The sequence below is a fragment of the Rana temporaria genome, chromosome 7 (assembly GCF_905171775.1).
Source record: "Rana temporaria chromosome 7, aRanTem1.1, whole genome shotgun sequence".
NCBI classification, from domain to species: domain Eukaryota; kingdom Metazoa; phylum Chordata; class Amphibia; order Anura; family Ranidae; genus Rana; species Rana temporaria.
The window spans coordinates 200,122,478-200,194,566 of record NC_053495.1 but is presented as its reverse complement, the minus strand read 5'-3'; the positions used below and the strand labels follow the sequence as shown (position 1 = coordinate 200,194,566).

The window sequence follows — 72,089 nt, the reverse complement described above, 5'->3', positions numbered from 1 at the left end:
GCCCGCTGAAGAAGAGGATACCGGGATTATGGTAGATAGCTGCTGCCATAACAACAGCATTCCTCTCCAAAAAGCTGACGTATTCCTGCGGCGGGTGGTCCGTAAGTGGTTAAGCGCACCATTTACCGTATTTATCGCGGTATAATGGGCTCCCGCGTATACGGCGCACCCCCAAAGTGACCCCCAATCCTGTGGAAAAAAAGTTATTTTTGTACTTACAGTTTTGGTGTCTTGCGCGGCGGCCTCGTCGGGTCTGGCGTCATTCTGCAGCTTCGGGTGTCCTCTTCGGTGGGTCTGGCGTCCTTCTGCGGCTTCGGGTGTCATTCTGTGGCGGGTCCGGTGTCCTCTTCGTCGGGTCCGGTGTCCTCTTCGGCGGGTCGGGCGTCCTCTTCGGCGGGTCCGGCGTCCTCGCGTCCTCCCCGCTCGTTTCCCGCGCCGAGTTTTGAATACGGCGCCAGCATATACCGAGCGCAGTACACTCGGGCAGGCTCGGCAACTGTCGAGCTCACGTCCTGTACGTCAAGGACGTGACCGCGGAAGAAGCCGAGACTGGCCGACTATACCCGAGCGTACTGCGCTCGGTATATGTGGGCGCAGTATTCAAAACTCGGCGCTGGAAATCGGGTATCGGCGTATATCGCGCACCCACGATTTTGCCCTGATTTTCAGGGCAAAAAAGTGCGCGATATACGCCGATAAATACGGTACATATAACTGATTTAGGGCACGTTTCCTTATTGTTTAAAATCGATTTTATTGAAAGCACTAATAAATGTTTCCATTCTATTAACTATTTATACTTTGCTTCTTCAGAGTAGGTGCGTGAATTGGGGCAGGCTGGTAGGGGCCCCAGTGCATTACTTTGCCCAAAGGCCCATGATGCTATTAAGATGGCCCTGATATGAAGGCCTTTATCTCTAGCACCATGAGAACAAAGGCGGCACACAGGTCCATCATAGGCTGAAGCGCACACACAAAAAGGTGTCTCCATGGGACCCTGGAGGTTGGTGGAGTCACCCTTATCCAGCACAGATGGGAAGATCCCAAGTAGAAGTGCGTCCCTTCACATTTTTTGGCAGGTAAAACGGTGATCGGTATTTAGCCGCTTGGCTGGACTTAGACTACATCTCCTCGACTGTGGAAGGAAAAGCACAGATAGTGTGAGCTGAGGACGTTCAGAGGTTCCCAGTCAGTGAACTCCCAGCCAACTCGTTTCCCTTCTAATGGAGTTCAGTAACCTCATCTGGACAGTCTCACCTTGACAAGTACAGCGCGCTGCTAGCGAGCCCAGCTGATGTGTAAAACATGTGGAAGTGTCAGCCTGGCCTCGTTATAACAGATCTGTTGGCTGAAAGACTGAACGCGCGTATCACAACGATCGAATGACGGCCCAAGTGTACCAGCACCTTCCCGTACTCAGGTTGTAATAAACACCAGCATTGCCTGGAGCTGACTTCTGGGATAAGCAGATTAGGGGCTCCATTCACAGAACCAGATTGCATGCGGTTTGTAAGTGTCCAGACCAGGCGGCTGGTGTTTTTTTGTTTGGGGGGCGGCAAACAACCACCCCCCCCCCGCGCGGCACCGTAAACCCCAATCCCCACTCCCCCTGCTGTCTGCCCGTCCACCTGCACTTACCCCATCGGCGGCAGGGATCGGTGGGCACATCAGGGATCGGTGGGCACATCAGGGATCGGTGGGCACATCGGGCAGGGGATCAGGCTTCGGCAGCGTCTCCTGTGTCCTCTTCCCTTCTGAGATCACGGCGGCTTCCTCCGTGCATCTCCTCCCCTCCTCCTAGGCATCCAAATTGGATCGCCTGACCTTTCAGCCAATTGGGAAATGGGTAACAGTCCCGCGCTTCCTGATTAGCAGAGCGGCAAATCAGTGTTAGAAAAGCGAACATTTATTTGTTTTTCTAACACATCTGGGTGGGCTCTGAGCACAATGCTCTGCGCTCCGAGTCTGTCAGGGCTGGGCTCAGCCCTTCCTTCTCTGTGCTGGCAGCTAATTGGTAGCTCCCATCTCTCCACAGAGATCCACCTGTTGATGATCCTGCTCGTCAGCTCTGCCTACTAAGGCTCCATTCACATCTAGGCAGACAAATTCGCGGCGTTTTGTCCCGCGAATTGCGGCGGCAAATAGCGGCGTTTTGTACCGCGATTTGCGGCGACAAAATTTGCCGCGATTGTCCGCCTAGATGTGCCCCTCTATGGAGATGGTTCCTGAACGCCGAAAGCCGCCTGAAAAAAAGGTCCGGGACCTTTTTTCAGGCGGCAGGCGACAGGCGGCAGGCGTTCGGCGTGGAGATGTGAACCATCTCCATAGAGGGCAATGTCTTTTCATCCCTCTGGCGGCAGCGGCGTCGTACTACAGGCGACAAAACGCCTAGCTGTGAATGGGGACTTAAAGCCTTCCAGTTCATTTGCTCTTTGCCTTCGCCTGTGTTAACATCACAAGAGACTTTCTCCTGCATTCCCCAATGTACCCCCCACACTTTTCACATATTTGTTTGTAAAAAAAAATTGAAAACCATTTATCATTTTCCTTCCACTTCACAATTATGTGCCACTAAATCCCAATAAAATACAATTACGTTTTTTTGGTTGTAACATGACAAAATGTGGAAGATTTCAAGGGCTATGTATAGAATAAATAATACATATATACAGGTATATAGAACAATTGAAAAAAAATAATAAAATCTAGAACAAAATAGAATATATAGAACAATGAAGCTCGCAGGTAGCGAGCCGCATACAAATGTAATATCAGTCTTGTCTCGGGTTGATGTTGGCGTGTAACAACATCTACATTTTCATGTTATAACGGAGTAATCTTTTTTTTTTTTTGGCTCATTTTTTGGGCAGACATTCGATCCCAAATTTCACACTTATTTCCAACTGTATAAGTTTTGTATCTTTTGTGCTTCTCACTTTGTCAGCAAATCTTTTTCTGGGCCCATTGTTCCTGACAACCTCACGTTCCCGGCTACGCTATTGTATTAAGTAGATTTACAGTGTACCTGTTTTTTTTAATTTTTTTTATGATAAATGCGAGGGGCTGCGTGCGGTTAAGTAAACAGGTTTTAGGAGCTGCATCTGTGAAATCCATCAGCTCGCAGCACTGTACGCTGATCTCTGGGTGACCCCGGCCTCTTCTCAGCCATTTCCTCCATTTAAACACAACAATGCAAGTCATTTGCGTGGATTGTGTAGGAACAGTGACTCTTACAGGATTTCACATCCATTACAGGGGGAACGTATTTATCCCTATGAGGGACTGCTGATGTGATTGAGGATTGCATGGTGAGCCGTTCCTGATGCTCCCACTGGGGGGTTTGCCATATTAAATGCATCCATTCAACTGCAAACAGGCTATGTGTGTCGGACTGAGCTTGGATTTTGCGTCTCCAGGTTGGAAAACGACACAATGTCACAGAGCGCGATCCAAGTTTTGTGCGCAAAAGAGGCGTTTTCTTATGTTTTGTGCCCTAAAGGGGTTGTAAAGGTTATTGTTTTTTAACCTTAATGCATCCTATGCATCCTATGCATTAAGGTGAAAAAACATCCGACGGTACCTACCCCCCCCCCCCCCGAACCCCCGTTTTACGTTCCTCACCCCTCGAAAATCCCGCGCGCATCCTTGTGATCTTCTTCGGTTCCCAGCCTGGCCGTTGATTGGCTAGGCTGGACAGATTGAAAGCAGCGCAGCCATTGGCTGGGGCTGTTGTCAATCACATCCGATGACGCGGCGCGCCGGGGGCGAGGCCGAGTGATACGGTCGGCGGCTATGCCCGCTATTGTATTACGGGAGCGCGCCCGCAAAAGCTTTCCACCATGCGAGCTTGCATGTAGGTGGAAAGCTTTTGCAAGGAGGAGCCGAGACAGCCGCCGAGGGACCCCAGAAGACCGGATTCGGGGACACTCTGTGCAAAATGAGCTGCACAGTGGAGGTAAGTATAACATGTTTGTTGTTTAAAAAAAAAAACATCTGCCTTTAGTGTCCCTTTAACGCCTTTTCACACCAGTGCATTGCAGTAATCATAGTCGTGCGCACAGGGTGTGCCGGATGTGCCTGGGCACACCCTAATCGCACTGTGCTGTGAAGATTTCCCCTGCTGCTTGGCTGAAAAGAAAGGGACCGGGGAATCTTTGTCCTCAGTCCCTTTCTCTTTCTCAAGTGAGACACCAGGGGTCTGTTTACCCCTGATATTTCACCAAACCCCTCCAATGAGGCTCCTAAAAAAAAATAGTAAAAAATAAATAAAAATAATGATAATAAATTACTGTAAAAAAAGTTATATGCCACTGCAACAAACAATTCACTTGTTTGTGTAAATTACAGCTTGAGCTACGGAGCTCTGTAAACATCAGGTTGTTTTCATCAAAGGAGAATTCTGGCAAAAAAAAAAAAAAAGGGAATGCTATATATTAACATGCAATATTCCTTTGGTGTTAAAAATGTGTTAAAATGAATCTTTTGGTCCTGAGCATAATAAATACAGTGGGGCAGATTCATCAAGAGATACGACGGCAGATCTCCTGATCCGCCTTCGTATCTGTGAGACCCGACGGTCGGATCTGTGAGATCCGACGGTCGGAGCTATGCGACTGATTCATAAGAATCAGTTCCGCATAGATCTCCCTTAGATCCGACTGGTGTAAGTGACTTACACCAGTCGAATCTTAGGCTGTAATCTCCCGCCGGACGCTAGGTGTCGTCGCTTTTTTTTACACGTCGCATATGCAAATGAGGAGAACCGCCGATTCACGTCCGTACGCCCGCCCGTCACTCATTTTCAACGTCGTTTGCGTTCGGCTTTTTCCGGCGGATAGCTACCCCTGCTATATGAGGGGTAGCTAATGTTAAGTATGGCCGACGTTCCCGCGCCGAGCTTTTTCGCCGGCGGCGCATGCGCAGTTAAATCGGCGCGGGAACGCGTCTGATTTAAATTGTACACTCCCCCTAGCCGCGGAATTTGCATTCCGCCGGGGGGAGTTAGGATCCGACGGTGCAATTTGCGAGGTAAGTGCTTTATGAATCATGCACTAGCCTCGCTAAATTGCACCGGCGTATCGTAAAACACGTAGATCTAGCGGATCTAAAGATCCGCTGATCTACATGAATCTGGCCCAATATCTACAAAACCACTACTCAGTCCCTTTAAGAAAAAAAAGACAGAAATCAGTCCTTTTTATTCTAAACGCTCTATAGTCACTCCTGGCATTATAATAATAGTCTTTGTTAGATAAAAATAACACTGTTAAAAATTGTTATCTCCTCCGACAATAAGGCCGTTAGCATTTTCTCAGCGTGTCGCTGGCGTATAAACGCGGCTCCCTTCAGCAGTAATCCTGTGTAGCGGAATCGTGTCCTCCGGTCCCTTTACAGTAATATTCGGCAGGCACAATGTATATTTTTCCTGGTACGGCAGCAGTTTAACACATTCCGCGGTTAATACAGGCACATTCTTCTACATTGCGGCATGAAATGGCTCATCCTCCAGCGATAGATTTAATAAAGAGGGATCAGTGGGGTTGCTTGTGGCTTTCAGAGCGCGCCAGCTATTTATAATCCGCGGCAGAAGTATTTATTGAGCACTATCTTGTAAATTGTTGGCTAGAGCCATCCATGTTAACTAGAAATATTACAGTCACCGGGCAGTCCCTCGCAATGTGCAAAGCATCCTAAGGAAAGTAAATTTATTTCTGAATAAACTTTGAGCGGCAATTTATACGGTCGGGATAGATCGGCGTGATCTCCGCGGAAGAACGGAAGTCAGTAAAGTGGAAAGCCAAAACGTAGTGTTGTGCAGCAGGGGGGGGGGGGGGGTCTCCAAACTATGGCCAAATCTAGCCAACTACTGGATTGTATCCAGCCCACAGTTTGGCTCAGGTTCCCCTTTTGATGGGGACATAATGTAAGGGGGGATCTGATGGGGACTGTGATGTAGGGGGGACCCTAAGTGCACTTTGATGTAAGGGGGGCTCTGATAGGGTCCCTAATGTAATAGAGGCCTCCAATGGGGCATGATGTAAAGGTGGTTCTTATAGGGACTGTGATGCAGGGGGGCTCTGAAAGGGTCCCTAATGTAAGAGGGGCTCTGATGGAGGACCCTGATGTAAGGGTAGGAAAGTCCCTTGAGGGGAAATCTTTATTTTTCCTACTACCATTTGGGATATTGGCCCATCCCTAGTTCGAACTACCTCAACGTTTCTGTCCTGATAAGGGGGAACTCTGACGTAAAGGTGGACTCCTAAGTTGAACTCTGATGTAACAGGGGCTCTGATGGCGACCTTGATGTAGGAGGGGCTCCTAAGGCAGACTCTAATGTAAGGGCGGCTCCAATGGGGACCCTATGTAAAGAGGGACTTTAATGGCGATTCTGATTAAAAAAAAATCGGTGACTCCTAAGTTGGACACTAATGTAAGAGGGGATCTGATGGAGACACTGATTTAAGGGGGGACTCCAATTTGGACTCTGATGTAGGAGATAATGCGACAAGGACCCTGATGTAAGGGAGGACTCTTGGGGCAGACTCTGATGTAGGAGATAATGCAACACGGACCCTGATGTAAGGGAGGACTCTTAGGGCAGACTCTGATGTAGGAGATAATGCAACAAGGACCCTGATGTAAGGGAGGACTCTTGGGGCAGACTCTGATGTAAGAGGGGCACTGATGGGATCCCTGATGTAAGGGTGTACTCTGATGGGAATTCTGATAAAGGGGGGGGGCTCCTAAGTTGAACTTTGATGTAAGGGGGCTCTGATGGAGATTCTGATGTAAGGGGGCTCATAAGGCAGCTTCTGATGTAAGGGGTCTCTGATGAGGACCCTGATGTAAAGGGGGACTCCTAAGGGAGATTCTGATGTAAGGGGGCTCATAAAGCAGTCTCTGATGTAAAGGGGGACTCCTAAGGGAGATTCTGATGTAAGGGGGCTCATAAGGCAGCTTCTGATGTAAGGGGTCTCTGATGGGGACCCTGGTGTAAGGGGGACTCTCAAGGGAGACTCTGATGTAACGGGAGTTCTGATGGGGACCTAAATGTAAGGTAGAACTCTGATGGGGATTCTACTGTAAAGGGGGGGGGGGGTTTGATGGAGACCCTGATGTAAGGGGGATTCCTAATTCAAACTCTAATGTAAGGGGGCTCTGATGGGCACAATAATGTATGATGGTAGCTCTCCTGTAAGGGGAGCTCTGATGTAAGCGGAGCTCTGATGGGGACCCTGATGTAAGGGGATCTCTAAATGATGCTCTAAAGTAAGAGGAACTCTGACGGGGCTAAAAAGTAAGAGGAACTCTGACAAGGGGTCTAAAGTAAAAGGAACTCTGACGGGGGCTCTAAAGTAAGAGGAACTCAGAAGGGGGCTTAAAAGTATAAGGAACTCTGGCGGGGGCTTAAAAGTATAAGGAACTCTGGCGGGGGCTCTAAAGTAAGAGGAACTCTGACAGAGGCTCTAAAGTAAGAGGAACTCTGACGGGGGCTCTAAAGTAAGAGAAACTCTGAAGGGGGCTCTAAAGTAAGAGAAACTCTGAAGGGGGCTCTAAAGTAAGAGGAACTCTGACGGGGGGTTCTAAAGTAAGAGGAACTCTGACGGGGGGCTCTAAAGTAAGAGGAACTCTGACGGGGGCTCTAAAGTATGAGGAACTCTGAAGGGGGCTTTAAAGTAAGAGGAACTCTGACGGGGGCTCTAAAGTAAGAGGAACTCTAAAGGGGGCTCTAAAGTAAGAGGAACTCTGAGGGGGGGCTCTAAAGTAAGAGGAACTCTGACGGGGGCTCTAAAGTAAGATGGAACTCTGATGGGGGGCTCTAAAGTTTAGAGGAACACTCAGACGGAGGCTCTAAAGTAAGAGGAACTCTGACGGAGGCTCTAAAGTAAGAGGAACTCTGACAGGGCTCTAAAGTAAGAGGAACTCTGACGGAGGCTCTAAAGTAAGAGATACTCTGAAGGGGGCTCTAAAGTAAGAGGAACTCTGAGGGGGGGCTCTAAAGTAAGAGGAACTCTGACGGGGGCTCTAAAGTAAGATGGAACTCTGATGGGGGGCTCTAAAGTTTAGAGGAACACTCAGACGGAGGCTCTAAAGTAAGAGGAACTCTGAAGGGGGCTCTAAAGTAAGAGGAACTCTGACGGAGGCTCTAAAGTAAGAGGACCTCTGAAGGGGGCTCAAAAGTAAGAGGAACTCTGACGGGGGGGCTCTAAAGTAAGAGGAACTCTGAAGGGGGCTCTAAAGTAAGAGGAACTCTGAAGGGGGCTCTAAAGTAAGAGGAACTCTGACGGGGGGGGCTCTAAAGTAAGAGGAACACGCTAATGGGGGCTCTAAAGTAAGAGGAACTCTGAAGGGGGCTCTAAAGTAAGAGGACCTCTGAAGGGGGCTCAAAAGTAAGAGGAACTCTGACGGGGGCTCTAAAGTAAGAGGAACTCTGACGGGGGCTCTAAAGTAAGAGGAACTCTGACGGGGGGGCTCTAAAGTAAGAGGAACTCTGACGGGGGCTCTAAAGTAAGAGGAACACGCTAACGGGGGAATTATACAGATAGGTCCGCTGTGATTGGCTAGTTCTTCCAACATTTTTAACTTTCTGCCTTGTCCACCCTGTAAAATGTTCTAAAAACAAAACAAAAACTAAAAGTAGAATTTTTTTTTCTTTTAGTAGGAAGCCTGACCTTGTAAAATTCAGAACTTTCAAAGGCCAAGCGGGGTCTTGTCAGGACTTTAAACAACGCGCTTATTAATTAAATATATCTCGGCTTTCAATACTAGGCGTAGAAAGGAGCGCCAGGGCTGAAGCTGAAAATTTAATAGACCACCACAGAGACTATGTGGGCTTGGAGGAGGTATTAATTATTAAATACAAAAGTTCGTTTTCTTTTTTTTTTACATTTTTTTATTCAAAAATCAATGGACTCAAGTCTAATCTAAAAGTATTCGGCATTTCAGATAAGGGTTTGTTAGGGCCGAGCTCATGAAAAAGATCTGAGGATTTATTGTCTGAGTCTATGGTCCAGGTTTTAATGTTTAAATTGTATCGCCGGAGATTCTGTGATTGTCGTCGCTACGCGTCAGATGAATCGGTCCTGGCCATTCTGCTTTATTACTTTCAATAACGCAGCCCATCCATTGAAACCTGCATTCTGGAAGACTCAAATTTTCCTGAAAATATTTGTCATTCGGGTAAAATTTGGAGTGTTTTCTTTGCCGACATGCAATGCGTTCCTTTAATTAAATTGTCAGGGATAATCTATATATATAAAACTCAACGTGTGTGTGTGTGTATGTATGTATGTATGTATGTATGTATGTATGTTCCAGCATCACGTCCAAACGGCTAAAGATATTAACATGAAACTTGGCACACATGTTACTTATATGTCAGCAACAAACATAGGATGGGTGGTTTAACCCTTACCCACCCCCATTTGCCATGGTCGGGGTTTTCCTTTAAAGTCCCATTCAACTCTATGGGAAATACATGTTACTTCATAACTTCCAAACGGCTGTAGATATTTCGATAACACTTGGTCACATGTTACTTATATGTCCACTTAAACTATAGGATAGTTAATTTATCCCTTAACTACCCCCATTTGTGAGGGTCGGGGTTTTTGTTTAAAGTCCCATGCAAATCAATGGGAAATGTATGTTCCCACATAACTTCTGTACGCCTGGAGATATTTCAATAATACCTGCTACACATATTACTTATATGCCAAATAAAAATATATGACAGTTAAATTAACCCTTACCTACACCCTTATATAAAAGATGGGTATATTTATATTACTATGATTTTCCTCCCCAAAAGGTTAAGATAGGAAGACCGGGCAACGCCGGGTATTCAGCTAGTAGCTTTATAAATACGTGACAGCGTTCCTTATCATAAAGGCTCGTTTATTCATGGCGACAGGGCTGGTGCAAGGATTTTTGCCACCCTAGGCGAAACCTCATTTTGGTGCCCCCCCTTGGCTCCACCCCTGACTTCACCCCCTTTGTCCTGCCCATGTATACCCCTCCTTTTTAATGAAGAGTCCATCAAATGCAGCCCCACCAGTGCCCATTAAAGTGGAGGTTCACCCTTTAAAAAAAATTCTGACATCACACGGAGTCGCGCCATCCTACCGACAGAATGCCGGTGTTTTGTTTTTTTTTGTCAGCACATACCTCTTAATCCCGATTTTCACCTCGCGGCAATCCCGCGGGAGTGGGCGTTCCCAAGCACTGCCTGTGATTGACAGGCTTCCGAACGGCGCATACTGCGCGTCACAGGTTGCCGACAGAACCCGAACGTCGGTGCACAGGCGCCGTGTAGAGCCGCACCGACGTTCAGGTTTTTTCGGCAACCTGTGACGAGCAGTATGCGCCGTTCGGAAGCCTGTCAATCACAGGCAGTGCTTGGGAACGCCCAATCCGGCGGGATTGCCGTGAGGTGAAAATCGGGATTAAGAGGTATGTGCTGAGAAAAAAAAAAAAAAAACACTGGCATTCTGTCGGTAGGATGGCGCGACTCCGTGGGATGTCAGAAATTTTTTTCCACTTTTTCTCCACTTTAAATGCAGCCTTTCCAGTGCCCTTCAATGAAGTCTCACCAGTGCCCATCAATACAGCCTCACCAGTGCCCATCTATGCAGCCTCACCAGTGCCCATCAATGCAGCCTCACCAGTGCCCATCAATGCAGCCTCACCAGCGCCCATCAAATGCAGCCTCACCAGTGCCCATCTATGCAGCCTCACCAGCGCCCATTCAATGTAGCCTACTCGTGCCCATCAATGAATGTTTGCTTGATTCCATTAATTCAGGAGTCGGGACAAAGTCCTCCGTCGCCACTGCGCCTCTGACACTATGTATGAATGGAGCGGTGGCTGCCTGCTGATGCTGGGACTTAGTTGCTTGTTGCAGAGAGAAGAGAGTAGGAACACCAGTGGCCGGGCACCCCTAGGCAGCAGCGCACCCTAGGCGGCTGCCTAGTTTGCCTAGTGGTAGCACCGGCCCTGCATGCCGATTCCTATGAAGAGTGATCTGTGTTGGATTGATTCTAAGGCCTTGTACACACGACCGGATCAATCCGCTGAAAACGGTTCGGCGGACCGTTTCCAGCGGACAGATCCGCTGCGTCCGGCTGCCGGATTTCTATCTGATGGTTGTACACACCATCAGACAGAAATCCGCGCATAAACAATACGCGGGGCGTGGCCGCGCCGTCGCCGCGGCGACGTGGGCGGCCTTGTAGTTTAAAGCTTCCACGCATGCGTCGATTCAGTACAACGCATGCGGGGGATGGCGGTCGGTCGGACGTGTTCGGTGAGTCTGTACAGACGACCGAACACGTCCGACGGATTAATTTCCAGCGGACAGATTGGTTAGCATGCTAACCAATTCTGGTCTGCTGGAAACTGTCCGATCCGCCGGACAATTGTCCGCTCGGGCCTACACACGACCGGATCGGTCCGCTGGAACTGGTCCGGCGGACCAGTTCCAGCGGATAGATCCGGTCGTGTGTACGGGGCTTAAGAGGGCATTTGACAGGCGGTGAGGAAGCACCTGATTTACCTCTGTGAATGCCTTAACCACATGCCAACCAGCACACGAAGATATACATCAGTACAATGGCTCGGCTGGGCAATTGGGCGTACAGGTACGTCCCCTTTAAATCGCGGCATTGTGGGCCCGCGCGGACCGTGCCGGAGGACAGACCCATGTCCTCCGGTGTCCAGCGATCGGGTCACAGAGGGGCAGAACGGGGAGATGCCTTTGTAAACAAGGCATTTCCCTGTTCTGCCTAGTGACAGGACAGTGATCTACTGCTCCCTGTGATTGGTGTTGTGTCACTTGTAGCCCAGCCCCCACACAGTTGGAATCACTCCCTAGGACACACTTAAAGGGGAGTTCCACCCTAAAGAGGAACTTCCGCTCATCTGATTCCTCCGCCCCTCCGGTGCCACAATTGGCACCTTTCGGGGGGGGGGGCAGGATACCTGTCTTTGACAGGTATCCTTTCCCACTTCCAGGAGTCTGGCCGCGGCTAGTGGCCCATGATGTCCCCGCAAGGCTCCGTCCTCCAATAGGAGAGAGGAGCGGTTGGGTTCCCGGCATGAAGCCGAAAGGCTACACTGCCGGGTACCCGTATCCGAAATGGAGGCGGCAGCACCCGACAGCTGATGGAAACATCAGCTGCGGTGCCGACATCGTGGGACTTCAGGATAGGCAAGTGTCCATTTATTAAAAGCCAGCAGCTGCAGTATGTGTAGCTGCTGGCTTTTCTTTTTTTTCTCTCGCAACACCACTTTAACCCCTTCCTCGCCCCCTAGTGGTTAACCCCTTCCCTGCCAGTGTCATTTACACAGTAATCAGTGCATTTTTATAACACTGATCGCTGTATGAATGACAACGGTCCCAAAATAGTGTCAAAAGTGTCCGATGTGTCGCAGTCATGATAAAAATCACAGATCGCTGCCATTACTAATAAAAAGAAAAAATGCCATAAACCTATCGTCTATTTTGTAGAAAGCTATAACTTTTGTGCAAACCAATCAATATACACTTATTGCGATTTTTTTTTTTTTTTTACTAAAAATAGTTAGAAGAATACGTATCGGCCTAAACTGAGGAAAAAATATTTTTTTTCATATATTTTTGGGGGATATTTACCATAGCAAAAAGTAAAAAATACAGCTTTTTTTGTTTATAGCGCAAAACATAAAAACCGCAGAGGTGATCAAATACCAACAAAAGAAATCTCTATTTGTGGGGAAAAAAAAGGACGTCAATTTTGTTTAACCACTTGCTTACTGGGAACATATATACCCCCTTCCTGCCCAGGCGAAATTTCAGCTTTCGGCACTGTCACGCTTTGAATGACAATTGCGCGGTCGTGCGACGTGGCTCCCAAACAACATTTACGTCCTTTTTTTCCCACAAATAGAGCTTTCTTTTGGTGGTAGTTGATCACCTGTGTGGTTTTTATTTTTTGCGCTATAAACAAAAATAGAGCGAGAATTTTGAAAAAAACACAATATTTTTTACTTTTTTGCTGTAATAAATATCCCATTTAAAAAAGTTTAGTCCGAAGGGTATTCTTCTACATATTTTTGGTAAAAAAAAAAATCGCAATACGAGTATAGTAATTGGTTTGCGCAAACGTTATAACGCCTACAAAATAGGGGATAGAATTATTATTGGAAGTATGCAGAATGTTATATACATGTATATTGGAAAATACTGCGCAGGTCTAAAAGAACGTGAATAGTGATGACACTATGATAATGTTAAATGAAAAATAAAGAATAAAGAAATAATAAAAATAATAAAAACACTGCTGCAGCTCGTATGTCAGATAAACATAAAATACAAATAGAAAAGGTAAAGCTGCGCTGTAAAATAAATCAACATAAACGATCAATTATGCTCGTCCTTCCGGGTAGACAGCGTGGTACGAATCGTGGTGACGTCAGCACGCCGCTCCTCCCTACGCCGTTTCGTCACAACAATGAGTTCTTCCAGGGGCCCCTGGAAGAACTCATTGTTGTGACGAAACGGCGTAGGGAGGAGCGGCGTGCTGACGTCACCATGATTCGTACCACGCTGTCTACCCGGAAGGACGAGCGGACAGTAGAGCCGGCCAGCTAACATTGATACACGCACTTTTTTATCTGCATACATGTGAGTGCAATACCTTTTTCTATTAAACCTTTTAAAACGATATCACGCTATATTAGTGTTTTTCTCCTCTGGGTCATATCTTTGGAGAGAGATGAGTCTGATGTAGAAGATTGGTGAAAATAGAGAGTGAGTGACAGCATATCCCGGATCTCTTAAAGTGGCTTATGTGTTTACATGCCCGACTAATTTCTTGCTTTGGTAAGCAGTTAGAACATAAGTGGTGGAGGATTCTGTCATCTGCTATACAGATTCACAGGAAATTATCTGGACATCTAATTTCACCCATTCGGAGAACCTTCTGTCACTTTTTGAACCTTTCTGTGATACATCCTTCATATGGACTCTTGCACATATTTTTCATTTGCTTTTTGCACTGGTGTTTTGTGTGCATCACATACAGCATAATTGATCGTTTATGTTGATTTATTTTACAGCGCAATGTTATATACATGTTTTTAGGGTGAACCTCCGCTTTAAGGAAAGAACCATTATTGTTTGGTTGGCATGCGTTGGGGACGCACTCACAAACCAGCTCTGGTAATGAACACCATTTACGTATCCCGGTGTTCATCTTTAAATATGTTGTCAGTAAAAGATGTCCCTCTTATGAGCGGCATGACACCACTTGAGGAGCGTAGAACCTCTCCAATGTCATTCTTCCATAATGACTTGATAGCCCCCATAATAATGGCTGACAGTGTTCAAATAAAACACCATCTTTTTTTTTTATTCAAACCATACAATGAATAAAAGATCTCCTTTCCTGCTGTAGGAATAATTATTTTGGATACAATTTTATGCAATGTCAAGAGTCACAGTGTCTCGATAGGTGCCCTTTCTTTAAAAAAAAAAAAAATGTCCTCCCTCGTCTAATGGTATTACAATGGACGTAGCTTATAGAAGGCGAGTGACAAGGACTATTTCCTTAATTACTGTACTTACATAATAGCATTTGCTGTGGCAGTTCCAGTGCTATTCAGTCAAGTGAGATTCGATACAAAAAAAGCTGATTTGCCAGAAAAGAGCTTAAGTATAAGTGCCTGGAGTCACAATCTATTTGCTTTATAAGGTAAAGGTATCTGCAACGCGTAGCACTTTTTTTTATCAAAACTTTCTTTGCGGCAAATAAAATGTCTTTTTAGCTATTCTTCCCTGTGATAAAAAATTGAAAAAGTGTAACTAAACACAAATAACAAAAATGTACAGTAATACATTGCAGCTTAGAAGGAAGAAGGGGGCTGCATTAGTTTCATAGATACCTGCAACGTACATTGTAAACATGAAATTCAGCTTTAGCTGTTGAGCTCTGTAAACAAGGATTTTACAACAAGGCAAATGCCCTGGGAAACATGGAAAGAAGTCTGCAGCTCCCCCTGCAGGCTGAAAATAAGAATGCAAAATAATATAACCACTTTTTTTTGAGAATGGACTGTGTTTGACAAGACAGTCATCATCACCACTTCCGATTACAGGAAGCGGTGATCACTGTCATTGTCCCTAGGCAGAGCAATGGAATTACTCGGAATAACCAATTGAAAAACTCAGATGGGCATACACGCGGTCGGCATTTCCGATGAAAAAAGTCTGTCTGACTTTTTCCATCGGAAATTCCGATCATGTGTACGAGGCATAACGAGGCTGTATTTGTCTCCATCCATCTTCTCATCAACTCTGACCAGCTTCCCTGTCCCTGCTGAAGAAAAGCATCCCCACATGATACTACCACCACCATGTTTCACAGTGGGGATGGTGTGTTCAGGGTGACGTGCAGTGTTAGTTTTCCGACACACATAGGCCCGGATTCAGATAGGAGTTACGCCGGCGTAACTCTGAGTGTGCGGGGTCGTATCTATGTGACTGATTCGTAGAATCAGTTACGCATAGATTTCCCTAAGATCCGACCGGCGTAAGTGTCTTACACCGTCATATCTTAGGCTGCATATTTACGCTGGCCGCTAGGTGGCACTTCCGTAGATTTACGCGAGGAATATGCAAATTAGGTAGATACGCCGATTCAGAAACGTACGTCCGCCCGGCGCATTTTTTTACGTCGTTTACGTAAGGCTTTTTCCGGCGTAAAGTTACCCCTCATAAAGCAGGGGTAAGTCATGTTAAGTATGGATGTCGGAAACGACCGAACAGCGTCGTATTTTACGTCGTTTGCGTAAGTCGTTCGCGAATAGGGCATCGAAAGCATTGACAGTTTGCGGCGTAATTTGGAACATGCGCACTTGAAAACGTTCACTGACGGTGCATGCGCCGTTCGTAAAAAAACGTCAATTAGGTGGGGTCACAAGGAATTTAAATAAAACACGCCCACATCATCCACATTTGAATTAGTCGGGCCTACGCCGACACATTTACACTACGCCGCCGTAACTTAGGGCGCAAGTTCTTTCTGAATACGGAACTTGCGCCCTAAGTTACGGCGGCGTAATGTATCTGAGATACGTTACGCCCGCCGAAATATACGTAAATGTATCTGAATCCGGGCCATAGAGTTTTGCTTTTAGACCAAAAAGTTACATTTTGGTCTCATCTGACCAGAGCACCTTCTTCCACATGTTTGCTGTGTCCCCCACATGGCTTCTCACAAACTGCAAACAGGTCTTCTTATGTCTTTCTCTCACCAATGTCTTTCTTCTTGTCACTCTTCCATAAAGACCAGATTTGTGGAGAGACCACTAATAGTTGTCCTGTGGACAGATTCTCCCCCCTGAGCTGTGGATCTCTGCAGCTCCTCCAGAGTTACCATGGGCTGCTTCTCTGATGAATGCTCTGCTTGCCTGTCCCGGTCAGTTTAGGTGGACGGCCATGTCTTGGTAGGTTTGCAGTTGTCCCATACTCTTTCCATTTTCTGATGATGGATTGAACAGAGCTCCGTGAGATGATCAAAGCTTGGGAGATTTTTTTTATAACCTAACCCTGCTTTATACTTCTCCACAACTTTATCCCTGACCTGTCTGGTGTGTTCCTTGGCCTTCATGATGCTGTTTGTTCACTAAGGTTCTCTAACAAACCTCTGAGGGCTTCACAGAACAGCTGTATTTATAATGAGATTACGTGACACACAGGTGGACACTATTTACTAATTAGGTGACTTCTGAAGGAAATTGGTTCCACTGGATTTTAGTTGGGTGTTTTTAGAGTAAAGGTGGCTGACTACAAATGTACCCCCCCCACACTTTTCACATATTTATTTGTAAGAAAAAAAATTGATATTCATTTATCATTTTGCTTCCACTTCACAATTATGTGCCACTTTGTGTTGGTCTCTCACATAAAACCTCCAAAAAATGTATTTATGTTTTTGGTTGTAACATGACAAAATTTCAAGGGGTATGAATACTTTTTAACTACTTGAGGCCCGCGCTATAGCCGAATGACGGCTTCAGCGCGGACCTGAAAATCCAGGAGGACGTCATTTGACGTCCTCCCCTTTCCTCGTTCCCCGAGCGCACAGCGGGGAAATTTCGAATTGAACTCGGAAAATTTGAAACGATTCGAACTCGAATAAACGAAAAACTAATTCCAAATACAAAATTTAACTAAATTTATGGAAACTAACCAAACAAGTTTTTTTCCGCTCTGCACATGTCTAATGGAGACTCGCTGGTCGCTCACTTTCATAGCAGGGTTGGCATTTGGGGGACACAAGTGGTCCAATCTCTCCGGTACAATCCAGATTCCGGGCTTTCCATCATCACCTGCAGACAACTCAGGTGCAGGCAATGCACTTAGCAAAGCAGGAACAAAAATTGTCTCTGGACAGCCACACTCTGAACAAATTGGAGCCTTTATTAACCTGCCTGGCGGTATCCCCGAGCGTGACTCTGGGTGGTTTGTCAATGCTACTATCGGTGTCCCCGAGTCACGCTCGGGGAAGCTGTGCAGAGGCGCGGCTTACCTGCTCGCAGCATCCACAGACAGGTTACTCACCTTGTCCCTGGATCCTGCGATGCATCCCCGCTGTGTGAGCGAGCGGGACCTCGCTCGACTCACAGTGTCCCCGTGTGCCACCGATCTCCGTCCCCTGCGACGTTACGACGCACGGGAGCGGAGATCGGCGCCAAATTCAAAAAAGTAAACAAACACAATACATACAGTATACTGTAACCTTATAGATTACAGTACTGTATGTAAAAAATACACCCCCCCCCCCCTTGTCCCTAGTGGTCTGCCCAGTGTCCTGCATGTTCTTTTATATACCGTAATAAAAACTGTTCTTTCTCCCTGGAAACTGTAGATTGTCCAAAAGTGTCCCTTTATGTCAAAAATGGTTTTAGAGCAGCTAGAAAACAGCGATAATAAATTATAATCACTTGCAGAATTGTGCGATAGCGATTTGTGGGGAAATACGTCATAAAAAAATAAAAAGTAATGACAGCGACAATTCTACAACTGAGCAAATTTCATGTGATTTTGAGTTGATTACATTATTGAATAATTTTTATTATAATTATATTATTATTTGTTATAATTATTTATAATTATTTATTATATTATAATTTATAATTTTGTTTTAAAAAAAAATCATACCCGGGATGCCTACAAGACTCTTGTTTGGTCAGATTTAAGTGAGTTATTCCTAAAAATTACAGACCTACAGTATAAAACGCCAAATTTCCTTGCAAAATAATTGTACCGCTTTTGGTACGTAATTCCAGACAGAATCATACCGCCAGGGAGGTTAAAGAAGGACAGCACTACAAGTCACAGCAAAATATAATAAAACCTGACTGCTGACGCGTTTCGCACTGAAACTAGTGCTTAGTCATGCCATAATGTCGCAGTCACGAAAAAAAATCGCTGATCGCCGTCATTAGTAGTAAAAAAAATAATAATAAAAATGCAATAAAACTGCAATAAAACTGTCTCCTATTTTGTAAACACTATACATTTTGCGCAAACCAATCGATAAACGCTTATTGCGATTTTTTTACCAAAAATAGGTAGAAGAATACGTATCGGCCTAAACTGAGGAAAAAAAACGTTTTTTTTTAATTTTTTGGGGGATATTTATTATAGCAAAAAGTTTAAAATATAAAAAAAAATTCAAAATTGTCGCTCTATTTTTGTTTATAGCGCAAAAAATAAAAACCGCAGAGGTGATCAAATACCACCAAAAGAAAGCTCTATTTGTGGGAAAAAAAGGACGCCAATTTTGTTTGGGAGCCACGTCGCACAACCGCGCAATTGTCAGTTAAAGCGACGCAGTGCCGAATCGCAAAAACTGGCCAGGTCCTTTACCTGCATAAAGGTCCGGGTCTTAAGTGGTTAAAGCGGGAGTTCACCCTAAAAAAAAATTTTAACCTTAGATTGAGGCTCATTTTGTCAAGTGGAATCGGGTAGTTTTTTTAAAATCGAAGCAGTACTTACCGTTTTAGAGAGCGTTCGTCTCCGCCGCTTCCGGGTATGGTCTTCGGGACTGGGCGTTCCTATTTGATTGACAGTCTTCCGACAGGCTTCCGACGGTTGCATCCATCGCGTCACGAGTAGCCGAAAGTCGGTGGGGCTCTATATGGCGCCTGCGCACCGACGTTCGGCTACTTTCGGAAAATCGTGACGCGATGTATGCAACCGTCGGAAGCCTGTCGGAAGACTGTCAAATAGGAACGCCCAGTCCCGAAGCCCATACCCAGAAGCGGCGGAGAAGATCGCTCTCTAAAACGGTAAGTACTGCTTCGATTTTAAAAAAACTATCCGATTCCCCTAGACAAAATGAGCCTCAATCTAATGTTAAAAATTAACTTTTCGGGTGAACCTCCACTTTAATAAAGGCTACAATTTGTTCAGAGTGCGGCTGTACAGAGACAATCTTTGTTCCTGCATCACTCTACATTACATTGAAGAATAGTTTCCTTTTCTTATAACAACTCTCTTTTAAACAGGAAATAAAGTGCACTAATAATAATAAAAAAAAGAAAAAGACATCAACTTCTACAAGCCCATTACTCATTGTGCACCTCTCAGCCTTCCACATGGAAACGCAAACCGAGCGATCGGCGGTCTCGGACGGCACGGGAACGGCCATCGTCTCTCATGACAAACTATGTTTGCAATCATTACTCTAAGCCCTCGTAAGATGATTACAGTTTTCTAAATCCAGGGCTGTGAATAAATGTGAGGGACAATGATGTAAGTGTTCCCAGGGACCAATATTTATCCTTCATATCTCGAGGTGAGCCAAGACGCTCGTAAGCTCCGTTAAACCTTTAACATAGGAAGCGATCTATCACAGCCGGGGCCACATGCTACGTCCATATTGAACCAATTAGGCCCGGCCCGTTTCGTCATCTTTCATAAAGGCAAGATAAGTTTTCCGAAGCGCGGTGTACAGCGCAGTGATTGAATTTTGATCAAACACACATGGCTCCATCACCCGAGTATTGATATTTAAAAGCTGTGAAATGTTCTGAAAACTTCAGACTCGAGGCAGCCGGGCCAAGAGGACAGGATGTCCTCCAAGGGAGAGCGAGAAAAGAGGCGTTTCGGAACGCCGTACATCTGCAAAACAAATATTTTTGTACTTTTTTTTTTATTTTGTTATTTTAACATCTTTGAAAACAGCAGTCAGTACCCAGCTTTTTAAATGATAACGTACGGTAGCCCAATATTCCACATGTGGGCACAAAGACGGCAGTGACCAGTACGACTTTAACCACTTCAGCCCCGGATGAATTTGCCCCCTTAACTACTTGCTGACCAGCCGCCGCAGTTACACGGCGGCAGGATGGCTCCCCTGCGCGGGAGCCCGTAGCTATACGTCGGCTCTCGAAGCGGCCACTAGGGGCGCTCACCCCCCGCTTGTCCCTGACTCCCGTGCGCGTGCCCGGCGGGCCGCGATCGCCGCTGGGCACCTGCGATTGCTCGTTACAGAGCGAGGACCGGGAGCTGTGTGTGTAAACACACAGCTCCCGGTCCTGTCAGGGGGAGAAATGCTGATATTCTGTTCATACAATGTATGAACAGCGATCAGTCATTTCCCCTAGAGAGGCCACCCCCCCCTACAGTTAGAACACACCCAGGGAACATACTTAACCCCTTCCCCGCCCCCTAGTGTTAACCCCTTCCCTGCCAGTGGCATTTTTATAGCAATACAATGCATTTTTATAGCACCGATCGCTATAAAAATGCCAATGGTCCCAAAAATGTGTCAAAAGTATCCGCCATAATGTCGCAGTAACGGAAAAAAAAAAAAAAAACCGCTGATCGCCGCCATTACTAGTAAAAAAAAAAAAAATATTAATAAAAATGCCATAAAACTACCCCCTATTTTGTAAACGCTATAACTTTTGCGCAAACCAATCAAACGTTTATTTTACGAAAAATAGGTAGAAGAATACGCATCGGCCTAAACTGAGGATTTTTTTTTTTTATATATATTTTGGGGGATATTTATTAGTAAAATATTATTTTTTTTCAAAATTGTCGCTTTATTTTTGTTTATAGCGCAAAAACTAAAAACCGCAGAGGTGATCAAATACCACCAAAAGAAAGCTCTATTTGTGGGAAAAAAAGGACGCCAATTGTGTTTGGGAGCCACGTCGCACGACCGCGCAATTGTCAGTTAAAGCGACGCAGTGCTGAATGGCAAAAAGTGCTCTGGTCTTTGACCAGCAATATGGTCCGGGGGTTAAGTGGTTAAAGTGGTTGTAAACCCAACCACACATCTTGCACTTACAGGTAAGCCTAGATCAGTGGTTCTCAACCTGGGGGTCGGGACCCCCCTCGGGGGTCGAATGACGATTTGCCAGGGGTCACCGAACTCTGGGCTGTTCCTGAAGCCCGCACAGCTTCTCCCAACCTTTTCGCGGCCGCCCAGCAAGGCTGTCCATGGAGCCTGTAGCCACCCAGCTGGGCTGTTCCTGGAGGCCACGGTCACCCACTCAGACTCTTCGCAGCCGCCCATTCAGTTCACGGGATGGCTGGGGGGGCAGAAACTAGAGGCCAGCTGTGAAGTGGGAGGGGCTGAGGAGACCCTATCTCCTGATTTCGACATAGGGGTCACCGCTGCGAGAAACCACAAAGTCGGAGACACAGGCCCAGATTCTCAACCGAGATACGACGGCGTATCTCCAGATACGCCGTCGTATCTCTGCGTTGAGCCGTCGTATCTATGCGCCTGATTCTTAGAATCAATTACGCATAGATATCCATTAGATCCGACAGGCGTAAGTCTCTTACGCCGTCGGATCTAAACTGCATTTTTTTTTGACCGGTAGGTGTCGCTTCCGTTAAATTCCGCGTCGAGTATGCAAATTAGCTAGATACGCAAATTCCCGAACGTACGCGCGGCCGACGCAGTAAAGTTACAACGTTTACGTTAGGCTTTTCCCGGCGTATAGTTGCCCCTGCTATATGAGGCGCGGCCAATGTTAAGTATGGCCGTCGTTCCCGCGTCGAAATTTGAAAAAGTTACGTCGTTTGCGTAACTCTTCCGTGAATGGGGCTGGACGTAATTTACGTCCACGTCAAAACCAATACGTATTAGGAGCAATGCACACTGGGAGATTTCCACGGACGGCGCATGTGCCGTTCGTTAAAAACGTCAATCACGTCGGGTCACAGTAGTTTAACATAAAACACGCCCCCCCTTTCCACATTTGAATTAGGCGGGCTTACGCTGGCCGAATTACGCTACGCCGCCGCAACTTACGGAGCAAATGCTTTGAGAATACAGCACTTGCCCGTGTAGGTTGTGGCGGCGTAACGTAAATCAGATACGTTACGCCGCCGGAAAGATAAGCCAGTCTAGGAGAATCTGGCCCACAGTGAATAACGCTACCTGTGATTAGAGTTGCCATTAATTGCCGTTTTTCCTAATGGCATAACCAGGGTTAATTTTTCAGGTTTTTTTCCCCCTGTTTTTTTTGGGGGGGGGGGTTACTTCCTCTTTAAAGCAGAGCTCCACCCGCTTTTCGGAACCCTCCCCCCCTCCGGTGTCACATTTGGCACCTTTCAGGGGGGAGGGGGGTGCAGATACCTGTTTAAAAGTAGTGAGACTTCAGACTGTAAGGGCCAGTTCACACCACAGGCGGGTCCAAAGCGTTTTTTTTTCTGCATTAAAAACGCATGGAAAGTAGGTTATATGGTTTTTAATGGCATAGTTCACACCAGTGCTTGCAGTTCCAGTTCTGGGAAAAAAAATAGAACATGCTGCATTTTACCTGCACTGGAACGCTGTAAAACGCATCAAAAACGCACTGGAACACACTTGTCTTTAACCAGTTCCCGACCTCCTCATGTACATTTACGTCGGCAGAATGGCACTGACAGGCACAATCACGTACCTGTACGTCCTCGGCTAGACGTGGGTGGGGGGTCCGCCCGGGGAGCGATCCGGGACGACGGCGCAGCTATTTGTTTTTAGCCACTCCGTCGCGATCGCTCCCCGGAGCTGAAGAACGGGGAGAGCCGTGTGTAAACACGGCTTCCCCGTGCTTCACTGTGGCGGCGCATCGATCGAGTGATCCCTTTTATAGGGAAGACTCGATCGATGGCGTCAGTCCTACAGCCACACCCCCCTACAGTTGTAAACACACACTAGGTGATCCCTAAATGTTACAGCGCCCCCTGTGTTTAACTCCCAAACTGCAACTGTCATTTTCACAATAAAGAATGCAATTTAAATGCATTTTTTGCTGTGAAAATGACAATGGTCCCAAAAATGTGTCAAAATTGTCCGAAGTGTCCGCCATAATGTCGCAGTCACGAAAAAAATCGCTGATCGCCGCCATTACTAGTAAAAAAAATAAAAAAAATAAAAATGCAAAAAAACTATCCCCTATTTTGTAAACGCTATAAATTTTGCGCAAACCAACCGATAAACGATTATTGCGATTTTTTTTACCAAAAATAGGTAGAAGAATACATATCGGCCTAAACTGAGGAAAAAAAAAATGTTATATATGTTTTTGGGGGATATTTATTACAGCAAAAAGTAAAAAATATTGCATTTTTTTTAAAATTGTCGATCTATTTTTGTTTATAGCGCAAAAAATAAAAACCGCAGAGGTGATCAAATACCACCAAAAGAAAGCTCTATTTGTGGGGAAAAAAGGACGCCAATTTTGTTTGGGAGCCACGTCGCACGACCGCGCAATTGTCTGTTAAAGCGACGCAGTCCCGAACTGTAAAAACCCCTTGGGTCTTTAGCCAGCATATTGTTCCGGGGCTTAAGTGGTTAAGGTAAAAAAAAAAAAAAAAAAAGAAGAGGGATAGAAAAAAGCACTGGACTGCATTAAAAACGTACCAAAAACGCACTGGAGCGCATCAAAAACGTGCATGCAGGGGGCGTGACCGGAAGCCAGCCTGGAAGGAAGCATCCCCTGAGAGCTCCTCTCCAGCCCGCAGCTAACAGGCAAGAAACCGGGGGTAATCGCCGCCATCCATGGGCGGATCGAGGACCACCAGATCCAGCAAGACAAGGGGATCATCCCAACCCCCGCCAGGCTCCGCTGCGACCCTCAAAGACTACTTTAAACCGCCCGACATGCCGCCGGGCGGAGGAGACAAGATGGCGCCGGACGCGGCCACTAACAGAACGGAGGTCTCTCCGCATCGCTCCCTCCTGCCTCACCATCCGGAGCCATCCCCGACGCGAGGGCAGTCCACCGCTCCATCCCTGAGCCAGGATGGCTCACAGCCGTGGGTGAGTGAAGCTAAGCACCCCCACCCCCCCGCAGCGGACCACGAGTCACAGGCCCCAGCCCTCACTGCCTCTCTGGAGCGGGACACGCCATGCACGGGGGCCTTCCCCCGCCTGCTACGAACGGCCCCGGACCTCGAACAGCACGGCGGCTCACAGCTCTCCCCCTCCCTCACGCTTGAGGAGGATTTTCCGGCCCTGCAGGCCTCCGCATGCTCCCAGGCCTCCATGGGCCTTCCAGAACGCAGCAGCTCCTCTGCTACTACTAGGCCGGGTTCCACCTCCCCAGCAGCTCAGAGACAGACCCAAACACCTACTCACCTGGAGCCTGGGGTTCAGCTGGGGATCTCTCCCCCCTCATATGCCTCCATGGCCAGCACCAGCGCTCCCTGGCACGGGAGGGCCCACACCCCACCTGGGGATCAGGCTGAGGCCTGGTCCAACCCATGGGAATTACCCCAGCAACCCCCCCGAGAGGCTAGACAGCACAGGGAACCAGCTTCCGCTCGCTACCCATCCCCCACTGACCCACTACAGTCCACCTATGATGCCAGGGGACCCCCCTACCACCCCCCCCCCCACCATGGCAGTCCTACTTGCAAGCCATCCCCACTAAAGATGATTTCAAACAGCTTGTGGAGGACGTTAAGGCGACATGCCGCGCTGAAATTCAAGTCCTCCAAACGGGCCTCAAACATTTAAACGACAGAATGGAAATGGCAGAGGAGGAGATTCAAGAGACTAAACTAGCAGTACATCGCACCCAGACCCAGGCATCAGACCACCGTCTCATGTTAAGGGACATGCAGCGGCATGTTGAAGACCTGGACAACAGGGGGCGCCGCAACAACATCCGCATACGCGGCCTCCCTGAGGCAGACGGGGCGGAAGATCTGCAGCTCACCCTTCAGAATTTATTTAACGAAATACTGGGGGAACCAACAGACAAGACCATTGAGATGGACAGAGCCCACCGAGCCCTTAAACCAAAGGGCCCAGCCTCCAAACCACGGGACGTCATATGCCGCATAAACTCCTACCCGCTGAAGGAAAACATAATGCGCAAAGCCCGTCCCATGCGCAACCTCCGCTTTGACAACAACCCTCTACAGCTCTACCCGGATCTATCTTGGATCACGTTGCAGAAACGACGCCTACTACAACCCCTGCTCCGCACCTTGCAAGACAAGGACATTGTGTATCGATGGGGCTTCCCCTTTAGCCTGTCCGCCAACCACCAGGGGACCTCAGCCACCCTACGCTACCCAGAAGACCTGGATGACTTCTGCAAAACTCTGGACATTCCCGTCCCCCGGATTGGGACCTCGTGGCCACGCCGCCCCCTCCACCAGTAGTCTGGCAGAGAGTCCCGCCACCTAAACGTCCCAGGGGCCGGGACCCTGCCCGCAACTCCCCCAGGCACAAGCACACCTAAGTTGGTCGCCCCGGCCACGAAATCCGCCTCGAACACTGCGGGAGACTCTCCGATCCTATTGCTGTTTTTGGACTTTTGCTTTTTTCTTTGCTCTTACCCCACCATTCACCCCCGGTTGCCCTAGCCTTACCCCTACGCCACACATCGGGCCTATCTCGGATGAGAAGTCGAAGAGGCTGTCCTTTTGATCACGGACCCCCCCATGGCTGATAGCCTAAGAGTTCCTATTCCCCTAACCCCCACAGTGGAGTTCCTCCACGCCACCCCCCTGCCCCCCCGACCTATGCTTTCGGACTTTTTGGTCGGGAGGTCCTTAAGGAACTGTTGGGACCTGAGGGCCCTCGGGCCATTCGGGCCCCCATTGTTGATTGTTGAAGTGTTATGTTTTGTCTTTGTTCTCACTCTTTTCTCTCTTTTCAGACACCTCTCTCTCCTCTCCCGTGCAGGCAGCACCCGACAGCACCCCTTGGTTGCCGTCGCCCCGGCGGTCTCCCCACTCGCCCTCCCAGAACCAGATGCAGCTCGACCAACTCCAGCTAAGTACAAACCGCGATCTCTCCACCCACAGTATGGCTAAGTTGCTATCTCTAAACGTACACGGGCTTAACTCTAATGCCGCGTACAGACGGTCATTTTTTGTGATGAAATAAAATGACATTTTTAAAAATGTCAATTAAAATGATCGTGTGTGGGCAAAATGTCATTTTATGTCTTCTGAAAAATGACAAAAAAAAAATTCGAACATGCTCGAATTTTTTGTGTCGTTTTTCAAAATGTCATTTTTTGTGTCAATGAAAATGATAGTGTGTGGGCAAAACGACGTTTTTAAACCCGCACATGCCCAGAAGCAAGTTTTGAGACGGGAGGTAAAACTACCATTCATAATGGAGTAAGCACATTCATCACGCTGTAACAGACAAAAAAGCACGAATCATCTTTTACTAACACGGAATCAGCTAAAAGCAGCCTCAAGGCGAATAGAACTTCCCCTTTAGAGTGCCGTCACTTTGTTCATCATTTTTCAAAATGATGGTGTGTATGCTACATCGTTTTTGAAAATGAAGTTTCAAAAATGTCGTTTTTTTTCATCACTTCAAACGTCATTTTTTTTTCATCACAAAAAATGACCGTCTGTATGGGGCATAACAGAAAACGTCACCTAGCACTTAGGGAATTCAGGCAAACAGGAGCAGAGATTATAATGGTACAGGAGTCGCACTTTTCCAAGGGCGATTCCTTTACCTTTGCATCCAGGTATTTCCCCTTAATATACCAGGCCTTCAGTCCACGCAAACGGGCAGGGGTCGCAATCCTGATCAAACGGGGAACTCCCTTCACTTGCACAGACTCCTACATCGACCCCCTGGGCCACTTCATCATTCTGAGGGGGACATGGCACTCTCGGGACATAACTTTATGCACCTTGTATGCCCCCAACGCACATCAGCACAGATTTCTAAGCCGGGTTCTTACCCGCCTGGCTAAATCCCCCCACGACCTACTGGTAGTGGGGGGGGACTTTAACTTGCCCCATTCGGCGACCTGGGACCGCCTGGTGGTGAACCCCCGAGCCTCTCAAACAAAAGCCCTACGGGACTCTAAACTCTTCCGCCAGCTGACGAGGAAACATGCGCTATTCGATGCATGGAGGGCGCTTCACCCAGGGGATCGCCAGTTCACATTCTATTCATCCCCCCCACCATACGCACTCACGTATAGATTACTTCTTAGTCAACAATACTACATTACGTGTTACTGACTCCGCACAGATCCTGCCCATCTCCTGGTCCGACCATGCCCCCATAACCCTGACCATTGACCTCAACACCCCCACCCGCAGGCCCTATAACTGGCGCCTGAATGACTTTCTCCTGAAACACACCCCCTCCAAAATGGAAATAGACTCCACCCTGCAACTTTACTTCAGCGAAAATGACACACAGGACGTCTCCACTACCACACTGTGGGCCGCCCACAAGGCGGTAATTAGGGGACGGTGCATGGCCATATCCTCGGCCCTTAAGAGGAATGCCGAGTCGGCTAGAAAACAGGCGGAAGCGCAGCTCCGGGCCCTAGAGATTCGCTTACAGTCTTCCCCCTCCCTGACGCTACTGAAACGTATCGCCCTGGTACGCTCAACACTCCGGGACCTCGCGTTGGGTCGAGTCGAGAAAGCTCTAGTACGCCTCCGCCAGGTATACTATGACAAGGGTAACAAGGCACAGGCGCTACTGGCGAGGAAACTAGCAGACCGCTCGCTCGCGTCCACCCCGCACCAGGTTCAGGACGGCTCGGGCAATATTATATCACACCCACAGAGTATTGCGGATACCTTCGCAGCATTTTACGCCGACCTGTATAACAAGCCAGAAATCCCACATGACCCACCCCCCCCCCGACCTGCTAGACAGGATGACACAATACCTAACTCGGGCGGGCATTTCCCGGCTACAACCGGACGACCTAGCCTCCCTTAACGCTCCCATTACAGGAGAGGAACTGACCGCGGCCATTAAGTCCCTACCCGCCCACAAATCCCCAGGCCCTGACGGGTTTCCATACGAATACTATAAGACCTTCCTCCCCACACTCCTCCCTCACATGACGAAGCTCTTCAATGCCTTCCTACAGCAGACCCCCATCCCGCAAGACATGCAGCGCTCATTCATCACCCTCATCCCCAAACCAGACAAGGACCCCTCACTATGCGCTAGCTACAGGCCGATAGCCCTGCTGAACTCTGATCTCAAGATCTTCACAAAGGTCCTCTCCCTCCGCCTAAATGTAGTTTTACCCTCTCTGGTCCATAAAGACCAGGTGGGCTTTGTCCCCCTCCGCCAAGCGGGGGACAACACGAGGAAGGTGATTGACCTAATTGACGTGGCGAGCAGGGAGGGACCGGAGTCTTTGCTCCTGAGTCTGGACGCAGAAAAGGCGGTTGACCGCCTTGGCTGGCCCTTCATGCTCGCCACGTTAAGGCATATGGGATTTAGGGGACCTTTCCTCCGGGCGGTCCGGCACCTCTATACCAACCCGATCTCACAGGTGAAAACACCCTTTGCCACTTCATCCACCTTCCCCGTTACTAATGGAACACGCCAGGGGTGCCCCCTCTCCCCCCTCCTCTTTGCTCTCTGCGTCGAGCCCTTAGCAGCGACGATCCGAGGCAACCCGGACATCCGAGGAATCCCAGTAAGGGGGAGGGAATTTAAGATCTCCCTCTTTGCCGATGACATCATCCTGACACTAACGCGCCCCCGCATCTCCCTGCCTAACTTACACAGGGAATTAGAGTGCTACGGGGCCCTCTCGGGATATAAGACTAATACGTCTAAGTCTATGGCCATGCCGATCAATATGCCCGAACCAGAGGCCCTACACCTGCAGTCCGTCTTCCCGTACCACTGGGAGCGCACCTCCCTGAAATACCTGGGGGTCCAATTGACCCCAAGCTTTGCATCCCTGTACCAAGCCAATTTCCCCCCCCTATTCAGCTCAATAAGGGCACTGATCCACAAATGGAAGTCCCACCAGATATCCCTATTGGGCCGGATAGCGGCAATAAAGATGGTTGTCCTCCCAAAACTACTATACCTCTTCCAGACCCTCCCTGTCCCGGTCCCCTGCGCGCATCTTCGAACCCTACAAGCTGACCTCCTCCGGTACGTGTGGAACTACAAACGCCACAGGATCCCACGTTCGGTTATGACGGCATCACGAGCCGAGGGAGGTCTGGCCTTTCCAGACCTGGTCAAATACTACCAGGCCTCGCAGCTCCGGGCGGTGGCATCATGGTTCCCCCAGAAGTCTTACAATAGATGGACGGAGGTGGAAAAGATCTGGCTGGCGCCGATACACCCCAACAACCTCCTGTGGAACGCGGATGCGGCAGTGGAGCCCGGACGCTTACTGGGCTCCATGCGGCAGCTTCAAAGTACATGGAGGAGGCTAGCCCGAGACGGTCGACTTAGGTCCGATAGCTCCCTGCTGACCTCTTTCCTCTACAACCCTAAAGTACCGACCAGTCTCACCCACCAGATGTCCTGGCCCTGGGCTTCACGAGGCCTATTCCACTTTGGTCATTTAGTAGACCCCAGATCCCGCACCTTACACTCCTTCACTGATCTCCAAGCCAAGCATGACATTCCACGGCAAGCTTTTTTCAGCTACCTACAGATCAGGCACTACGCCCAAACAATCGCTCCCCGGCTCCTCTTCTCAAAACCGACCCCATTTGAGCGAATCATCCTCGAGGGCACTGCCCGAAGGGGTCTCATATCAGACATTTACCAAATCCTTAATGAATACCCCATACAAACCAAAGGTAAACATACATATATGCTCCGATGAGAGAAGGAGCTGGGGGAGGTACTCTCGGAGGACGAGTGGGGGGCGGTTTGGAGGCAGGCGGCCAAGAGTTCAATCTGCACCCTTTATAAGGAAAATATGTATAAAGTGCTGTTCTTTTGGTACCTGACCCCGGACGTCCTCCATAGGATCTACCCCTCCACCTCTGACCGATGCTGGCGCTGTGGCCAAGCCAAGGGCACACTGTTCCATATCTACTGGACGTGTCCCCTGATTGTCCCATTCTGGACTCAAACGCAAGAGCTCCTATCTCGCCTCCTGGAGGCGCCCATACCCTTCTCCCCGAAGCTGTTCTTGCTAGGCCTATCCCTCCCTCGCATAGCTAAACCCTACAAGAAACTGCTGAGACACATAACCACAGCTGCGAGGTGCTTGATAGCGCTTCATTGGAAGAAACCAACCCCCCCATCACAAGAAGCCCTCTATGCTAGGGTCAAAGATGTAGAACTCATGGAAAAAATGACGGCTAGGATCCAGGATAGGTTGGATGCCCATGATCTGGTCTGGGAGAGGTGGCACGTGGTGGAGGACCCGCCGTGAGTCGACAATAGGCCGCCAAGGTACGCTGCTCACCCTGACAATCTTGCCTGCCCCCCCCCCCCCCCCCCGTCTCTCCTGTCCCTTCTCCTCTTTACCTTTTTCCTTCTCGCTTCCCTCCCCGCCCTGTCCCCCCCTCCTCACCCCATTCCCTCCTTACATCCACCCCCTCTCTTTCCCTATTTCTTCTTTTCTTTACTCTTTCTTTGAGATCTCCAATTGGGTTACATGTCACTGATAGCAGACATAGATATGGAGCCACTGTGTAAGCCCACCTAGCTGGAATTTTGTATCTCCGCTCATCTTCTGTACTTGAACTGCTGCTATACTCTGTACTGAAATTTTTTTGAAAAATAAAAAATTGTTATTTGAAAAAAAAAAAACGTGCATGCAAAAGAAGCACCTGGAGCGCATCCGGATTGCGTTTCTATGGTATGAACTGGCCCTAAATAAATACAGTGGGGCAGATCCTCAAAGAAATTACGCCGGCGTATCTGTTGATCCGCCGCGTAATTTCAAATTTTGCGCGTCGTATCTTTGTTTTGGTATCCACCAAACAAGATACGACGGCAACTGTGTTAGATCCGACAGGCGTACGCCTTAGTACGCCGTCGGATCTAAGATGCAACTTTCCGGCGGCCGCTAGGAGGCGTTTCCGTCGTATTCCACGTCGAGTATGCAAATTAGCTATTTCCGATGATCCACGAACGTACGAGCGGGCGTCATTTCCGTTCGGCTTTTTCCGGCATATAGTCAAAGCTGCTATTATGAGGCGTACGCAATGTTAAGTATGGCCGTCGTTTCCGCGTCTAATTTTAAAAATTTTACGTTGTTTGCGTAAGTCGTCCGTGAATGGGGCTGGACGCCATTTACATTCACATCAAAACCAATGACGTCCTTGCGACGTCATTTAGCGCAATGCACGGCGGGAAATTTTAGGGACGGCGCATGCGCAGTTCGTTCGGCGCAGGGACACGCTCCATTTAAATGAAACACGCCCCCTACCCGCCGCATTTGAATTCCGCGCCTTACGCCGCGAGAGATACACTACGCCGCCGTAACTTACGGCGCAAATTCATTGAGGATTCAAACCAAAGCCAAGTAAGTTACGGCGGCGTAGCGTATCTCAGATACGCTGCACCGGTGAAGATCTTTGTGGATCTGCCCCAGTATATTTATACAAGGATGCAGAGGGCGAACCCCCGGCGCTCCCGGAGTGAGCGCTCCTTGTTGCGTCATCGAGTCCTAGACAATTATTTCTACAGATCAAAGGGTGACCATCCTCATTACCCAGCTACAATTACAATGTATCCACTGTCACTGTGTAACCTTATTATGTGAAAGGATTACATGAGAGGAAGTCAGTGTAACATTTATAACCATTTGCGAGATATCTAAAAAAAAAACGCAAGGACACCGCCTATCAGTACAAGTTAGAATGTATACCAAGGACCAAAGAAGAGATGTCTCATCTCAAAGAGACAGTAAAGAGGAGCAGATGTTGTTTGAAGGACGAAATTAACATCTGAACATCTGCGGAAAAAAAAAAAGGATATTGTATTTTGCCGTTAAAGTGATATTAACCACTTGCTTACTGGGCACTTATACCCCCCTTCCTGCCCAGGCAAAATTTCAGCTTTTGGCACTGCGTCGCTTTAACTGACAATTGCGCGGTCGTCCGACGTGGCTCCCAAACAAAATTGACGTACTTTTTTTTTTCCACAAATAGAGCTTTCTTTTGGTGGTATTTGATCACCTCTGCGGTTTTTATTTTTTGCTCTATAAACAAAAAAAAGAGCGTCAATTTTGAAAAAAAAAAAAACCACAATATTTTTTACTTTTTGCTATAATAAAATATCCCAATTTATTTATTTTTTTTATATATTTTTTTCTCAGCTTAGGCCAATACGTATTCTTCTACATATTTTTGGTAAGCGTTTATTGATTGGTTTGTGCAAAAGTTATAGCGCCTACAAAATAGGGGACAGAATGACATTTTAATTTTTTTTACTAGTAATGGCGGCGATCTGTGATTTTTATTGGGACTGCGACATTATGGCGGACACTTTTGAGGGACCATTCACATTTATACAGCGATCAGTGCTATAAATATGCACCGATTACTGTATAAATGTGACTGGCAGGGTAGGAGTTAACACTAAGGGGCGAGGAAGGGGTTAAAGGTGTTCCCTAGGAGTGATTCTTACTGTGGGGGGGGGACTGACTGAGGGAGGTGACAGATCCACGTCCTTGGCCGGTACCTGGCAGAAATCGCGGCAACCAGGCAAGCGCATTGGCACCTCAGTGACGCGGCGGGGGCACGCCCCCCAGTGGCCAGAGGAGCCAACGTCCTCCCGGCATTGTAGAGCCACATTGTGGCCGTCATAGTACAATGGCCCAGGCTCCAAGTTGTTAACCAATTGAGCTCTGGAATATTTACCCCCCCCCCTTCATGACCAAGTAATTTTTTTGTGATACGGCATGTTTTTCAAACTTGTTTACAAGTTAAAGAGGAGTGCTGCCGAATAAAAAAATATATGGACACTTACCTGTCCTGGGTGCCCGCCATGTAGGCACCCGAAGCCGATCTATCCCTCGGCTCTCGGGTGGAGGCGCCACCATCTTCGGTATAGGAATCAGGAAGTGAAGCGTTGTGGCTTTACTTCCTGGTTCTCTACCGCACGTGCGCAAGACGCGCTGCGCGATCCCACTGGTCCCTGCTGTTTTTTGGGACATGTGCATTTCCCAGAAGACAGTGGGGGGGGGGGGGCGCGGGAGGCGCCGGAAGTGGCGTAGATATCCGCGGACACTGTGGCAATCTATGCCCGGAAGTGGGAGCAAATACCCGGATTAGACAGGTATATATTTTTTTTTACTTTCTGCTATAAAACATAATAATAAAAAATAAACAAACACAAATTTCTCCATAAATGTAGGCCGATATGTATTCTGCCATATTTTTTGTTTTGAAATAAAAAAAAAATTCTGTGTGCAACAGCCACCCCACCCCCAATACTGAACTGAGCCCTATCTCGATCCAGCGATGTGCACAAGTGCCTCGGCTGTCTGGGACTCACCCTCCTTATTGTCCAGACACACAGCAGCGGCATCATTCCCCATAGCTGTCAAAGTCAGTTAGCCAATGAGGTGAGAGATAGAGGGGGGGGGGCATAGATCAGAAGGTGGCCATGTCAAATGATGTCATACATACATCCAAACAAAATTGACGTCCCTTTTTTCCCACAAATAGAACTTTCTTTTGGTGGTATTTGATCACCTCTGCGGTTTAAATTTTTTTATTTTTTGCGCTATAAACAAAAATAGAGCGACAATTTTGAAACAAATGCAACATTTTTTACTTTTTGCTATAATAAATATCCCCCAAAAAATAAAAATAATTTTTCCTCAGTTTAGACGGTTCGTATTCTTCTACATATTTTTGGTTAAAAAAAAAATAAAAAATAAAAATCGCAATAAACGTTTAATGATTGGTTTGCGCAAAAGTTTATAGCATTTACAAAAGAGGGGATAGTTTTATGGCATTTTTATTATTTTTTTTTTATTACTAGTAATGGTGGAGATCAGCGATTTTTTTCGTGACTGCGACATTACGGCGGACACATCGGACACTTTTGACATTTTTGGGACCATTGTCATTTTCACAGCGATCGGTGCTATAAAAATGCACTGGTTACTGTGAAAATGACACTGGCAGTGAAGGTCTTAACCACTAGGTGGCACTGTAGGGGTTAAGTGTTCCCTGCATTGTGTTTCTAACTGTAGGGGGGGATGGGCTCTGTGTCACATGACACTGATCTCTGCTCAGAGTACACCGAGAGCCGAGATCAGTGTCATTGTCCAGGGGCGGACCGACAACTCATGGGCCCCCCGGGAAATAGGATATTATGGGGCCCCCAGGCAATAGGATATTATGGGGCCCCCAGGCAATAGGATATTATGGGGCCCCCAGGCAATAGGATATTATGGGGCCACACAGTACACATATACACAGAATATACACACACTGAAAAGGTACTGGAGAAGCGTGGCAGCTATAATCTTAGGGTTTTTAGACCAAAATGATGTCAGTAAGGGACATTTCAGGGACAGATGTAAAACAAACAAAAAAACAAAAAACAAAACACAAATTTGTACATACTGTCCCTGGTTTTACTGAAGCTGGCAACCCTGATGGGCCCCCTAGTGGCACGGGGCCCTCGGGCAGTGCCCGAGTGCCCAAATGGTCAGTCCGCCCCTGTCATTGTCACTAGTCAGAGAGGGGAGATGCTTGTTTACACAAGCATCTCCCCGCTCTATACCTCCATGAGGCGATCGCGGGGATCCCCGCGGCAATTGAGACCCGCGGTCCAACTCACGGGAAAGGCAGCGTGCTCGCAACCACACGGCGGGCATTTAAGGGGCCACGTACAGGTACGTGATAATGTCTGTCCGTGCCATTCTGCCAACGTATATATGGCGTGGGCGGTCCTTAAGCGGTTAAGCACACCCTCCTGCATGCATACTTGAGCTAAGGGCAGGAAGTAAATATTACATGAATCATTTGCCCTTACTCAAGATGGCCATGGACAGAAACGCTAGGGGATGTCTTTCAAAGTGATTTCTCATCAAATAAATCATGGAGACACAAATGGATGAGGGGGGGGGGGGGGTTGCTTTAAATGTTAAAAATAAATTAAATAGCGTTTTTGGTGCTCAAATGCAGTGAAGATTCGCTTTAACCGCTTGGCAACCATATAACTTACATATATGGCGGCTCTAATGTGCAGGATCATGTACCTAGTACATGATCCTGCACTTCTGGGTCTGGGGCGCGCCCACGCCGGTGGCCCACTCCTGCTGTGATTATGTGGGGGGGGGGAGGGGAATAAATTTTATGGGGGGGGGGAGGACGTCAATGCAACATCGCACGACCGAGCAATTGTCAGTTAAAGCGACGCAGTGCCGAATCGCAAAAAGTGCTCTGGTCAGGAAGGGGGGGGGGAAATTCTTCCAGGGCTGAAGTGAAAAAAAAAAAAAAAAAATTGCATAAAAAGATTAAAAAGGCACGAGGGAGTGAAGTTCCTCTTTAAATTCCCCTTAAAGGAAAATAGAAAAGCAAGACGCTTTCAGAATATATTTTATATTCCACTTCAATTTTTATTTTTTTAGCTCTTTTTGAATAAATAGTTCTTTATATACAAAAAAGATGGTCATGTTAAAAAAAAGAAACAGTAGTAAAGATATTTACAGCATAACAAACCCAAGACAGCATCAGTGGATTCACCATAAAACAAAGTTAAAAGTTTAAAAGCTGAATTCGTTGCAGAGGTGTATATATATATTAAAGACATAATTATTGATACATTGTGTTTTTTTATGCAAGCTGGTATATTTACAGTGTATTTCTTGTCTAATGTTGCAGCCCAGGGATTGCCCACTTATCTCAATAAAAATGGGATATGGGCTGAGCTCTGTAGACTCATCAGGAACCATACACATTTTAAAATAAAAACAATTTTCAGTAAATACACATTACAGTAATACTATAATATTCCCATAAAAGCAATGTTGCTATGGCTATAGTTTATTATTTTTATTTTTTTAAGGTTAGCTCTGGGCAAAGGTTAAAAAAGTACCCCGTGTATAAAGAAACTAAGTATCCCAGAGAGTGTACAAAACAAAAAAACAAAAACAAAACAAAAAATAAAAAAACTGTTCAGGCTGCCATACTCGCCTTTTTCCCCCCCAGAGTTGCCCAGTGCAGTACTCAATTTTTGCCACAAGATGGCCTCAGTCTTCTGGGTTGAGTGACCCTGACCAAGTACAGTGAAACCTCGGACATGTTTTTTGAGCGTTTCGCAATACAAGCCATTTTAAAAAAAAATCTGATTCGATTTGTGAGCGTTGTCTCGCAAAACGAGCCGGATTCAAGCCGCTGGGGGTGTGCGGTACCGCATATGGCCAGAGGTACGGGGGCGCCGGGAACTCTGCGTTCCCGAGCATCTTAGGCGCCCCCCACTTCTGACCACATGCAGTACTGCATACACCAGCGCCCCCGCACCTCATTTTCGCTGTGAAAATGACAATGGTCCCAAAAATGTGTCAAAAGTTTCCGATGTGTCCGCCATAATGTCGCAATCACAAAAAAAATCGCCGCCACTAGTAGTAAAAAAAAAATATATATATATATTAATAAAAATGCCATAAAACTATCCCCTATTTTGTAAACGCTATAAATTTTGCGCAAACCAATCGATAAACGCTTATTGCGATTTTTTTTTTACCAAAAATAGGTAGAATACGTATCGGCCTAAACTGAGGGAAAAAAAATAATTTTTTTAGATCTTTTTTGGGGATATTTATTATAGCAAAAAATATTGCATTTTTTTCAAAATTGTCGCTCAATTTTTATTTATAGCGCAAAAAATTAAAAACCGCAGAGGTGATCAAATACCACCAAAAGAAAGCTCTATTTGTGAGAAAAAAGGGACGCCAATTTTGTTTGGAAGCAACGTCGCACGACCGCGCATTTGTCAGTTAAAGCGACGCAGTGCCGAATCGCAAAAAGGTGCAAGGTCCTTAACCTGCATGTTGGTCTTAAGTGGCCGTTCCTGAGACGGATTTTTCCCTAAGGCCAGGTTCACACCTATGCGAATTGAGTGCGGCTTAAACCGCATCCAATACGCAGAACATTTCTAAATACATTGTTTTCAATGAGGCTGGTTCACATATGTGCGATGCATTCGCACTGCGCATTGCAGTAAAACCGTGTGCGTCTTTTAGGCATTGCGGTGCGGCTCAGGTGCGAATTCAAGCCCATTATCTTCTATGGGTACGCAGCCGATTCGCAGATGTGTTCAGTTCTCTTCAGGAATTTCTCTCATTCAGCTCAATACACTTCTCCCCCACTCTCCTCTCACCCGCAACTTCTCCCAGGTCTCCAAATTCGCATCTAAAATGTTGCTAATCTGCTGAACACTTCTTATCTCTCTGCAGAGATAAGAGAGCTGAAATTCGCACCGCACTAGTGTGATTCCGGCCTTAGCCATTTAGCAGGGACACAGACTGCTTTTATTTTTAGAAATATGGCTACCCCCAGAGAGGTTGCCTTCACTTTTATAAAGGAATAGCGGTAACAATACAGCGGCAACGATAATTAAAAATCACATTACTTTCTTACCAACGTCTCATCGGCAACTCAAACACTCAGTGGATTCCCTATTTTAAAAGAGCAAAACGGAAGGCAAAAAACAAAAAACAAAGAGTTACAGCCAAGTCCTTCCACATATCTCTGAGCTGCAAAAAAGATCCTTGCACATTCCGGATCAATACAATGTTCTCTAGAAATCTAATGGTGGAATATAATTTAGCCGCAGCAACACAAAGAGTACGAAACCTAATTCATCCCTTATGTTTCAAAGTTGCTGCTCTTGGCAGATGCTGATAACACTATGATAGATTAAAGGCAATGTACTGTTCTCAGCCGAGTAAGCACAGCAAACTGCATTTGCTACTCAGAGAACTGTGCTCCCCCCCCTCCCCCCCCGATCAGTCTGGTCAGATGAGGGAAACGCAGACTGGAAGGGTGAGGTCAGACTGCTTATTATCCATGAATCTGATGAATAAAAATAAAGCGCTAAACGACTATTGGTTTAAAAACATAATAATGATAGAAAAAAAAAAAAAGACAAAACGCGTTTAGGGTTTTTTTTTTTTGCGCTGTCCGTCCTCAGGACTTATCCCGAGTGGGGAATCTAGATGAGCGCTCAAAAAAACATGAAGTTACATTTAGGGCTGGGAAAAAAAAAAATCGATTTGAATCTTGAATCGAGTTGCAAGGGCAAATCAATTTTTTTTTCCCCATAGGTAGGAGCTCCGCGAACTAGGCCGAAGCCGCGGCCTTAACTTAAAAATCCTGCCCGCGGCGATCCTGGGAAAAGGCCGCGGACTAGGCCGAAGCCTCACCTAAAAATCCTGCCCGCGGCGATCCAGGGAAAAGGCCGCACGCGGCCTTTTCCCAGGATCGCCGCAAAGCAGGATTTTTAGGCGAGGCTTCGGCCTAGTCCGTGGCCTTTTCCCAGGATCACGGCGGACTAGGCCGAAGCCTCGCCTAAAGAACCCTGCCCGCAGCTTGCCGCGATCCTGGGAAAAGGCAGCGAGGCCGGACACCGCTTGCGGCCTTTTCCCAGGATCACGGCGGACTAGGCCGAAGCCTCGCCTAAAGAACCCTGCCCGCAGCTTGCCGTGATCCTGGGAAAAGGCAGCGAGGCCGGACACCGCTTGCGGCCTTTTCCCAGGATCACGGCGGACTAGGCCGAAGCCTCGCCTAAAAAATAAACCCTGCCTGCAGCTTTCTGCGATCCTGGGAAAAGGCAGCGAGGCCGGACACCGCTTGCGGCCATTTCCCAGGATCACGGCAGACTAGGCCGAAGCCTCGCCTAAAAAACCCTGCCCGCAGCTTGCCGCGATCCTGGGAAAAGGCAGCGAGGCCGGACACCGCTTGCGGCCTTTTCCCAGGATCGCGGCGAGCTGCAGGCAGGGTTTTTTAGGCAAGGTCGTGGCTTCGGCCTAGTCCACGGCCTTTTCCCAGGATAGTGGCGGACTAGGCTGAAGCCGCGGCCTCGTCTACAAACTTAGGACTCCACGTCCATGGAAAAAAAATAAAAATAAAAAAAACCTTGATTCGTATCGTGAATCAAGTTTTTTTTTTGTGAAATAAAGGAATATACCATATGCATCAAGTGTCAGTACAAATCCACAGCGCTATCAGAATATACTAATATTCAAATCTAAATACATCTAAGTGTACAATGTGATATCACAATTATAAGTGAATATACTCATAAAAATTGCAAGCATGCAAATTAGATGAAAAAAAAGTCAGTGATGCTACAAAAAAAAACGTGAAGTATTAAGAGGAAAGTCCATATAACTAAATATAGTTGATCCACTCTTCCAGGGCTTCCACCACACCTCAGTGTTCAGTGCTCCAATCCCCCCTTCACGTTTTTTTTGTAGCATCACAGACTTTTTTTTCATCTAATTTGCATGCTTGCAATTTGATGCACTGACACTTGATGCATATGGTATATTCCTTTAATTCACATATTATTTATTTAAACAGCAGCTAGGCCGCTTCAACTTCTTTCCATATAGGCGCAGTAGTGGGTTATCAGTTGGGCGCAGTTTGATACCCCAGTCATTACAAGTTTTTTTTTTACAAAAATCGCAGATTTCTTGTTGTCTAAAAATCACCCAGCCCTAGTTATATTTGAAAAAAAAAAAAAAAAAAGTACATGAGCTTCTTTTTGGGCAGATTACAGGCATTTTTTCTGCTTTTTACATTGGTGACCATTTGACCTGTGCAAAAAATCACAGTAAAAACGCGTCACTCTCTGCCTGAAAACGAAACGCTCAGGTGTAAATGCAGCCTAAAACTTGGATTACTCCATCATGCAAATGTTAACATCAGAAGAAAAAAAAAAAGACACTGGGGCTGCTGCTCCTACCTTCCTATTGGTCATTGAACCCCCCCCCCCCCCACCAAATCACAGTGATGAGCCAAAAAGGAGGTGCAGAAGGGACTGGGCCAATGCTAGACTTTCTGAGCAGACCAATATTTGGGGCTCCTGAGGCATAACGGATTCATGTAAAGATCCTCATACTTCTGTTTTCCGATAACTGTCCTCATTAGGTTTAGTTCAGTAATTAGAAATCTAAAAGGATAAATCCAATTTCAAAAGGTGGCAAAAACTGTAAATGAAAAACCAGCATAAAGTATTTATTAAACTGTAAATGTATCTGTACTGAGTCATTTCCCCCCCATTGGTCAATGAGTAGGAAAAAAATAAGAATAAAAAAAAAGTCCAAAAGCAACTTTATAAATATGAAAAAAATAAAAAATAAAATAAAAAAGATGCTTCCTCAAGGATTCTGCCTTTATAAATAGGCCATATCGTATGCGCTTGGGGGCGGTAATTGGAATTTCACCATCCAGGTTAGCAACAAATAAGATATTTGCAAATTCCCCCATTGATTCCAGAGACCGAGGGGGGCTTCTTCGAAATATGGTGGGGGGATTCCGTTTGTGGGCGCTTGTTGGTCATTTCAGGAGGGATTTTAACTTGATAGAGACAGAAGTGTTGACACGGGTAAGAAGTTCCATAGGCTGCACATTTCTGTCTTTAATGCTTTGCCAAAAAAAAAAACTGCCAACACGGATTTTCCTCCTCCGTTCACTGAAATTCCAGATGTTTTGGCCTCCATTTCTTTCAAGCACTTGTCGGACGTCAAAAGGTGAAAATCCACAATGAGTGCCTGTGAATTGTCGGGAGTCACCGTCCAGACGCTCTCGGGCCTGTAAAACATTGAACCGATTTTATTGATGGAAACATTAAGAGTTAGAATTTTTCTTGATTTAAAAGATGTAAGAATTATAATGATACTCCAAGGCTCTATAGCAGTGGTATCCAAACTGCGGCCCAGGGGCCAGATGCTTGCCTTTATCAGGCCCTTGGGCACCAACACTGGGACACCATTCCTTCCACTGGCACCAATGATGGGGCACTATTCCTGCCACTGACATCAGTGAAGGGGCACTATACCTCCCATTGATATCAACAATGGGCCACTATTCCTCCCATTGATACCAATGATGAGACACCATTCCTTCCACTGGCACCAATGATGGGACACTATACCTCCCATAGACACCAATGATGGGACACTATTCCTCCCACTGATACCAATGATGAGACACCATTCCTTTCACTGGCACCAATGATGGGACACTATACCTCCCATAGACACCAATGATGGGACACTATTCCTCCCACTGATACCAATGATGAGACACCATTCCTTCCACTGGCACCAATGATGGGACACTATTCCTCCCACCGATACCAATGATGGGACATAATTGCTTCCACTGGCACCAATGATGGGACATTATTCCTCCCACCGATACCAATGATGGGACATAATTGCTTCCACTGATACCAATGATGAGACACCATTCCTTCCACTGGCACCAATGATGGGACATTATTCCTCCCACTGATACCAATGATGGGACATAATTGCTTCCACTAGCACCAATGATGGGACATTATTCCTCCCACTGGCACCAATGATTGGACATTATTCCTTCCCCATATAAAAGATTTGCACTATTCCTCCAAACACACAGGACTATTCCTCAGACTGACATCAATTAATGATTTGTCTCATCCATGTAGACCAGTGGTCTCCAAACTGTGGCCCAGGGGCCAGATTTGGCCCCTTGTTTGCTTTTATCGGGCCTTTGGGCACTGACAATAGAGCACCATTCCTCCCTTCTGACACCAAGGATAGGGCACTAATCCTTTTCCTGATGCAAACAACTTGCACTATTCCTCCAACTAATACCAATGATGAAGCATTGTATACTCCCATTGACGCCAAAGCATTTTCTACTCATACTGGCCACATTCTGGGCCCCAGAAAGTCTGAAGGACAATAAACTGATTGATTGGACCCAGCTAATCACATGGTAAATGGACACGTGCGCCCCGGCATATTTTTTTACGTTGTTTGCGTAAGGCTTTTTTCGGCGTAAGGTTACTCCTGCTATATGGGGGCGTATCCTATGTTAAGTATGGACGTCGTTCCCGCGTCGAATTTTGAAAATGTTACGTTGTTTGCGCAAGTCGTTCGCGAATAGGGCTTTGCGTAAATTACGCTCACGTCGAAAGCATTGACTATTTGCGACGTGATCAGGAGCATGCGCACTGGGATACGTTCAAGGCCGGGGCCTGCGCCGTTCGTGAGAAATGTCATTTACGTGGGGTCATGTGTTATTTACATAAAACACGCCCGCATCTTGACAATTTGAATTTGGCGCGCTTACGCCGGCAGATTTGCGCTACGCCGCCGCAACTTACGGAGCAAGTGCTTTGTGAATACTGCACTTGCCCGTCTAAGTTGCGGAGGCGTAGCGTAAATAGAATACGCTACGCCTGCACAAACTTGCGTCCCCCTACGTGAATCTAGCCCAGTGTCTGCTGGGAAACTGAGTCAGAGAATAAAAGAACGTCCGTGATAGGCAGAACACTGAACACAGTGTCAAACGCCTATCATGGAACGGGACGGGACGGGACCAGGAGGAAGCCGGCGAGTTTTAAAAAAATGGACGCCCGCAGCCCCTCAGGTACACTGACTTGAGTATAAGCCGAGAGGGGTATTTTCAGCCCTAAAAAAAAAAAAAGAAGAAGGGCAGAAAAACTCAGCTTATACTCGAGTATATACGGTAAACAAAAAAAAAAAAATCAGCAGCATTCAGGATTCAGAGATCAATACTAAAAAGAGGCAGTGAGGAAGTTGGTGGGACCAGCGAGTATGTAATCTCTTTTTCACACTTCCCTAAACAAAAATTATTATATCCTGAGAAGCTGTCAGCCATGTTTAATAAAAAAAAAAAAACAAAAAAAAAAAACAGTACCAACAACAGTGTTTGAGAAGTCCAACGTCATTACATGAGGGACAATAATACAAAAACATAAGTCTGATTGGCGTAGAGATAAAGGCAACCAATCTGCAGTCAGCTAGCCGCTTTGTCTTCCTGTGTCTCATCTATACTGACAACAAGATCAAATATGCAATAAAACTAAAATCGCTCATTAATACATAATAGAATAAATGTTTTTTTCCCCATTACGACAAGCAACTTACACACAGCTCATGGATATAACTGCGCCTCTCTGAATGTTTCATTATTAATACTTAATCGGGTGAGCCTGGCTCCGTAGTAGTCAATGATGTAGCTCGATCCATCAGACGGGCCAACAATCTGCAAAAAGGGAAAAAAACTTCACATTTTAAAAATTGCTTAGGTTCATTTATAAAAAAGTACATGTTTTGTTTAGTTTTTTTGAAAAAGAGAAAGAGACAAGCCGAAAAAGGATTGACAGAAAAAACAAATGGTGGCGAGAGGTATAGAGAAAGGAGGTAAGCAGTGATGAAAAAAGTCTGCAAAAAATAAATAAAAAAATTGTGAGACAGAGCAAAAGAGAGCGAGAAAGAAAGAGCGAGCAAAAGAGCGAGAAAGAGCGAGCAAAAGAGCGAGAAAGAGCGAGCAAAAGAGCGAGAAAGAGCGAGCAAAAGAGCGAGAAAGAGCGAGCAAAAGAGAGCGAGAAAGAAAAAGAGAGCGAGAAAGAAAGAGCGAGCGAGCGAAAGAGAGCGAGAAAGAAAGAGCGAGCGAAAGAGAGCGAGAAAGAAAGAGCGAGCGAGCGAAAGAGAGTGAGAAAGAGCGAGCGAGCGAGCGAAAGAGAGCGAGAAAGAAAGAGCGGGCGAAAGAGAGCGAGAAAGAAAGAGCGGGCGAAAGAGAGCGAGAAAGAAAGAGCGAGCGAAAGAGAGCGAGAAAGAAAGAGCGAGCGAAAGAGAGCGAGAAAGAAAGAGCGAGCGAGCGAGTGAAAGAGAGCGAGCGAAAGACATGGCCAGAAGGGCACAGAGTCAAACAAATGGTGGCGAGAGGTATAGAGAAAGGAGGTAAGCAGTGATGAAAAAAGTCTGCAAAAAATAAATAAAAAAATTGTGAGACAGAGCAAAAGAGAGCGAGAAAGAAAGAGCGAGCAAAAGAGCGAGAAAGAGCGAGCAAAAGAGCGAGAAAGAGCGAGCAAAAGAGCGAGAAAGAGCGAGCAAAAGAGCGAGAAAGAGCGAGCAAAAGAGAGCGAGAAAGAAAAAGAGAGCGAGAAAGAAAGAGCGAGCGAGCGAAAGAGAGCGAGAAAGAAAGAGCGAGCGAGCGAAAGAGAGTGAGAAAGAGCGAGCGAGCGAGCGAAAGAGAGCGAGAAAGAAAGAGCGGGCGAAAGAGAGCGAGAAAGAAAGAGCGGGCGAAAGAGAGCGAGAAAGAAAGAGCGAGCGAAAGAGAGCGAGAAAGAAAGAGCGAGCGAAAGAGAGCGAGAAAGAAAGAGCGAGCGAAAGAGAGCGAGAAAGAAAGAGCGAGCGAAAGAGAGCGAGAAAGAAAGAGCGAGCGAGCGAGTGAAAGAGAGCGAGCGAAAGACATGGCCAGAAGGGCACAGAGTCACATCGGCTGCTTTAAGGGATTAGTTAATTAGCTCATGTTAATTTATGTTTCTGGTTACAGTTGTATTGTTAGAGTAATCAGAGCAGGAGGGGGGAACTTGTATTTTGGTTCTAATAAACAGTTCATGTTCAGCAAACAAACGAGTATTGTCTTGTTTGTTGTTGATAGCGGTTGGAATATCTGATATCTATATCCAGACAGGGAGGAAGCGGTATATGACGAAAGCACTCGAGCGGGGTGTGGGACGTTTTGTTACAGGGAGCAACCAGAAAAGTATATCCAGAAAAGCTATTGTTGGAAGCGACTAAAAGGCTCAAAATATATTGCTTGCAGCCAAACTTTTGGCAGTTATAAAAATGAATGCAGCTCTGTAATTAAGATCTCATTAATACTAGCAAAGCACTAAATCTGACCTGGTATCAGTCCCTTTACAGCAGAGCTCAGTCTGGGGGAGGGAGAAGCAGCACAATGAACCAATCTGTTCTGCTGTAGTTTAAGGAGCATGGTGCTAGGAGGAGACAGCAGAGTGTGACAGATGAGCTTACTAGTCAGTTGCTTCTCCTTTTCCTGCCCAGTCACAGACAGGAGGGGGGCAGCACAAGACCTGTAAGTGTTACTGAACTGCAAAAATCGAGTTTGCTACCCTCCTAGATAGGACTGTACTGTGTGGCAGTGCAGTTTTCCCAGAGTTCAGCTTTAACCGCTTAAAGCGGAGGTTCACCCTAAAAAACTACTTTCTACCATGCCATGCAGCATACTAGCGTCAGCTACAGTATGCCTTTTTTTTTTGCGCTGTACTCACAGTATAATCCAATAGTTTCGTTTTAGACACCCGCGGGGAATAGGCGTTCCTATCAAGAGGGGAACATGATTGACGGTCGGCTATGGCGCGTCACGCTTCCCGAAAATAGCCGGAGTAGGTCTCGGCTCTTCACAGGGCCTGCGCACAGACTAGGAGCTGACTGCGCAGGCGCCGTGAAGAGCCGAGTCCTATTTCGGCTATTTTAGGGAAGCGTGACGCGCCATAGCCGGCCGTCAATCATGTTCCCCTCTTGATAGGAACGCCTACTCCCCGAGGGAGTCTGAAACGGATTAAACTGAGTACAGCGGAAAAAAATAAAATAAATGCATACTGTAGCTGACGCTAGTATGCTGCATGGCATGGTAGACAAAATATTATTATTATTTTTTTTAGGGTGAACTCCCGCTTTAAGGACCGCCTCCTGCACATATACGTCGGCAGAATGGCACGGACAGGCATATCAACGTACCTGTATGTCCCCTTTAAATGCCTGTCCGTGTGGTCGTGTGCTTGCGACCCTGCCACCATCACCGTGAGTCAGACCGCGGGTCCCGTGGACTCAATCGCTGCGGGGATCCCCGCGATTGTCTCAAGGAGGTATAGAGCGGGGAGATGCTTGTGTAAACAAGCATCTCCCCTCTCTGACTAGTGACAATGACACGGATCTCGGAGCGGATATCAGTATCATGTGAGACAGAGCCCATCCCCCCCTACAGTAAGAAACACTGTGCCGGGAACACTTAACCCCTACAGCACCACCTAGTGGTTAACCCCTTTACTGCCAGTGTCATTTTTCACAGTAATCAGTGCATTTTTATAGCACCGATCGCTGTGAAAATGACAATGGTCCCAAAAATGTGTCAAAAGTGTTGCCATTGTATCGCAGTCTTGGAAAAAAAAAAATCACCGATTGCCGCCATTACTAGTAAAAAAAAATAAAAAAAAATTAACAAAAATGCCATAAAACTATCCCCTATTTTGTAAACGCTATAACTTTTGCGCAAACCAATCAATAAACGCTTATTGAGATTTTTTTTTAATGAAAAATATGTAGAAGAATACGTATCGGCCTAAATTGAGGAAAAAAATGTTTTTTTTTAAATATATTTTTTGGGGGATATTTATTATAGCAAAAAGTAAAAAAAGATTGTTTTTTTTTTTAAATTGTCGCTCTATTTTTGTTTATAGCGCAAAAACTAAAAACCGCAGAGGTGATCAAATACCACCAAAAGAAAGCTCTCTTTGTGAAAAAAAAAAAAAAAGATCAATTTTGTTTGGGAGTCACGTCGCACGACAGCGCAATTGTCAGTTAAAGCGACGCAATGCCGAATCGCAAAAAGGGGCCAGGTCGTTTAGCTGCAAAAGGGTCCGGGGCTGAAGTGGTTAAAGTGTCTGCGTTTTTTTTTTTATATTAGGTAAATTGCACACTTCTACGGTAACAACTCCACGATTTATCCTGCTCAAGTTACTGATAAATGAACTCTGGCAAGGCCCCTTTCACATTGAGGCGTTTTTCATGCGGTACAGCGCTAAAAATAGCGCTGCTATACCGCATGAAAAAACCTGCCCTGTAGGCTTTCACATTGAAGCGGTGCGCTAGCAGGAGCGCTCCAAAAGTCCTGCTAGCCGCATCTTTACCGCGGTATAGGAGCGGTGTGTTCACCGCTCCTATACCGCGCCTTCCCATTGAAATCAATGGGAAAGCGCGGTAATACCGCCCGCTAGCGGGGGTTAAAACCTCACTGCTAGCGCCCGAATATCGCGGTAAATACGACGGTATAGCCACGCTACAAATAGCGCGGCTATACCGCCACCGCGGCTCCACGCCTCAATGTGAAAGAGGTCTAAGCAAACCATAGGCGGCACTGACTAAGCACCAGAGGGAGCGGAGGCCAGCCTGGCGCTGAATTCCAGGATCTGTGTGGCCGGGTCTAATTTCCAGTGCAATGTACACACAGCCGGCCCTGTGCCGGCCCTCCTGGACCCTCTACAGACAGCTTGGCTGCTGACCGCAGGAACACATTTAAAATGCCAGCGTAATTTACTCTAACCATCTTATTCGGCACACAATGGCGGCGGAATCCTGAAACCTGCCATTATCTTCTTGGAGAAACGCGATCTCTGCTGCCGGAGCTTCCTTATGGCTTCGAGAAAAAAAAAAAAGAAAAGAAAAAGCTCTTTCTGTCTGTTTTGGACTGAATTCTGGGACCACAGCCCAGGAAGCAAATGTCAGAGGCAATATTTATGTCAATTCAAATTATAAGTCTTAACATCTGATGATTGTGTGTCTGATTTACAATCGGGAAATATTTCTTAAAAAGGAGAAGTTGACCTTTTAAAGAAAAAATGATAACGACAGAAGGTCAAATACCACCCTACTGAGAGAACAACAAATCTACACCTAGAGAGGTACTCCTAAAATCAGTTCTCCAAGTTCTGGGAACCTTGGATAGCGATGCCAAGCTTAGCCCCTCTGTCCTTGGTTTCCTCAAAGGGGTTGTAAAGTTTTGTGTTTTTCCACCTTAACCACTTAAGACCCGGACCAATATGCAGGTTAGGGACCTGGCTCCTAAACAAAATTGGCGTCCCTTTTTCCCCACAAATAGAGCTTTCTTTTGGTGGTATTTGATCACCTCTGCTGTTTTTATTTTTTGCGCTATAAACAAAAATAGAGCGACAATTTTGAAAAAAATGCAATATTTTTTACTTTTTGTTATAATAAATATCCCCCCCCCCAAAAAAAAAAAAATAATAATAATTATATATATATATATATATATATATATATATATATATATATATATATATATATATATAATTTTCCTCAGTTTAGGCTGATACGTATTCTTCTACCTATTTTTGGTAAAAAAAGAAAATCGCAATAAGCGTTTATCGCTTGGTTTGCGCAAAATTTATAGCGTTTACAAAATAGGGGATAGTTTTATTGCATTTTTATTATTTTTTTTTTTTACTAGTAATGTTTTTTTCGTGACTGCGGCATTATGGCGGACACATCGGACAATTTCGACACATTTTTGGGACCATTGGGCCAGATCCACAAAAGGGATACGCCGGCGTAAAAGTTATGTGAGCAGACTGCAGTTCCTCTTTAAGGCCAAACTCCGGGATAAGTAAATGTAATCTAAATCCATTAATCATTTGTATTATTCTGGAATCTCTGTGAGCATTGAGTATTTCTTCCAGATCTGTGCAGTAATCCAGTGTGAGACTTCCTGCAATAAAGACCGCTCACTGCTACTCTCTCCTTGTGCAGAGAGACTGGTCTTGTATCCACCCCCTTCTGTAGTTTTCTTCTAGAAGCCTGTAGTGTGTGGGGCCTGCTGGGCCACTCCCACAGCTCTGCTCTCTCTCCTTGTGCAGGGTGACTGGTCTTGTATCCGCCCCCTTCTGTAGTTTTCTTCTGGCAACCTGTAGTGTGTGGGGCCTGCTGGGCCCCTCCCACAGCTCTGCTATCTCTCCTTGTGTAGGGTGACTGGTCTTGTCTCCACCCCCTCTATCGTTTTTCATTTTTAGGCAGCCTTCTGGGCCCCTCCCACAGCTCTGTACAGACTATGTACAGCACAGTGCTGACGTGACTGCTACATTTACAGGGCAATATCTGTGTTTGCATAGACATTGGGTGCCCACTAAGTGGATTTATTTACTTTGTGGTTGAGGAAGATATTTAAATTAAAGGTTTTGGTGTCCGGAGTTCAACATAAAGCGGGGGTTCACCCTAAAAAAAAAATTCTAACATTGCATGGAGCCGACCTATGAGACCGACAGTATGCTGTTTTTTTTTTCTTGCATACATACCATTTTAGGGCGATTTTCACCCCCGGCTTTCGCGGGACTGGGCGTTCCTAATCACAGGCTGTGATTGACGTGCTTCCGACCGGCGCATACTGCGCGTCACGAGTTGCCGAAAGAAGCCGAATGTTGGTGCGCAGGCGCCGTATAGAGCCGCACCGACGTTCGGCTTCTTTCGGCAACTCGTGACGCGCAGTAAGCGCCGGTAGGAAGCACGTCAATCACAGCCTGCGATTAGGAACGCCCACTTCCGCCTGAAAGCCGGGGGTGAAAATCACCCTAAAATGGTATGTACGCAAAAAAAAAACAAAAAAACAACATCATACTGTCGGTCTCATAGGTCGGCTCCATGCAATGTTAGAATTTTTTTTTTAGGGTGAACCCCCCGCTTTAAGCAGACAGCTGCAGAAGAGTTCCAAAGTATCGTGATTTATGCTCAATACAAGGCAAAAATCCCTTCTGTGACATATCGTGTTACCGAAAAAAAAAAAAAAAAAGTTGCTTTGTAACCAACTCACCTGCATGGCGATGAGAATGAAGTCAATTAGGCTGCCAATTCCGCAGAACCCGACTGTGCAAAACTTCAGCATTCCTGGATGAAAAGCAAAACAGAAGCTGTGATATCTTCTCCTACTCATGTATCCAAACCAGGACCATCTCCTGAAAGCAGCCCACCAGTGTACTACGGGGCCACCTTATATGGTAGCTGCCACTCTAGACGACTAGAGGCACAAAAATAATAAGAAAAAATAAAAAATTCTTCCACTGATGTGTGGGGCAGCAATTATACCGTTCTGCTGTGCATTACAAAACATCGCTCCTTACCTGAACAACCGAATTTGACAAAATTAACCACTTGAAGACCCCACTTTTTCTGGAACTTTGTTTACAAGTTTACATTTTTTTTTAGTAGAGACCCTAAGGCAGTGGCCTCCAAACTGTGGCCCGGGGGCCAGATGCGGCCCTTTGCTTGCTTTTATGTGGCCCTTGGGGCACTATTTCATCCACTGATACCAACAATGAGGCATAATTCCCCTCACTGACGTCAATAAAGGGGCACAATGCCTCCCAATGACACCCATGATTGGACACAATTTCTCCCAATAACAATGGAGCCCAGTGACTCCAATAATGGGATACAATTCTCCCAATGACACCAACAATGGGGTCCAATGACACCAATGATGGGGCACAATGCCTCCCAATGATGGGACACTATTTCTTCCAATGACACCAATGATGGGGCACAATGCTTCCCGAAGATACCAATGATGGGACACTATTTCTTCCAATGACACCTATGATGGGGCAAAATATGTCCCAATGCTACTGACAATGGGGCCCAATGACTCCAATAATGGGATACAATTCTCCCAACAACAACAATGGGGTCCAATGACCCAAATGATGGGACACTATTCCTCCCAATGACACCTATGATGGGGAACAATTTCTCCCAATGATACTAACTATGGGGCCCAATGACTCCAATGATGGGACACAATTCTCCCAATGACACCAACAATGGGACATTGTTTATTCCCACTGTCGTCTGGACCTTTTCTACTCCCAATGGCCACAATCCGGCCCCCCTAAACTCTGAAGGACAGTAAACTGGCCCTTGGTTTAGAAAGTTTGGAGACCCCTGCCCTAAGGAATAAAATGCTGAAAAAAAACCAAAAATAAACACCCCACAATATATACCCTAATTTTTTTGTATAATATGAAAGATGATAAAATAGATACTCAACATGTCACACTTTAAAATTGCGCACACTCGTGGAATGGAAACAAACTACGGTACTTAAAAATCTCCATTACAGGTTACCAGATTAGTTAATGAGGAGGTCTGGTGTGAGAATGATTGGCCTCGCTCTAACGATCGCAGCGATACTTCACAAGTGGTTCAAACACTGTTTACAAATAGTTCACGACTTGCGTATTCGTTTGCCCCCTCCTGCAGTTCGCACACGAGCACTAAAAATAATTTTTTCTTATTTAACTTTTTTTTACACTGTCCTTAAAATTTTTTTGATCACTTTTATCCATATTGCAAGGAATGTACAACATAGGTAAATCCAATAAGAAAAAAACAAACAAACATGACGCTTAGCTTATATGCAAAAACAAACTCGTATGCGAGTAGCGCCCGCATATGAAAGTGATGCTCAAACCACACATGTGAGGTATCGCCGCGATTGTTAGAGCGAGAGCAATAAGTCTAGCCCTAGAACTCCTCTAACTCGAAACATGTGGAAATTTTCCAACTTTGCATATGGAGATTTGTAAGCGTAAAAGTTTGTCGCCATTCTGCGAGCGGGTGCAACTTTGAAGCGTGACATGTTGGGTATCAATTTACTCGGCATAACATTATCTTGCACAATATAAAAAAAAAAAAAATAATGGGCTAACTTTACTGTCGTCTTATTTTTTAATACAATTTATTTTTTGAAGAAAAAAAAATAAAAGTGCGCTTATAAGACCGCAGCACAAATACGGAATGACAGAAAGTATTGCAATGACCTCCATTTTATTCTTTAGGGTGTTAGAATTGTATATATATTTGGGGGTTCCAAGTAATTTTCTAGCAATAAAAAAAGGATTTTAACTTAAAGTGGTTATGTCTAAAGACTTTATGTTTTATGCATTTTATAGGATGGAAATAATTTTTATAAGAACTGCAATAAAATATATTCCTCATAATGTATTAAACAAATTATAATCTCTTGTGTGGGGACTTAAAACATCTGTATCTGCTTGTTCTCAGTACACCTTCTATGCCATTAAAAGCATGGAATCAAGTGCAGCGGCTTACCTAAAGCGGGGTAACCCAGGTAGAATCTGTCGGCTCCGAGCCATCCGAGAAACAAGGACAAGGCCACTGCTACTTTGTAGGAATAACCATTTCTGCAATTAAAAAGGGAACAGCCATGAACATACAGAGCACATAAAATCATGACATACACCTTTAGTTCCTTACATGTCAAGCTGAAGTTTAACCACTTCAGCCCCGGAAGGATTTACCCCCTTAATGACCAGGCCATTTTGTGCGATGCGGCACTGTGTCACTTTAACTGACAATTGCGCGGTCGTGCGACGTTGTATCCAAACAAAACGTATGTCCCTTTTTCCCCACAAACAGAGCTTTTTTTTGGTGGCATTTGATCACCTCTGCGTTTTTTTTTTGCGTTATAAAAAAAAACAAAAAACTTTTTTTTTGCTATAATAAATATCCCCCCCAAAAAAGTAAAAAAAAATGTTCTACATATTTTTGGTAAAAAAAAAAAATATATATATATATATATATATATATATATATTACTCAAAACAAAAATCGCAAAGGGCGTATATATTGATTGGTTTGCGCAAAAGTTATAGCGGCTACAAAATAGGGGGATATATTTATGCAGTTTTTATTATTTTACTAGTAATGTTAGTGATCAGCGATGTTTAGCAGGACTGCGACATTGCAGCAGACAGATCGGACACTTTTGACACTTTTTTGGGACCAGTGACATTTATACAGCGATCACTTCCCCCCTATAATTCTTAAATCGGCTGACATACACCTACGGCAGCTTGCGCAGCCATTCCGACCAGCCGCCGTATATCGATGGCGGCTGGTCGGCAAGAGGTTAATCTGCTTTTATTTTACCTTCCCTGGTTAACCATTCGTTTGTAACCAATCAGAACAAACTAATGAAAGTATTTAAGCCTAGGCTCACATCCAGTTTCCGTTGTGATTTCAAGGAGCAGTTGTACTGCGAGTTGATGCGGTCCAGTTGCGATTTCGAAGTTTTGTCTCTGCCCAGCTTCCTAATAAAAGGACTGCTGACAGCAGAACGTAAACAAAAAAAACAGCACTGAAAAAAAAAAAAAAGCCAACAGTGTGGGGGTCCCCCACCAATCTATACCAGGTTCTTCCCTGTCTTGTATGGGTTTTAAGGAGGACCCCACGCAAAAAAAAACAAACACAAAAAAAAACCCTTTGGGTCTTGAGTCTGCTATGGGTTTTAAGAGGAACTCCACACCAAGAAATATGGCGACCCCCCCCCCCCCCAAATCCATACCAGACCTTTACCTGAGCATGCAGCCCGGCGGGCCAGGAAAGGAAGGGGACGAGCAAGCACCCTCCTCCTACCATGCCACATAATGTGCCTGGCACAGCACCTTGTACCCATGTTAATGAGTGCCTAAGGGTCTGGTATCGAATTTGGGGGGGGGGGGGGGGGCTTGTTTTCAAAAATCTCATCCCAGCCACACTGCATATACTGTATGTGAACAGGCTAAAAAGAAAACTACGCCATTTCATTTGTCGTGTGATCCTATGCATTCTGGAACACATTAGAAAAATCGCATCAGTGTGAACATGGGGCTAAATGTATCTTCTGCCTTTATAACCCCCAAAAACTTCCCCACTGATGCATGGCTTGAGCAAATGTCATAATTATAACGTATAAAACAAATTGTCAACCCCTCAACTTCTCCCTTTCATTTTCTATCCTGCTTCTGAAATACACAGCTGGAATCTAAATTGGTTGATAAGGTAGAAAACACAATTCATCTTTAGAGCCGGTGTTCTGTCGAGAAGTGCCCCCTCCTATCGAATAGTGCCCGGGACGAACGGCACATGCGCTGTACGTCATAGCCAGGGCAGGACTTAGGGTGGTGGGGGCCCCATGGCTTAATAATCGAAGAGGGCCCCTGGAGCAGAGAAGCGGGGGGAGGGTGGGTCTCGAAGTTGCTGAGCGGGGGGGGGGGCAGTAATTTTGGGGCCCCTTACACAGCTGCAGTGAAGGGGCCCCCCTAAAGCATCGAAGTTGTTGGACGGGGGGGGGTACATCCATCCGCCGGAGTTGTTGAGCGGGGGGGGGGGGGTGCTGAAATTGCCGCGAATTGGGGATTTAAGCACAAATTTGCGAGGGGGCTGCTGCGATTGCTGAGAATGGGGGGGTTGCTGCAGTTGAGGCCGGGGCCCATGGGCTTGAGCCCAGTCAAGCCCAATGGTAAGTCCAGCCCTGGTCATAGCACAACTGCTGATTTGCTGATCAGCTGGGCTGACGTAACCATGGCGCATACGCACATCGTAAGAGGTATCTCTCGATGGGAGATAACATTTCACAGCCACAATTTAAACCTAAACCAACAGTGGGGGAACCGGACCATCAGCACACTGTAAAAAACTGTCCCGCAACAGCAAGGCGCAATGTGAGAACTACAGTCTCCCCCCCCGCTGTTTGTATAGGTTTCAATTGTGCCCGTGAAATGGCATCTCCCATCAAGAGATACCTCCTACTATGTGCGCTTGTGCCCTGGCACGTCACTACAGCTGATCGGCAACTCAGCTGGAGTGCGGCTCCATCTTGCGCATGCAGGCGGGCACTTCTCGACAGAACACCGGTTCACACAGGAATGCAGGCGTTCCCGTGCAATGTGTTTCGACAGCCCATTCATTTGAATGGGCTGCAAAACACACTGGACCGTGTTTGCACTACTTTTAAAAACGCATTGTGCCAAACTGCATGGTACTGCAGCACCATGTGATTTGGTGTCCGCTAACGCACTGCGTTTGTGATCTCCATTTGAGGTGCTGTTAACAATACACTTGCCCCGGCATACAGATTGAAAGCGAGGCTGAAAGTGATTGCGGAGGAATGTGCAAGCACAGCGACATTCCCGAGACGCGTTTTGGTGGTGTGAACCGACCCTCAGTCATATGATCTCAACTGTACTCACACGTTGCGGCAGGGAAACGGCCGGAAGAAGCCAACTTCTTTACCAGAGAAGGTTGTGACATTCCCCTCGTGATCTTTACAGGAAATATTCGGTGCCGGATAACATGGAGCTGCAGAAGATAAAATAGATGAGTGATGAATACCTTTATTAAAGGATTTTTATAGGCGTGACCAATATTTACTCTCAAACCCCAGACTTAAAAAAATAACTCCACTTTTGTTGGAAAAAAAATAAATAATAAAAAAATTATATATATATATATATATATATATATATATATATATTATATATATGAATAAATGTGCAAAAAAAAATAAAAAAAAAAAAAAAAAAAAAACACATTCCCCTCCAGTTGATCTATGTACATTGCAGGGAGTTTAAAGGAGTTGTAAAGGCAGAAGGTGCATTCTATGCATTAATCATTTAAGACCCGGACCATTATGCAGGTAAAGGACCAGGCCCCTTTTTGCGATTCGGCACTGCAACGCTTTAACTGACAATTGCGCGGTCATGCGACGCGACTCCCAACCAAAACTGGCGTCCTTTTTCCCCCCCCCCAACAAATAGAGCTTTTTTTTCGTGGCATTTGATCACCTCTGCGGTTTTAATTTTTTGCGCTATAAACAAAAATAGAGCGACAATTTTGAAAAAAATTCAATATTTTTTACTTTTTGCTATAATAAATATCCCCCAAAAAAAAAAAAAAAAAAAAAAAGTTTAGGCTGATACGTACTCTTCTACCTATTTTTGGTAAAAAAAAAAAAAAAACTTTTTTTTTCTCAGTTTAGACCGATACGTATTCTTCTACATATTTTTTTTTTATCTTTTACCAAAATCGCAATAAGCGTTTATTGATTGGTTTGTGCAAAAGTTATAGCGTTTACAAAATAGGGGATAGTTTTATGGCATTTTCATTAATATTTTCTTTTTTTTACTAGTAATGGCGGCGATCAGCAATTTTTTGGCGTCTGGGGAATCTCGAATTTGTTAAGAAATAATCAGGACTAGGAGATCATTAGCAGAAATATCACATAGAAATGGAACAACTTACCAAAAGCCGTTAGGTTGGCACATTTGAACGGTTCCTGCGTGATCGGGTTTATTTTTGGGTCCAGACACATATATGTTCAAGGATTAAGGAAAAAAACGAGCCGTTCTGATTAAATCATCCAGAAAACATATTTATACCCCGGAATGGAATGGATGAGGTGCAAATACAAACAGACATCTCTGATCTGCCCACCATAAAGGTGGTTATACAGGGATTTTATTTGTCACCTTTTTAGGACAAACTAACACATTTTAAAATTGCAAAAAATATGATAAAAGCAAAACTCTGGGATTTTTGTTCAAAAACAAAAATAAATTTCCCCATGCTATGAGGCCTTATGAGGCTTGTTAAGTCCAGGACAGGGGCCCCCAAACGTTTCAATACGAGGGCCACTTCATATAATTTACAATAATTCCAGGGCTGAAAAAAAAGTTTTATAAATTAACCACTTCCAGACCTGCGCACGACGATGTACGTCCTTTTTTTAAAGATGGATATCTCGGTAACGGCAGCAGCTGCTGCCACAACCGAGGTATCCATCTTAAGTGTGCGCGGATCTGTACACGATAATGGCGGTCTTTGCGGCGGATTCGCCGCGAGACCGCCGTTATCGGTGGCGGGAGAGGGGCCCCGTTCGGCAAGTGACTGGGGACGAGACTGAAGGAAAAATCTCCTTCGCCCGTCCCCATAGCTCTGCTGGGCGGAAGTGACATCAAAACGTCAGTCCCGCCCAGCCTCTTAAAGAAACATTTTTTTTTTTTTTGTCGTTTGAGAAAATGACAGTTTCAATAATTTTTTTTTTTTTTGCATTTTAGTGTAAATATGAGATGTGAGGTCTTTTTGACCCCCAGATCTCATATATAAGAGGACCTGTCATGCTTTTTTCTATTACAAGGGATGTTTACATTCCTTATAATAGGAATAAAAGTGATAAAAAAAAAAAAAAAAATTGTGTAAAAAGTAACAAAAATAAATAAAAATAAATAAGAAAAAACATTTTTTTAAAGCGCCCCGTCCCGACGAGCTCGCGCGCAGAAGCGAACGCATACGCGAGTAGCGCCCGCATACGAAAACGGTGTTCAAATCACACAAGTGAGGTATCGCCGCGATCGTTAGAGCGAGAGCAATAATTCTAGCCCTAGACCTCCTCTGTAACTCAAAAAATGCAACCTGTAGAATTTTTTAAACGTCGCCTATCGAGATTTTTAAGGGTAACAGTTTGACGCCATGCCACGAGCGGGCGCAATTTTTAAGCGTGACATGTTGGGTATCATTTTACTCGGCGTAACATTATCTTTCACAATATATAAAAAAATTGGGCCAAATTTATTGTTGTCTTATTTTTTAATTCAAAAAAGTGTTTTTTTTTTCCAAAAAAAGTGCGCTTGTAAGACCGCTGCGCAAATACGGTGTGACAAAAAGTATTGCAATGACTGCCATTTTATTCTCTAGGGTGTTAGAAAAAAATATATATATAATGTTTGGGGGTTTTAAGTAATTTTCTAGCAGAAAAAACAGTTTTAGGCTTGTAAACACCAAATCTGAAAAACACCTAAGGTCTGGAAGTGGTTAAATGTAAAAAGTAACAAATATGTCCCCCCCATACATCCAGCAGAGCATCCCCCTGCCACAACCAGGAGTGTCCAGCAGAGCATCCCCCTGCCACAACCAGGAGTGTCCAGCAGAGCATCCCCCTGCCACAACCAGGAGTGTCCAGCAGAGCATCCCCCTGCCACAACCAGCAGTGTCCAGCAGAGCATCCCCCCCCCCCACAACCAGCAGTGTGCAGCATAGGTGAGAACAAAAAAAAAAATCCACAATAGATCAGTAACAAATACCAACAAAAGTGCAATTGTATCTCTCTACATGTTGTTTCGCCCCTTTACGGCTTCTTCAGGAGATTCTGTTACAATAGACACTGTGTATGTAGACTGATCACTAAAATAGAAGACTATATATCAGAAAAAACTATTTAGGAAAAAAACAACAACAATAGTTGTTTTTTTCTGATATATAATCTTCTATTTTAGTGATCAGTCTCCTGAAGAAGCCGTAAAAGGGCGAAACATGTAGTGAGATACGATTGCACTTTTGTTGGTATTTGTTACTGATCTATTGTGGGAATGTTTTTTTTTGTTCTCGCCTATAAATATAAAATAATAAAATTCTCTATTTTTCTAAATATTGTCTTTTGTATGCGCTTGAAAAGTCCCAATTCTCCTTTTCCATGTTTGAGCTACAAAAAGCCTTCAACAGACTCACTCTGCAATTATTATTCTCCTTGTGTGTCCTCCCATTTTACATACAATGCCCCCCCCCCCCCCCCATAGTATTGCTGGTTTCTGTAGTCCAGTGGTAGACAACCTGGGGTCCTCCAGCTGTTGTTAAACTACATTTCCCATGAGGCATTGCAAGGCTGGCAGTAAGAATGACTCCCAAAGGCATGATGGGACTTGTAGTTCTGCGACAGCTGGAGGGCCCCCAGGTTCCCTACCCCTGGGTGTAGTCCCTCACTACGCAGAGAGCCCCCAGCCCCCCTTACCTAGGCCTCAGTCCTTTGGCAGCCCATTGCTGGGATATGTAGTGCCCCCCCCAGTTCAGACAGACCACCTATCCCCTTCCCCCACACAAATCCTCCTCTCAGGATATTGTCCCAGCCGCAGCTCTTCACACTTGAAGCTTCCATCCTCGGCAGACCCACAGGCCAGGCGCGCCCACCACAACACCACCGAGAACCCGGCGATCATCAGCTGACAACCCCTGGGCGCCGCCATCTTGCCGGTGGGCACAACAACAAGCGAGACGGCTACGTAGAAAGTCACATGACGCGGCGCCACCTTGGCCCCGCCCCCGCTGTCACAAGGCGCCGGGAGCCATCTTGGGTGTGGCACAATAGCGCGAAGAAGAAAAAAACGAACCGCCGTCCGCCATCTTGTGTGTGGCAAGCTATGAGGGGGGGGGGGGGACATTTAATTGAAATATGTTATACTATATATTGCATCACAGAGCTTTGTGAGGAGGATGTGAGCCGTGATGAAACCTTTCACCAGGAGGCTTCATTACTTGTTTGTTTTTGTTTCATTAGAAAGTAAGTATGGTGGCAGAGTGTTTCTGAGGGTGAAATAGTGTCCAGGGTGAAGAAAATGGGTCAGTTACAGGAAAACTAACACCAGAAGGTTTTATTTTGGATAAAATAGAGGAGGGGCTGCGACCGCCTTGTCGGTTTTTCTCTTTTTATCCCGACTTTAGGACATTTTTCTTCACTTCCTGTACCAGAACTGCAACAGGAAGTGAGAGGAAATCCCTCCACTGTCAGGGAAATCTCCTCTTTGGTCAGGTGAAGGACGGTAACAAACGTGTGACTGAGGCACATTTTTATCGTCCCCTAAGCTGCAAAAAACAAGCTGTGGGCATTTTTTCAGGCCTGAAGATTGCATAAACCTCCTCAGAACATGATCTGTTTTCTGAAAGCAGATACCCTAGAGTTGGGGTCGGCGACCTGCGGCCCGATAAATGTCCGGCTCGTCAGTGCACGTGATGAATTCACGTGCACGCGTCACCCGCCAACGTTTTTACCCCTTCACGACAAGCAGGGGGTTGGCTTTCTTGGGACAACAACCAATGCGGCTAAGAAGCCGCTCAGCTGTTATCCCAAGCAGCGGGAGGGGGCGTCCACCCTCCCCCTCTCCACTGGGAGGCCCGAGCTACCAGTCGACACATCCTCCCCCATCTCCCGCCGTCTTCCGTGGCTCATCTGGGCTCTCCCGTCCCACTGGGAGGCCCGAGCTACCAGCCAACACGTCCTTCCCCCTCTCCAGCCACCTTCCGTGGCTCGCCTGGGCTCTCCCATCCCACTGGGAGGCCCGAGCTACCAGCCGATGCGTCCTTCCCCCTCTCCCGCCACCTTCCGTGGTTTGCCCGTGCTCTCCCGTCCCACTGGGAGGCCCGAGCTACCAGCCGACACGTCCTTCCCCCTCTCCCGCCGTCTTCCGTGGCTCATCTGGGCTCTCCCGTCCCACTGGGAGGCCCAAGCTACCAGCCGATGCGTCCTTCCCCCTCTCCCGCCGCCTTCCGTGGCTCGCCCGTGCTCTCCCGTCCCACTGGGAGGCCCGAGCTACCAGCCAATACATCCTTCCCCTCTCCCGCCGCCTTCCGTGGCTCGCCTGGGCTCTCCCATCCCACTGGGAGGCCTGAGCTACCAGCCGATGCATCCTTCCCCCTCTCCCGCCGCCTTCCGTGGCTCGCCTGGGCTCTCCCATCCCACTGGGAGGCCTGAGCTACCAGCTGATGCGTCCTTCCTCCTCTCCCGCCACCTTCCGTGGCTTGCCCGTGCTCTCCCGTCCCACTGGGAGGCCCAAGCTACCAGTCAACACGTCCTCCCCCCTCTCCCGCTGCCTTACGTGGTTTGCCCAGGCTCTCCTGCCCCACTGGGAGGCCCGAGCTACCAGCCGACACATCCTTCCCCTCTCCCGCCGCCTTCAGTGGCTCGCCCGGGCTCTCCTGCCCCACTGGGAGGCCCGAGCTACCAGCCGACACATCCTTCCCCCTCTCCCGCCGCCTTCCGTGGTTTGCCCAGGCTCTCCCGTTCCATTGGGAGGTCTGAGCTACCAGCTGACACGTCCTCCCCCCTCTCCCGCCGCCATCCATGGCTCGCCTGGGTTCTCCCGTCCCACTGGAAGGCCCGAGGTACCAGTCGACACGTCCTCCCCCCTCTCCTGCCGCCTTCCGTGGTTTGCCCAGGCTCTCCTGCCCCACTGGGAGGCCCGAGCTATCAGCCGACACGTTCTCCCCCCTCTCCTGCCACCTTCCGTGGCTCGCCTGGCTTCTCCCATCCAACTGGGAGGCCCGAGCTACCAGCCAACACGTTCTCCCGCCGCCTTCTGTGGCTCTCCTGGGCTCTCCCTTCCCACTGGGAGGCCCGAGCCACCAGCCGACACGTCCTCCCCCCCTCTCCCGCTCCCTTCCGTGGCTCGCCCGGGCTCTCCTGCCCCATTGGGAGGCCCGAGCTACCAGCCAACACGTTCTCCTGCCGCCTTCTGTGGCTCTCCTGGGCTCTCCCTTCCCACTGGAAGGCCCGAGCCACCAGCCGACACGTCCTCCCCCCCTCTCCGGCTCCCTTCCGTGGCTCGCCAGGGCTCTCCTGCCCCGCTGGGAGGCCCGAGCTACCAGCCAACATGTCCGCCGACTGGCCGGAAACCCCAATGAAGATGGATTGGACTTCGATCGGGTCTCGGATCTAGTAACCCGGATGCAACGTCATGAAATCACGTCCGGTTTACAGAAGACTTAGAGATGCCAAATTTTTTAAAATTGCTGTGTAATATGCAGAGGGGGGCTGTGTAATTTAATAGGGGGCCCAGAGGTACAGGGGCTGTGTAATGTAAAGGGGTCCACAGGTACGGGGGCTATGTAATGTAAAGGGGTCCAGAGGTACTGGGGCTGTGTAATGTAAAGGGGTCCAGAGGTACGGGGGCTATGTAATGTAAAGGGGTCCAGAGGTACTGGGGCTGTGTAATGTAAAGAGGTACAGTGGTACAGGTGCTGTGTAATGTAAAGGGGTCCAGAGGTACTGGGGCTGTGTAATGTAAAGGGGTACAGAGATACGGGGGCTGTGTAATGTAAAGGGGTCCAGAGGTACGGGGGCTGTGAAATGTAAAGGGGTCCAGGGGTACAGGGGGCTGTGTATGGAAAGGGGTCCAGAGGTACGGGGGCTATGTAATGTAAAGGGGTACAGAGGTACTGGGGCTGTGTAATGTAAAGGGGGCCAGAGGTACGGGGGCTGTGTAATGTAAAGGGGTCCAGAGGTGCGGAGGCTGTGTAATGTAAAGGGGCCAGAGGTGCAGGGTGCTGTGTAATGTAAAGGGGGGCCAGAGGTGCGGGGACTGTGTAATGTAAAGGGGGCCAGAGGTGCAGGGTGCTGTGTAATGTAAAGGGGGCCAGAGGTGCAGGGTGCTGTGTAATGTAAAAGGGGCCAGAGGTGCGGGGACTGTGTAATGTAAAGGGGGCCAGAGGTGCGGGCCGGTGTAATGTTTTCTTCATTTATTAGCAGGTGAATGCCACCCTCCATGCATTCACATACATTGAATCCGGCCCTTAAGTGGAAAAGGTTGCTGACCCCTGCCCTAGAGAATAAAATAGTGGTAGTTCCAATTTTTTATGTTATGCAATCTTACCACAAAGGTCTAAGAAACACAAATTTTCAGTAAAAAATACACTAAAGTTTACTCCTGACCCCCTGTCTACTATGTTGTACATTACCTATTCCTGTCCCCTGCACGGTATATGCTATGCTGTACATTACATACTCCTGACCTCTGCACTGTATATGTTGTATTGTACCTTACATACTCCTTTTATTGTCTCAGCAGTTCCTGGTGGATGAGTCGTCCTCGAACGTCGTTCTTCTTGAAGGTAGGTACAAACAGTGTACCATAATGCAGATGTAATATTTTATTTATTTTTGCATCTGTTGAGGTATGTTTGTGCCTGATAGGGCTCCTTCACATGTGCGGCCAGGGGGCAGTAAAACCAGGAGGCTGAGGAGGTTTACTTCTTTCCAACCAACCCCCCCCACCCCCCCGAACACTAACATACAGCCGCTCACAGCTGTACACAGGCTGCTGCTAGGATGCTGCGATTCGCAACCACAGCACAACCTAAACAGAATGTCGCCTTCAGCGGGCGGGGCCACCGCCGATTACGGCTACTGCGGTTTTATAGGGCAGCCCTGCAATCAGGGCTGGACTGGGACAAAAATTTGGCCCTGGACTTCATCCAGACTGGCCCACTTTGACAGGTCTCTCCTATGGCGGCTGGACAACTCCCGCCACCCCCCCCACCCCCAGGCCACCCAAGCCCCCTCTCCCCCTTCACTAGCCGTTCTACTTTATTAGAGTAGAGCGGCTAGTACTGGTACTTTTATAGGCAGTACCAGTGGGGAAGCTAGACTTTATTTCACCCAGGGCAAATAATCAGTTCGGTGCCCCCCCCCCCCTTATGGGACAAGATTAGACAGACGTGAGAAACTCCCAGGCCATAGCTGTTGAATCAGCTGTCTGTCCCCTCCCCCCTGCTCCTTCTGGTCGTCCCCCCATGCTCCTCTGTCATTCCCCCTGCTCCTCTGGCCCTCCCCCTGTTTCTCTGTTGCCCCCCAGATGAGCACTGCGGGGAGGGAGAGGAGGTGAGCGCTGTGGGGAGGAAGAGACAGAGGAACGGAGGGGGGCGGCGGTCCGCTGTCACTGAAGCCGGCCCACTAAGCCATCGGCCCACCGGGAAACTCCCTGTAGTCCCAATGGCCAGTCCATCCCTGCCTGCAATCTTGTGCAATGCAGCACAAGTAGTGTGATATTTAACCACTTCAATACCTTCCTGCCCAGGACAAGTTCCAGCATTCAGCGCCGTCACACTTTGAATGACAATTGCTGCGCCGTCATGCAGCGCTGTACCCAAATTACATTTTTTTATCATTTTTTGACACAAATAGAGCTTTCTTTCGGGGGTATTTATTCACCACTTTGGTTTTATTGTTTGCTTAACAAACGGGAATTTTTTTGGGAAAAAATAAAAGTTTATCTTAGTTTCTGTTTTAACATTTTGCAAATAAGTCTCCTTCACTGATGAGGCTGCTTTGATGGGCACAGATTGGGGACACTGAGGCGCTTTGCAGGCGCTACAACACTAAAAATAGCGCCTGCAAAGCGCCCTGAAAGAGATGCTCCTCACACTCCAGTGTGAAAACCCCCGAGGGCTTTCACACTGGAGCTCTTGCCCATTGAAATGAATGGGCACCAGCGGCGCTTTGCGGGTGGATTTAACCCCTTTTTAGCCGCTAGCGGGGGTTAAAATCACCCCGCTAGCGGCCGAATACCAACGCAAAAATGACGGTAAAGCACCACTAAAAATAGCGGCGCTTTACCGCCGATGCCGCCCGTGCCCCAGTGTGAAAGCGGCCTAAAGAGGAAGCACTGATGGCCACTGATGAGGCTGCGCTGACATGCAGCACTGAAAGGTGGAACTGATAGGTGGCACTGATGGGCACTGATAGGGGACACGGATAGGTGGCACCGATGGGCACGGATAGGGGACACTGATGGGTACTGAAAGATAGCACTGATGGGCACTGATAGGTGGCACTGATAGGTACTGAAAAGTGTCACTGATAGGGGACTTTGATGGGCACTGATAGGCACTGAAAGGTGGCACTCATGAGTACTGATAGGCTCTGATAGGGGAAACTGATGGGTACTGAAAGGCGGCACTGATGAGGAGGCACTGATAGGTAACACTGATTGCCACTGAAAGGCGGCACTGATGGGCACTGATAGGTGGCACTGATGGGCCCTGATAGGGGACACTGATGGGCACTGAAAAGCTCCACTGATGGGCAGCACTGATAGGCACTGTTATATGATACCAATGACGGGACATGATTCCTCCCACTGACACCAATTATAGGGCACTGTTCCCCCTACAGACACCAATGATGGGGCATTATTCCTTCCACTGATACCAACTATAGGGCACTATTATTCCCAACTATAGGGCACTATTATTCCCAACTATAGGGCACTATTATTCCCAACTATAGGGCACTATTATTCCCAACTATAGGGCACTATTATTCCCAACTATAGGGCACTATTATTCCCAACTATAGGGCACTATTATTCCCAACTATAGGGCACTATTATTCCCAACTATAGGGCACTATTATTCCCAACTATAGGGCACTATTATTCCCAACTATAGGGCACTATTCCTCCCACAAACATCAATCATTGGGCACTATTCCTCCTAATGATGGGGCACTATTCCCCCCCCCCCATTATACCAATGATGGGACACTATTGCTCCCACTGATACCAATGATGGGGAATTATTCCTCCTAATGATGGGGCAATATTGCCCCCCATGATATCAATGATGGGACACTATTCCCCCCACTGACACCAGTGATGGGACACTATTCCTCCCACTGACACCAATGATGAGGCACTATTCCTCCCACTGACACCAATGATGGGACACTATTCCTCCCACTGACACCAGTGATGGGACACTATTCCCCCCACTGACACCAATGATGAGGCACTATTCCTCCCACTGACACCAATGATGGGACACTATTCCTCCCACTGACACCAATGATGGGGCACTATTCCTCCCACTGACGCCAATGGTAGGGCATTATTCCCCCCCCCCCCCCCACTGACACCAATTACGGGCCACTAATGTGTACATCTCTATACAGAATGTACTATTTTGGTACCAAAGGTTATGCTGTACTGAGATTTTTATCCAACCTCTTTTTATTTTAAAATGACAATACAAAGGAAAAAATAGAGGTTAGAAAGAAGCACTTTTGTGGTCCAGCCAATCGTTTCCTTCTTGTTATATCTTTGCGGTCTGTGTATCGGGGGCCGTGCCAGGAACATGCAATGTGTTTTTCAGCACCACAGGTTCATTTTACTTCATTTTACCTCATTTGGATTCAATTCATACCTTATCTGCATGTAATCAACCATAACTAAGTGTCAGTAATTGATATTGAAACTCCAGGCAGATATAAAAGACAAATGAATGCGGCATTGAATTCATTCAAAAATCATTTATTTATTTTTATGCAACTAGTGTATAAATCCCGGAGTTTGGCTTTGTATCAGCATCTTGCTTTCCACCATACAGCAGCACTCAGAATGAAAGTGGGGTGAGGGCAAGACGGGGGGGGGGGGGATCACTGAGGTTGGATGAATGCAAACATGTTAGGCCCCTTGCACACAGGCGTCATCATTTACTGATATTTACTCAGGAACTTGTGATGCCCGTGTGCAAGGGGCCAAAAAGACCTGAGTGTAAATACCTGAGTAATGTTTAGTATAGGCGAGGAAAGTTGTGTAAACGTATAGATTAGGGCTTGACAAATCCCGGGCACCAGGTCGCCATGGCGACTAGAAATAGGGTCCTGGCGACTTGGCTTGTGAGCTGGCGCCATCTGGTGGTGAGCCGTTGGTATTACAAGTTATTACCACCAGATGTTTAAGCTGGCGCCATCTGGTGGTGGCCGTTGGTATTGCAAGTTAAGCATTGCAAGTTAAACAGCAATTCTAATGTCATTTTTCACTATTTTCACTGCCATCTTCTTCCCTCTAATTAGAACCCCCAAACATTATGTATATTTTTTATCCTAACACCCTAGAGAATAAAATGGCGATCGTTGCAATACTTTCTGTCATGCCGTATTTGCGCAGCGGTCTTACAAGCGCACTTTTTTGGGAAAAAAATACACTTTTTTTAATTAAAAAATAAGACAACAGTAAAGTTATCTCCATTTTTTTTAATATTATGAAAGATAATGTTACGCCGAGTAAATTGATACCCAACATGTCACGCTTCAAAATTACATCCGCTCGTGGAATGCCGACAAACTTTTACCCTTTAAAATCTTCATAGGCGACGTTTAAAAAAATCTACAGGTTGCGTGTTTTGAGTTACAGAGGAGGTCTAGGGCTAGAATTATTGCTCTCGCTCTAACGATCGCGGCAATACCTCACATGTGTGGTTTGTACACCGTTTACATATGCGGGCGCTGTTCACGTATGTGTTCGCTTCTGCGCGCAAGCTCGTCGGGACGGGGCGCGTTTTCTGGCTCCTAACTTTTTTAGCTGGCTTCTAGATTCCAAGCAAATTTGTCAAACCCTAGTATTGATGAGTATCATGCCGCGTACACACGATCATTTTTCGGCATTAAAAAAACGTAGTTTTAAAAAAAATGTCATTTAAAATGATGGTGTGTGGGCTTCACATCATTTTTCAGGTTCTGAAAAACGACAAAAAAAAAATTCGAACATGCTGCATTTTTTAACAACGTTTTAAACGGTGTAGTTTTTCGGGTTGTAAAAAAATGATCGTGTGTGGGCTAAAAACAACGTTAAAAACCCGCGCATGCTCAGAAGCAAGTTATGGTAAAACTACCGTTCATAATGGAGTAAGCAAATTCATCACGCTGTGAGGCCTCGTACACACGACCGAACATGTCTGCTGAAACTGGTCCGCGGACCAGTTTCCACGGACATGTTCGGTCGTCTGTACGGCCGACCGGACCGGATTCACGGCCTAGCGGACAGGTTTCCAGCGGACAAATGTTTCTTAGCATGCTAAGAAACATGTCCGCTGGAAGCCTGTCCGTCGGACATGTTCGGTCGTCTGTACGACTTACCGGACATGTCCGCTCGGCCGAAACCCTCGCATGCGTCGAAGTGATTCAACGCATGCGTGGAAGCATTGACCTTCCAGGGTCGCGCACGTCGCCGCATCATCGTCGCGACCACGTCACCGCGTTCGCTGTCCGCGGGGATTTTGGTCTGATGGTGTGTACACACATCAGACCAAAATCCGGCAGCGGACATGTCCGATGAAAACGGTCCGGCAGACCGTTTTCATCGGATTGTCCGTCCGTGTGTACGAGGCCTCACAGACAGAAAAGCGCGAATCGTCTTTTACTAACACGGAATCGGCTAAAGCAGCCCCAAGTGTGGCGTCACCCGCATGGAACTTCCTCTTTATAGTGCCGTCGTACGTGTTGTACGTCACCGCGCTTTGCTAGAGCATTTTTTAAAAACGATGGTGTGTGGGCAATGTCGTCTTAATGATGAAGTTGGAAAAACGTCATTTTTTTTCATGCCGAAAAATGATCGTGTGTACGCGGCATTAGACATGTGCCTGCCCAAAAAAATTCAAAATAACTAACCCACTAACTAATAATAACTTAACTATTACTAACTATTAAATTATAGGTATTGGAATTTTCTTTTAAAGTTTGGCTGTTAGTGAACAAATACGAATTTATCTGAAGTTACGAATTATCCGAAATAACGAATGCTGCATCTATACGAATGGAACGCAACAAATTAATATAATAAATAATAACAATAAAACTTTTTTATTACTATTATTGTTAATTAATATTATTAATTTGTTACGTTCGGATAATTCGTAACTTCAGATAAATTCGCATTCGTTCCGTTCACTAAGGCTCCTTTCACACTGGGGTGCGGGCGAAGTCGACGGTAAAGCGCCGCTATTTCTAGCGACGATTTACCGTAATTTTTGCGGAGGTTTTCAGACGATAGCGGGCGCTTTTAACCGCCGCTAGCAGCCACGCTGCCCATTCATTTCAATGGGCAAGAGCGGTGGAGGAGCTGTATACACACCGCTCCGTCACCGCTCAAAGATGCTGCTTGCAGGACATTTTTTAACGTCCTGCCAGCGCATCGCTCCAGCGTGAAAGCCCTCGGGCTTTCACACTGGAGGGAATGGAGAAGCTCTTTCAGGGCGCTTTGCAGGCTCTATTTTTTAGCGTTATAGCGCCTGCAAAGCGCCTCATTGTGAAAGGGGCTAACCGCCAAATTTGAAAGGAAATTCTAATATCATTTAATAGTTAGTAATAATTAAGTTATTATTGGTTAGTTATTATTTCAGATTTTAGATTTTTCGAATTTTCTGATTTTCCTCCTTTGAATTTTCATTCTTATTTTCAGATTTTGGAACTTTACAGAATAATACATAATTAAAATTGAAAAAACAGAAGCCTGGAGTGACTTCAGGCAATATCTGTGAATACAAACATATGGAATGGTCTGGGTCTCGACTAGTTTCGTGGTATAACCACTTCTTCGGGAGAACCACTCTATAAAACAAACAATACAGGAGGGAGCTGTAAAGGAAATTTTTTTTTTTGCTGAAATTACTGTTTATAGGGTATAGAGACATAGGGCCAGATTCACAGATGAAATACGCCGGCGTATCTACTGATACTCCGGCGTATTTTCAAATTTGCCGCGTCGTATCTTTAGTTTGAATCCTCAAACCAAGATACGACGGCTTTTGGCTTCGATCCGACAGGCGTGCGGCTTCGTATGCCTTCGGATCGTAGGTGTAATACTTTAGCGCCCGCTGGGTGGAGTTTGCGTAGTTTTCCGCGTCGGGTATGCTAATTAGCTGTTTACGGCAATCCACGAAGGTACGCGCGTTCGTCGCATTCTCTTACGTCGTCGCCCGTGAATAGGAAAGGACGTAACGCACGTCGCCGTTCAAAAAATTACGTCGTGCGATGTCACTTCATGCAAAGCACGGCGGGAAATTTCAAAACGGAACATGCGCAGTACGTTCGGCGCGGGAACGTGCCTAATTTAAATTATACACACCCCATTTGAATTAGGCGGGCTTGCGTCGGACGGATTTACGCTACGCCGCCGCAAGTTTACAGGCAAGTGCTTTGTGAATCAAGCACTTGCCCGTAAAACTTGCGGCGGTGTAACGTAAATGTGATACGTTACGACGCCGCGGATTTACGCAATTCTACCTGAATCTGGCCCATAATAGTTAACTGATTCCTTTTAAAAACGATTAAAAATAGATAAAAATCAATCATATAATGTACGTTCTAGTTTTTGCATGTTATTTGATGCCTCTGTGCTGGACAGACCCATAGAGCAGTATTGGTTTGGAAAACGAAACTAGAATCTCCCAGTACTGTGGTCATCAGGAAACAGACAACCAGGAAGTGTCCAGAACAGAGCAGGATTACAGCAACATCAGAGCAAAAACGAACAATGAGGACATGAAACCAGGACTGCAGTAAGGTAAAGGAAGCTATTTAGCTAAAAAATTCCGTTCTAATTCCGATGAAGCTGACTTCTATCAGTCTCGCATACACACTGTCAGACTAAATTCCGACCGTCCAAAACGCGGTGACGTAAAACACTACGTCGAGCTGAGAAGAATGAATTTCAATGCTTCTGAGCATGCGTCGACTTGATTCTGAGCATGCGTGGGTTATTTCTCTCCGTCAGAGTTGCACACAGACGATAGGAATTTCCTATCATTTTTTTTTTTCCATTGGAAAAAAATAAAACACGTTCTATTTCTAAACACCGACAGAAAAAAAGTCAGAAGGGGACCACACACGATCGGAATTTCCGATGAAAAAAGTCCAATCGGACTTTTTTCATCGGAAATTCCGATCGTGTGTAGGCGGCATGGGAGTTACAAAAAAAATAAAAAGAATAATATACAGAAATGACCACAATTATAGAAGGAAAGGTCTAATCAATAAAAAATAAAAAAATCTCAGGCAGGTAAACTAAGAACCGCAAATGACATCACAACTTAATTTCAGCGACCGTTAAATAATAAAGGGCTTCCAGGAAGATCTTAACTGGACGAAATGATAAAACATAAAATTAGTTATAGGGTAAGCAGTTTTATTCCGGACAGCAGTTAAAACGATAATGCGTCAGCTATTCAATCAAAATTAAACACGACATAATGTTTGCTGGGAGATTAGTGATGAAAATTAAAAGTCATACGCACACATATACGAACGCTAAAAAAAAAAAGATCTTTTATCGCCATCATCCACCATTATAGCTTTTCAAGCTCTGCTCTGTACAGTTTTTATAATCTTTGTTGTAAAAGAAAAAAAGTGCAAGTTGTGCACATCGGCTAGTGCAGGGGTTGACAAATTTGCTTGGAATCTAGGAGCCAGCTAAAAAAGTTAGGAGCCAGAAAACGCACCCCGTCCCAACGAGCTTGCGCGCAGAAGCGAACACATACGTGAGCAGCGCCCGCATATGTAAACGGTGTTCAAACCACACATGTGAGGTATCGCCGCGATTGGTAGAGCGAGAGCAATAATTCTAGCCCTAGACCTCCTCTGTAACTCAAAACATGCAACCTGTAGATTTTTTTAAACGTCGCCTATGGAGATTTTAAAGGGTAAAAGTTTGTCACCATTCCACGAGCGGACGTAATTTTGAAGCGTGACATGTTGGGTATCAATTTACTCGGCGTAACATTATCTTTCATAATATTAAAACAAATGGGGATAACTTTATTGATGTCTTATTTTTTTATTAAAAAATGTGTAATTTTTTCCCCAAAAAAGTGCGCTTGTAAGACCGCTGCGCAAATACGGCGTGACAGAAAGTATTGCAACGATCGCCATTTTATTCTCTAGGGTGTTAGGATAAAAAATATATATAATGTTTGGGGGTTCTAATTAGAGGGAAGAAGATGGCAGTGAAAATAGTGAAAAATTACATTAGAATTGCTGGTTAACTTGTAATGCTTAACTTGTAATACCAACGGCCACCACCAGATGGCGCCAGCTCACACATCTGGTGGTAATAACTTGTAATACCAACGGCTCAAAACATTTTTTATTTTTTTTTGCCCCCCCTTTCAAGCCAAGTCGCCAGGACCCTATTTCTAGTCGCCATGGCGACCTGGCGACCGGGATTTGTCGAGCCCTGGGCTAGTGTGTGAATAACGTCCTGTATGTGGAGAATATGCAGTAACCCTCCAGTGCTCTAATGCCCCGTACACACGATCATTTTTCAGCATGAAAAAAACGTCGTTTTTAAAAAACGTCATTTAAAATGATCGTGTGTGGGCTGCACATCGTTTTTCAGGTTCTGAAAAACGACAATTTTTTTTTTCGAGCATGCTGCATTTTTTAACATAGTTTTAAACGATGTCGTTTTTCGGGTTGTAATAAATGATCGTGTGTGGGCTAAAACGACGTAAAAAACCCACGCATGCTCAGAAGCAAGTTATGAGACGGGAGCGCTCGTTCTGGTAAAACTACGTTCATAATGGAGTAAGCACATTCATGACGCTGTAACAGACAGAAAAGCGCGAATCGTCTTTTACTAACACGGAATCAGCTAAAAGTAGCCCAAAGGCGAACGGAACTTCCCCTTTAAAGTGCCGTCGTACGTGTTGTACGTCACCGCGCTTTGCTAGATCATTTTTTTAAAACGATGGTGTGTGGGCAACGTCATTTTAATGATGAAGTTGGGAAAACTTTGTTTTTTAGACATGCTGAAAAATGATCGTGTGTACGCGGCATAAGAATTGACATGAAATGTCAGTAATGTTGGAGTTTAACCAATGAAAATATTGCTTGGAGGATG

At 46.3% G+C, this 72,089-nt stretch overlaps 1 protein-coding gene across 1 annotated transcript; it reads right to left on the bottom strand.

Moving 5' to 3' along the window:
* Positions 1 to 40,410: 40,410 nt before the first annotated feature.
* Positions 40,411 to 58,934, bottom strand: TM2D1 (TM2 domain containing 1). Its single transcript, XM_040360808.1, has 7 exons — positions 58,765 to 58,934; positions 56,116 to 56,189; positions 55,065 to 55,173; positions 52,144 to 52,235; positions 49,847 to 49,920; positions 43,366 to 43,483; positions 40,411 to 41,011 (listed from the first exon to the last, which is right to left on the bottom strand). The coding sequence occupies exons 1-6, from the start codon at positions 58,887 to 58,889 to the stop codon at positions 43,373 to 43,375; spliced, it is 585 nt and encodes a 194-aa protein (XP_040216742.1). The 5' UTR covers positions 58,890 to 58,934; the 3' UTR covers positions 40,411 to 41,011; positions 43,366 to 43,372.
* Positions 58,935 to 72,089: the final 13,155 nt, after the last annotated feature.

What these genes read in the sequence shown, in the direction of transcription:
- TM2D1 (XM_040360808.1), bottom strand. Translation starts at nt 58,889, where the DNA reads ATGGCGGCGCCCAGGGGTTGTCAGCTGATGATCGCCGGGTTCTCGGTG. An exon ending in CCGTTTCCCTGCCGCAACGT is followed by an intron (nt 52,236 to 55,064) that starts GTGAGTACAGTT and finishes TTTTAATTGCAG; the next exon opens with AAATGGTTATTCCTACAAAG. An exon ending in TCATTCTCATCGCCATGCAG is followed by an intron (nt 43,484 to 49,846) that starts GTGAGTTGGTTA and finishes CCCTTTTTGCAG; the next exon opens with ATTGTTGGCCCGTCTGATGG.